At 36.5% G+C, this 71408-nt stretch overlaps 6 protein-coding genes across 7 annotated transcripts; 1 reads left to right on the forward strand and 5 right to left on the reverse strand.

Moving 5' to 3' along the window:
• Positions 1-7292: 7292 nt before the first annotated feature.
• LOC145035022 (ADP-ribosylation factor GTPase-activating protein AGD4-like) lies at positions 7293-12659 on the reverse strand. 2 transcript variants are annotated; one of them, XM_078983591.1, is made up of 18 exons: positions 12500-12659; positions 12061-12137; positions 11824-11924; positions 11626-11696; positions 11419-11481; positions 11204-11248; positions 10931-10996; positions 10629-10676; positions 10431-10526; positions 10310-10351; positions 9924-10142; positions 9710-9841; positions 9414-9632; positions 9054-9137; positions 8659-8934; positions 8332-8541; positions 7807-8249; positions 7293-7713 (listed from the first exon to the last, which is right to left on the reverse strand). In XM_078983591.1, the coding sequence occupies exons 1-18, from the start codon at positions 12545-12547 to the stop codon at positions 7599-7601; spliced, it is 2355 nt and encodes a 784-aa protein (XP_078839717.1). In that variant the 5' UTR covers positions 12548-12659; the 3' UTR covers positions 7293-7598. The 2 variants fall into 2 exon arrangements, with proteins under 2 accessions (XP_078839717.1, XP_078839718.1); XM_078983592.1 differs by lacking the exons at positions 12061-12137; positions 12500-12659 and having other exon boundaries at positions 11812-11924.
• Positions 12660-25260: 12601 nt separating this feature from the next.
• Positions 25261-27195, reverse strand: LOC145035023 (Transducin/WD40 repeat-like superfamily protein). The gene is made up of 2 exons (XM_078983593.1): positions 27064-27195; positions 25261-26501 (listed from the first exon to the last, which is right to left on the reverse strand). The coding sequence occupies exon 2, from the start codon at positions 26474-26476 to the stop codon at positions 25463-25465; it is 1014 nt and encodes a 337-aa protein (XP_078839719.1). The 5' UTR covers positions 26477-26501; positions 27064-27195; the 3' UTR covers positions 25261-25462.
• Positions 27196-28801: 1606 nt separating this feature from the next.
• Positions 28802-33572, reverse strand: NTMC2T5.2 (Calcium-dependent lipid-binding (CaLB domain) family protein). The gene is made up of 9 exons (XM_078983594.1): positions 32393-33572; positions 32051-32292; positions 31922-31940; positions 31098-31303; positions 30849-30958; positions 30450-30548; positions 29773-30214; positions 29578-29688; positions 28802-29089 (listed from the first exon to the last, which is right to left on the reverse strand). The coding sequence occupies exons 1-8, from the start codon at positions 33196-33198 to the stop codon at positions 29600-29602; spliced, it is 2013 nt and encodes a 670-aa protein (XP_078839720.1). The 5' UTR covers positions 33199-33572; the 3' UTR covers positions 28802-29089; positions 29578-29599.
• Positions 33573-40765: 7193 nt separating this feature from the next.
• Positions 40766-46762, forward strand: PRP40C (pre-mRNA-processing protein 40C). The gene is made up of 16 exons (XM_078983595.1): positions 40766-40989; positions 41985-42211; positions 42360-42500; positions 42726-43338; positions 43430-43572; positions 43719-43756; positions 43866-43944; positions 44050-44496; positions 44868-44951; positions 45028-45168; positions 45276-45382; positions 45469-45592; positions 45681-45824; positions 45887-46033; positions 46109-46231; positions 46316-46762. The coding sequence occupies exons 2-16, from the start codon at positions 41993-41995 to the stop codon at positions 46640-46642; spliced, it is 2877 nt and encodes a 958-aa protein (XP_078839721.1). The 5' UTR covers positions 40766-40989; positions 41985-41992; the 3' UTR covers positions 46643-46762.
• An 842-nt stretch (positions 46763-47604) lies between these two features.
• On the reverse strand, positions 47605-51387 carry LOC145035027 (AP-5 complex subunit beta-like protein). The gene is made up of 3 exons (XM_078983596.1): positions 49863-51387; positions 49337-49776; positions 47605-49247 (listed from the first exon to the last, which is right to left on the reverse strand). The coding sequence occupies exons 1-3, from the start codon at positions 51360-51362 to the stop codon at positions 47804-47806; spliced, it is 3384 nt and encodes a 1127-aa protein (XP_078839722.1). The 5' UTR covers positions 51363-51387; the 3' UTR covers positions 47605-47803.
• A 1260-nt stretch (positions 51388-52647) lies between these two features.
• LOC145035028 (phosphomevalonate kinase, peroxisomal-like) lies at positions 52648-56383 on the reverse strand. Its single transcript, XM_078983598.1, has 11 exons — positions 56268-56383; positions 56132-56186; positions 55819-55969; positions 55546-55637; positions 55279-55388; positions 55144-55196; positions 54414-54797; positions 53836-53940; positions 53510-53737; positions 53287-53409; positions 52648-53020 (listed from the first exon to the last, which is right to left on the reverse strand). Exons 2-11 carry the CDS (start codon positions 56137-56139, stop codon positions 52790-52792), a joined length of 1485 nt encoding a protein of 494 aa, XP_078839724.1. The 5' UTR covers positions 56140-56186; positions 56268-56383; the 3' UTR covers positions 52648-52789.
• Between the last annotated feature and the right edge of the window lie 15025 nt (positions 56384-71408).

The following is a 71408-nucleotide window of genomic DNA, read 5'->3' on the forward strand; positions in this document are numbered from 1 at the left end:
AAGTATAAGTAAAGAAACTGAGAGTATAATGCTATAAAGGGGTGGATCTTTCATAGTACAATGTCTTGACAAGAAACTTTTTGAAAGTACAATGTTGTAATAAAAAATGAAAGTGGGGTGATGCTATAATACAAAAACAAATGGAAGTATGTTGTTATTTCTTGCATTTAGTTGTATTTTGAAACAAAAATGTTTCATCGGCAATGTAGAAGAGAATCGACTGCAAGCGAAGTATCAATAGACAAACAAGGTTGTCTTAGTAAAAAGTTGATAGAGATGTTATAAGGGTTGAATGCAATAAATAGCAATGTAATTCCATTGATATTTTATTATGGTGAAACATCCCAAAAATACGGTTCAAATTTTGCATTTTAATTTATAAATAAAACCATAGTAATCCAAATCATCTCATAAAAACATAAGTGAAAATATCTCAAAACATCGTATCAATCACTGTATCAAAATCATATATCCAAATATCAGAGTAAATCATCCCAGACTAAACTTTGTGGTATGTGCGATCCAGTCATCCCGAGCTCTTCCCCTTACTAGCAGAAGTACCTGAAACCAAAACTTAAAAACATAACCACGAAGCTTAGCGAGTCTCCCCAAACTACCACATATCATACACATAATCACATAATAACATACATTGGGCCATGCGCGCTACATCTGGCCCTGCCCGACATCCCCCCCCCCCCCCCCCTGACATCTGACCGAAATCTGGTATACATATAACATATCAACAAGCATATAACATAAACATATAAACATTCATCGGACTTGCCCCGGCATCGGACCGAAGCCCGAAACATATACACATAACATATAAGCTAAACATTCATCGGGCTTGCCTCGATATCGAACTAAAGTCCGGAACACATAAACAAACACATGCAAGAATCACGAAGACATCAAGCATACAAACATTCATCGGGCTTTCCCGGGCATCGGACCGAATTCCGGAAACATATAACCTACAACGGGCTAACCCCAGAATCGGACCTAAGTCCGGCATACGCTATCATACATAAAAGGCCCGGCATTAGTGCCTTCCACCCATTCCTACTGGAGGAAAACTCACCTCAAATGTCGAGTGAAGTAGTTGAACGTCTATGCTCCTGCAACCGTCTCTACTCACGCCCTATACAAAACAACCCTTAGATACCATTCCTTACTTCAAGACCCCTTCATGGGTCAACCTTGGTCAAAGTCAATGTCCAAGTCAAAGTCAACGCTTAGTCAAAGTCAAAGTCAACAATCCGAGTTGACTCAACGCGTCAAGTTTTCCCCTGACTCACCGATTTCACTTGATACTCATAGTCATGATAGCACGAGCCAACTCGTCGAGTTCTACCTTGTACATAATCGGGACAAATCGACTCAACTCGTCGAGTCCCTCTCTAGACTCGCCGAGTTCCTCAGTCTGTTTGGGCCATCTTAAAAGATTAAGCCCCAACTCTTCAGATCTAAGCTTCATACTCCTCGTATCCCTAAAAATATCCTTTTAAGGGTAAAGTTTCCAACTTTACCCATTAATACCATTCCTTAACGTGTTTAGCTCAAACTATAACTCCTTAGCACTTAGATCTTGGTCCACAAGCCATCCATACTCTAAACTAAAGCCTACAAACTGAGATCTAGACCCTAAACATTACATGGACACGTAAAGCTTCCACATTTAACTCCATGCAAGGCCTTTTGGAGCTTAAAAAGCCAAAGTGACATCCTATGTCTAGCATAGGGCTTCAATGGCCATAAAGTTTGCACCTTTATGCCATGAAAGCCCTTTATAATCCCAAATCTAAAGGTATACTCAATTGGGACATCCATATCCCAAAGATCAAGTTTCTTGGACCAAAAACCAAATAAAGTGAAAATAAGGAGATCTAAGAAACTACTAAGCAAGTTAGAGACTTGATTACCAGAAAATGTTAAGGATGAAAGGAAGTCTTTGGATCTACTATCTTCTCCTTGAATCCTCAAGCTCCTTCTTCTTCCACAAGCTTCAAAACACACAAAGTTCACTCAAAATGGCTCACAAGCTCACAAATGCATTAGGGTTTCTGAAACAAGGGTTTGGGAATTAGAGGCTGGAAATTAGGCCAACAAGTGGGGATTAGGATGCTTAAATGGGGTGCAAAATCCTGAAATTAGGGTTTCACTCTAGCAGCCCTACTCGTCGATTCGGGCTCTCAACTCATCGAGTAGGTGACTTAAAACCCCGCGTTAAATCTGCTTCCTACTCGATGAGTTTGGGGCTCCCAACTCATTGAGTTTCTCTATAAAAGTGAATAATTTATGATTAAATGTGTACTAGGAATCAGGCGTTACAATTTTCCCCCACTTGTCTTAGACTTCGTCCTCGAAGTCTATTGTGTCTGGAAACAACTACGGGTAGTGCTCCCTCATCTCCTCCTCGGGCTCCCAAGTCCACTCTGAGCCCTTGTGGTGCTGCCACTACACATTCACAAGCTCAACCCTCTCGTTCCTCATCTCCTTCACCTTCTTGTCAAGAATATCTACCGATCTCTCGATGTAGTTTAGGCTGTCATCGACCTGTATGTCCACTAGAGGCACAACTGCGGAGTCATCCACTAAGCACTTTCGCATCTAGGAAACATGAAAAGTGCTATGGATCTGGCTGAGCTCTGCTAGAAGATCCAATCGATACGTCACATTGCCTACCCGGGCTATAACCCTGAAATGACTGATGTACTTGGGGCCCAGCTTGCCCCACTTCTTGAACCCGATGACACGTTCCAACGTGACACCTTCAGGAGAACCATGTCGCCCACCTGAAACTCTAAATCTGAACGGCGCTTGTCGATATAGCTTTTCTGCCGACTATGAGCAGTCTCGAGTCTACTCCGGACTTGTTGGATCCTTTTAGTGGTTATGAATACTACCTCTATACTCCGCATGACCCCCTGACCGACCTCGCCCCAACAGATTGGGGTCCTACACTTCCTTCCGTAGAGCATCTCGAATGGAGGTTGATCTATGTTAGAGTGGTAGCTTTTGTTATACGAAAATCCCGCTATCGGAAGATACGTATCCCAATTGCCACCGAAATCCCATACACATGCGCGTAGCATGTCCTCGAGAGTGTGAATTGTCATCTCACTTTGTCCATCCGTCTGAGGGTGGAAAGCGGGGCTGAAATGGAGACGAGTACCCATCTTGTCGAGAAACCGCTTCCAAAATTGGGAATTGAAACGAACATCCTGGTCTGACACCACCGAGGCAGACACCCCATGCCATGCCACTATCTAACTCACGCAAATCTCGGCCAGCTTCTCAGCCGATATACTCTCCTGGATCGGGATAAAGTGAGCACTCTTGGTCAACCAATCCACGATGGCCCATATCAAATCTACTCCACGTGCAGTCCTGGGAAGCTTTGTGATGAAGTCCATAGTGATATCTTCCCATTTCCACACGGGCATGTCTAGCGGCTGCATATTTATGTGTGGTATCTGGTGCTCGGCCTTGACCTTCCTGTAGGTCAAGCACCACTCTACATACCATGCTACGTCCCACTTCATGCAGGGCCACCAGTAATCAGGGTGAAGATCCCGATACATCTTCGTCGCCTCGAGATGGATGGAAAACCTCGACTTGTGGCCTCATCCATCAGGACCTTTCGTACTCCACCCTAGTACAGAACCCAGACCCTCCTATGCAGGGTCAACAACCCACGACTATTATAATCAAATGAGGTCACCTGGCCTACGACCCGCTCGCATTTCTGGCGCTCGTCCATCAGGCCCTCAAACTCTTGTGGTCCGTGTAAATGGTACAACAACCCCATAGAGGTAATGTCGCCAAATCTTGAGGGCGAAAACCACAGCCCCCAGCTCTAAATCATGTATCGGATAGTTGGCCTCGTAAGGCTTCAACTGCCTCGAAGCATAAGCTATCATGTGATCTCGCTGCATCAATACCAAACCCATGCCCCTGATCGAAGCGTCACAATAAACCACGAAGTCGTCGACGTCTTCCGGCAAAGTCAGAATCGATGCCTCGCATAACCATTGTCTGAGAGTCTCGAAGGTTGCCTGCTGCTCAGGCCCCCAACATAATGTCACCGACTTCTTGGTCAGTCGAGTCAAAAGGAACAACGATCTTGGATAAATAATGTATGAATCTCCCGTAATAACCCGCTAGACCAAGAAAACTTTGAATCTCAGTTGGAGTCCTCGGAACCTCCCACTACATTACGACCTCTATCTTGGCTGGATCGACCAGAATACCCTTCTGGTTCATGCAACCAAAACTCACACGTCGAGAACTTTGCGAAAAGTATCTCCCTCCTCAGTGTCTCTAGCACCTCCCTAAGTTGCTCCTCATGTTGATCCTGAGTCTTGGAGTAAACCAAGATGTCAATGAAGACTATTACAGACCGATCTAGCACTGGTCTGCACGCGCAGTTCATGAGGTCCATGAACGCGGTTGGAGCATTGGTGAGCCCAAACGGCATCACCACAGACTCATAGTGACCATAGCAAGTCCTAAAAGTTATCTTCTGCACATCCTCATCTCTGACTCGCATCTGGTAATAAACCGATCACAGATCAATCTTGGAGAACCAAGATGCAACCTGTAGCTGGTCAAACAAATCATCAATCCTCGGGAGGAGATAACGGTTCTTCATTGTTACCTTATTCAGCTCCTGGTAGTCTATGAACATCCGATGTGACTTGTCCTTCTTCTTCACTAACAGGATTGGGGCTCCCCGTGGCGAACTACTTGGCTTGATAAATCCCTTTTCTAGCAGCTCCTCCCACTGCGTAGACAACTCCTGTATCTCAGGAGGAGCCATCGATATGGTGTCTTGGCTATCAGAGTTGCACCAGGGACTAGGTCAATCCTGAACGCAACCTATCTCTCTGGAGGTATCCCAGGCAAATCGTCCGGGAATACGTTCGGATACTCTCACATGATCGGTACGGCATCAACTGTCGCCTTACCCTTATCCCGGGTATCCATTACATAGGCGACATATCATGCGCAACCCTGCAGAAGGTAGCGCCTCGCTCTCGCTGCTGAACATAGAGTCGATCTACCCTACAGTCTCTCGCCCTGAATCGCTAACCCTCCCCTACTAGGAGTCCGAACTCTCACTAGTTGTTGCTCGTAGCTGATCACTACCCCCATTAGGGCTCAATCAGTCCATACCAACTATAACTGTATTCCCTCGCAGGGAAATAGGGACTAGATCCACTGAAAACTGCTCATCAAACAACTACAGTGTACATCCTCGATGAGCCCTTGCGGCCCGAACGGTCCTATCATCTGTTATCTCTATATCTAGTGGGAAATCTAGCTCCCATGGAGCCCCTACGAATTACTTGTTGAGCGTGAGCGATACAAAACATCGGGTAGCCCCCGAATCAAACAATATCAGAGCAGATATATCGTTCACAAGGAACGATTTTGTAATGAAACACGTAAACATAAGCAATAATCAACATAACTAAATAGATAAAGATAAGATAAATACTCATCACCACATCGGGAGCTGCATGAGCCTCCTTAGTTGTCAACTGAAAGACTCGGACGGCCGTCTATAATCCTTAACATAGCAGGAGCAGGTGCTGCCTCCTTAGTTGCCACCTATCCCATCTGATTGCACCGAAAGCAAATCAGATCTGATAATGTCGTGGTGGTGGTAGTAGCTATACAATCTCTGCTCACATGGCCAGTTCGTCCGCACTTGAAGTAGTCTGAACTCCCTGCCTTGCACGTCCCCTCGTGCAACTTGCCGCATTTTCCACAACGGTTGCAGCCCTACTGGCTCCTAGGTCTGTGGTCTAATACCTTAGGCTTCTTGCCCGCACTCCCTGACTGAACCCTCGGGTTTCCTCTTCTTCTTCTTTCTTTCTTTCTTTCTTTCTCTCTCTCTCTCTCTCTCTCTCTCTCGTCCTAGCAATCATATCCTCCAGTCCTCTCCCTGAACATAACGGTGATCTCGGTCACCGTCTCAGTCATCTGCTGGAGATCCTGGAACTCCCTGGTAAGCTGTTGCACCTTAATCACAGGTGCAAACTCGGCCCTAAACCTAGCCAAAAAATCACTCCAGATTATCGCATCTAGAGCTGCATCATCTCCAATGGTATACCCGACTTCCTCCCACCAGTCATGTGCTCTGTCCTTCAGAAGACAGGAAGCAAATCGAACATTGTCCCCCTCGGGACATTGGCTCGTGCGGAAAGCATTATCGACATCAGTCAACCATCTTCTGCTAGCAATGGGGTCCTGAGCCCCATGATAGTTTGGAGCTCCGCAAGCTCGGAACTCCCTGAATGTCAGTGTGCACGACCCCATCATGGTCGCCACCTCAGTGCGGAATGCACCACGTACATGTACATGTCTGTCCTTAAATGTTAGGAAGCTTAAATTGCCTTCATTAGGAATGGGCAAATTGTCCTACCGCATATTATGGGCACTACACACGAGGTAATCTAGGTTATCCAACGGTCATACTTGAAGTAACCTCACATGATCTTTGAATTTGGCATGCCTTCTTTGGTTGTCCCAGTTCGCTTAATGACATCAATGTTATGAACAACTCACCAATATTCAATAGGGTATGTAACGGTACTGCACTCGATTCTTCATTTGAAGTACATGAATAGCAATACATATTCGGGTACTATCTTGTGGACGATATCTATCATGAGAGGTCGGTATTTATTAAAACTTTGTTGTGTCCTGATGATCATAAGAGGAAAAAAATTTAAGAAAGTCAAGAAAAAACATGGAAAGATATAGAACGTGTGTGGAGTTCTTAAAAAACGTTAGCAAATATTGAAAAAAAAAATCGACAATTTTTTTTCTAAAAAAAAGGATGATGGAGGTGATGTATATGTCACTATGTCAGTCATATTACATAATAAGATTTTAAAAGACGAAGAAAACGCGATATATGATTTTGACAAGCATGAAATCATTCCTAACACAACCACTAGAAATCAATGGCGGTGAGTTCATGGCAAGAAGAATGATAATAAATGATGTAGAAATCCATCACAACCATAATGATTTGAACACAACAACCGCTGATAATTTGGCATTTCAATTTTTAGACGAAGACTTCATTTAAATGACACTAGTTATGAATATTTATGTTCATAAGTTTTAAGTTTTTGATTCTTTTAGTTGTTATGGTTTAATTTCTTGTTATGTAAATTTTATTTTGTTATAATGAAAATTTTAGTTTTAGAAAATTTATTTGTAAAAAAAAAATTGTGAGGATAGCGCGTGGCAAAACCCATATGGCAGGGATGTGGTAGGAAAAAAAAAAAAAAACTGATGACACATTTCTCTTTCGTTTAGGTGGTTTACATTAAAAATTTTAAAAATATAAATACGTCCCCTCATATTTCCACACACAGACACTCACACCACATGACATGACAATAGAAACACCATCGCCTTAAACAAGTGTACAACATACACGCATACAGATCAAATCTAAACGACCAAAGCAAAAACGTATAAAGATATCAAACTTCCTCCCTCTATGAAACAACTCGCCAGTGTGTCAAAATGACTTATATACCCCCTCTCCTCTCGGATCTCCTGTCTCCACTTCACTTCCCATCAGAAAGCAATATTAGTAGCTCATCATCAGTAATCGCTCCCATCTCCATGGCTCTCTCTAGGGCACCCTGCCCACCCCCATCTTTAATTGACGGAATTGCCCCTCTGAAACCAAATTCAGATACACGTTACCAAAAGACGTATCAACAATCATAAAAGCAAAGAAAACAGATATTTAAACATTTAAATATTTATTACCTTCTGAGCATATATTTGGCTAATTTGTCATTTCCAGAAAAGATACAATGATGAAGAGGCGTCCTGCCATGGTAGTCAGGCCTGTTTATATCAGCACCAAACTGTAGCAACAGTTCAACCATCACCTGATACCCGGACCCACATGCTAAATGCAACAACGTGCTCCCTTGAAGACAACTTTCCGGCCTTCTAGAATCCTTTATTCTTTTACACAATTTTGGATCCGAGTCTTTAGTGGAATCAAGATCGTGAATCAAATCGGAAGGCGCCACGTCATCGTATGTGGTGGCATTCACAATATTTGAATTTGAATTTGATGTGGCAATCAAGCGATATACCTCTTGTATGTTGTTCCCCTTGACTGCTTCCCATATTCTTGTGGCGTTTGAAGAAGGGTTAGGGTTACTACCATTGCTGGCTTCTACAAACAGCTTCTCCACATACTGGTGGGATTAAAACAAACATGATTCACGTTTATTAGGGTTAAATGCAACGTATGACTTTCATTGATTTGTTATATTTTACCTTTGCATTGATATATTTCTCCCTTTGCTGAATTGCATCTTTAGGACTAGGTTTGCTAACCAAAACAGCATCTGTTTCATCCTCAATAAAAAATTTATTGGTTTGAGGTAGTTTCTCCCATACAGAATTGCAGTATTTATTCCCCAAATTTCTAAACAGTTCCATAACTGTAGGTTCCCAAACTTTTACATCTAGATTGATTGACCTCACCTGCACCGGTTGATGAGTTATTTTAAATTCAATGAAAATTGTGAAATTTGTTTTTTTTTTTTTTTTTTGGAATGTAAGGGTAAAACGGTCATTTAGTCTCCTTCGGACAACTTATACCTTTGATATGTGAACTCCAAGATTGCGGTGTACACCAGAGCATTCAATGCACATTAATATGCCAAGATTAAGAGACGCCCAATCAGGATCAAGTGCACCACATTCTGCACACAGATCATTTCCAGGAATCTCTCGAAGAATACTGGAGACAGAATCTGCTGGATTCATGTCCATGTTATCACCTGTAGATCCCCCCTCGTTATTAATACTCAACACAGTAAAATCGTCATCAACTGCTTCACTGATATTGCCCAAATTACTTCTTCCAAAATGTGTCTGTAGATAGATATTCACAATAAATAATATAAAGAATACATATGCTGTGTGATTGTAATCGTAGCCCCACAGATTAATAATAAAAGTAAATTATTAATGAAATTTAAAATAGTTTTAACCTGATTCAGGTGGGAGTTCAAGAGAGAGGCGATTACTCCTGTGATCTTGTTCATCCAGTCAATCCTATCAGCTTCATTTTCAGCCTGCCCAAATCACATAAATCATTATTTTATCAAAGTTTTGCAAATTCTCCACTTAATGCTTACATGATTTAAATCAAGGCTATTTCTTTTTTACTTAATGGGCATTTTACATTAAGCCAAAGAACCTGGCTTCATGTATTCAGACATTAACCCTTTACCTATTTGTCTATTTGTCTGTATTCTTTTTTCCTCTCACATTAAAATTGATGAATAAAGTCAAATTAAAGTGTATTGTGAAACTTGGAACGCAAGGGTAAAACGGTCATTTAGTCTCACCTGCAGTGTGTAAGCTTTCAATGGAGAAATTATTCTGAAACATAAACGTAAATCCGAATCTTCAGCATCAAGTTTTATAATTGAAGTGCGAAGATCAACAGTATGACAACTCAAATTTTCATCATCATGTGATGCTGCCCTTGTATGCCTTGATCTAAACCTCCCAAATACACGGCTTTGTTGTTCAGTAGACGCAATTGAATTTGATGATTGTGAAGCCTATGAGACAAGATACAACATAAAGATCATATAATTTATAAATTTTTATATAAAAATAACCAAAAAATATAACTCACGATAGGTTTGTTAGGTGGAATCCGATGATAATATAAGTTCCCACGGCTATCAAGTACAAAAAATCGTCTCTTCCAATCCGCTCTTAAACTTGAAGACCTTTTTAAAAGATACCCTTGTTTGATTGTCTGGACCTAAAATAAATATTATAACTTTGTTATTATCCATCAATAGTAAAACGGGATATTTTTTTTATTATTTATAAAATGTACTTACTGTTCCTTTTGTTGTGGACTGCATTATGGCGTCTATATTTTTATCAGAACTCATTCCAACACCATTTACAGTAACACCAGTTGTGGTTGTAGTGGGTCCCACATTAATAGGCAGTGGGACCTTTGTTTCTGCTTGTGTCCTAAATTCTTGAATTCTTTTTGCAAGTCTATCTTGTTCAATACTTGCTTGTTCCTTAGATTGTTGGGCATATGTCAACACCTGAAATAAAGTGGGGACCACATTATTCGATAAAAAGATAATTATCTGTTATTCCATTATTATTAATGGAAATAAGGAGCTGTTTCTTTTTTACTTAATGGGAAAAAGATATAAAAAACGAAAAATATATGTCATAATTTACTAAAGGGAAATGGTGAAAGAATAACCTGATGAATGAAAGGCTCCATTTGACTCAATAGTTCATACCCCTAAAAAGTCAAACATTGTGGTTAGTCTAAAGACAGCATATCACATGCAAAATAAATTTGATGTTCAAAAGTAACACACCAGCTTAAAATATCTCAAATGAGCATCCATTATTGCACTAAGAGATTCCAAAAATGTGTATTTCTTTTTTGCTTCTATGTTTGTGAGAGAATTTACCTGCACTCCTTAAAAAACACCATGGAGAAAATCTTAAACCTCAAAAATGAATAATAATCAATAGAGGAAATATAACACGCACTACATATTTATTACACATACTAGATTGAATCTGCTCCTCTCAAATGTTGATTTTGAGTTCTGTAGATCCTGCAAAAATAAGTAAAATTTAATAATACTTTATATATACAGCAAGTCATAAGTGAATTTTGGTTTATGAATAAAAAAATATTCTCATGATTAATAATACTTTTGTGCTTCTATTTACTCATATTGTATGTTATGTTTTTAGAAAATTCCATTCAACTCAAGCAATAATTCATGATTAAGGAAATTAATATGATGAGCATAATGTCTGATGAGTCAACTCAGTTGAGAACCTCAATTGGTTATAAAATAAATACCTCCTCCAATTCAGCAACAACTTCATCCCGTGTACTCTTTTTCAAAGATGCAACCTTTTCACGAGCCTGTAGTCATAATACAAAATCAATATGTTTTAAACTTTATGGATACTTCCAATATTTTAAAAAGTAACTACAAATGTGAACTAAATAAAGGAATTATATCAACAGATGTATCTTTCTACAATCACACTAGTATGTAATATCCTTATTTGACTATTAACTTTATAACTTTGTGGATAAAAATAAAGATATGTAAGCATATCCATATACCTGATCATATGAATGTGCAGCTTTGTCAAATCGTTTACGTGAGTCCTGAGCAAAATAAGATGGAATAGTTTGACTATTATCAAGATAATTAAAAAAAAAAAGTATAATAATAGATATAACAAGAATGGCATTAATTTGTTGAAAGGCATTTAGGGTTTAGAGATTCTTGAAAGTACAAAGACATGTGGCAAGACATAACTGGAGAAGTGCTTAACCTTGGTATCTTGCAGATCCTCAGACAGAAACTGTGCCAATCGATCAACGAGTAAATGTTCAACCTGCAAATAAACACAATGTTGTTTCTTAGATTCAAGAGTTTAAAGTTTAAAGTTAATCTTACATAGAAAGAACAAGTAATTATCATAGAGAAGTTTAATTCGCCATAAATTACCATGAGCTTTAAATGCAATTTGTTGACTTACTTGGGAACGAAGAAGCTCTTTAAACGTTTCAATCTCACGAAAAGCACTAACGAATTTAGTCATTATTGGACCTTACCAAATAAAAACCAAAAAAGGAGTAATTTGATAAATCACACACATATATATAAAAGTTCTTTTCAGAAACAAAAACAAGATATGATTAACAGATTAAGCAAGATGAGTTACCATTAAACTAACCTCCAATCGATACACTGACAGGGTCATCTTGTCCACCACCAAAAGCCTCCACTGAGTCTGCAAATAGAAGGTCCATATTGCATGCTTCCCCAAGACCATCCCTGTGAAGAATGAGATAAGTGAGAGAATGACACTAGGACAGCAGAAAAATGTAGGTTTTGCCCCATCAACATCAATATCAGTCGATCATGTCCAGAAGAAGAATCAGATTGATGAGAATTGAACTGTGTCACTTACATATACTTTTTGCTCCCTTTGTGTAGTTTTTGACAACGAAGCTTGAGCTCATCTGTTGTCTGTTCAAGATAACGCACCTGTTTACAGAAAGTTGAAGCAATTTCAGATCATTCCAGATTTGGGAGTTTTTATTAATGTACATTTGATTATTACTTCAACCAAACGAGGTATCTATACGCAATTCCCAAAACGAACTACTCTTCAGATAGCGTTCAATTTAGGTTTTCCCTAGATCACTAGTATCATCGAAGAAATTGAACTCAGCAAACAATTGTCATTTCATAAGGAAGCACCACATGTGGTTCCATATCTATGGAAAATAGAAAACCAACTACATATATATATAATCATGCGTGCAGGTAGATTAAGATGGAAGCAAAACCCCCCAAAGTTCAAGTTGAATAATAAAAAGAAAAAAACTCAAAAAAACACAAAGCACCTGCTTTTGGAACATCGGAGAATCATCGAGCTTGATGAAGGCAGTCATAGGGTTGTCCTTTTCTGTTGGGGAAGGAGGCAGATACTTAGCTAAATCTGGGAAGGCCAAACAATGGAGTACCTTGGGTTCTTGGACTATAGGTTCAGATCGCTTGAAGGTCATATTATTTTAGTACTAAAAGAAAATTTAATAATAATAAAATAATGATAATTATGACGATGACGATGACAACGAACGTGATTGTGCAATTAAAGGGGTAATTTTATGTTGGATGAACAGTGCGATGAGGATTGTTAAAAATTCCAGTTGCGATTTGATGCCAATCTTTCGACCTTTTTCATGTGTGATCTTGTTTTGGAGATTTTACAGGTGAAAGGTTAAAAATAACTTTAATGAAATGTCAAAATTATGTGCTTCAAAAATCAAAATAGTTGTTGGGAAATATCATTGGAATTTAAAGGTGAGTTGTTTCTACCATTATTATGGTACCTGTTTATTTAGTGAAAAATGGTAATTTTACTTCATTTGTGAATGAATATAGATACTTTTGCCATAAAATAATAAGGTAAATAAGAAAAATAGCCTAAATAATCTACAAATGTTATGTTATTATCGAAATAATTGTTTTATAAAAGAATGTTACTCCGGTTGGAGTGTATTTTGTAATGGTTATAAAGTTTTTATGGTTAAATTGTAAAATAATTTTTTTGGGGGTTAAACCAAAAGAAATACGAGGTTCCTATGGTTTTAATATAATTAATCAATAAAGAAAAAGTTAAAGTGATCGAATCATTGTAAGTAAGTATATCTAAATGCACTAAACTTTTAATGTGTTTTAATAAATATAAAATTATCATTATTATAATGATAGTACTTTATAATCACACTAAATGGTTAATTAATTATAAACTTTCAAATAGGCAAACCAATTCAACTCATGTTTTCTTTAACATAATAAACTTTATATATATATATATATATATATATATATATATATATATATATATATATATATATAGTTAAGTTCATGTGAGACGGCCTAATTTTGTAAGACCGTGAGACGCATTTTTTATTTTTTTATATAAATTTTTTTTAATTTTTTTTAGTTAATTCAAGTTCCGAAAATAATATTTAAAAAAAGAATTTTTTCATTTTTTCATTTATTTTGCATTTTAAAATTATTTTTAGAATATGTACAGTGTAATATTCTATTTAGAATATTTCACGTATTTTTCAAAAAAAAATAGGATTTTTTTTTTATTTTTTTTTTATTTTTTTAGTTAATTCAAGTTCCGAAAATAATATTTAAAAAGAAGAATTTTTAGATTTTTCCATTTATTTTGCATTTTAAATTTATTTTTTAGAATATGTCAATGTAGAATTCTATTTAGAATATTGCACGTACTTTAAAAAAACGGGATTTTTTTTTTCAATTTTTTAAATTTTTTTTTATTTTTTTAGTTAATTCAAGTTCCGGAAATAATATTTAAAAAAACAATTTTTGGATTTTTCCATTTATTTTGCATTTTAAAATTATTTTTAGATTTGGTCTCACGGTCTCACAAAATTAGAATGGGCTCAAATGAACCTGAACCTATATATATATATATATATATATATATATATATATATATATATATATATATATATATGTTCAGGTTCTTTTGACATTATTTTAATTTTATGAGACCGTGAACCAAATCTAAAAATAATTTTAAAATGCAAAATAAATGGAAAAAATCCAAAAATTATTTTTTTTTAAATATTATTTTCGGAACTTGAATTAACTAAAAAAAATCTCGTTTTTTTTTTTACAATACGTGAAATATTCTAATAAATATTACACTGTACATATTCTAAAAAATAATTTTAAAATGCAAAATAAATAGAAAAATCTAAATATTCTTTTTTTAAATATTATTTTTGGAACTTGAATTAACTAAAAAAATAAAAAATAAAAATCTCGTTTTTTTTTTAAATACATGAAACATTCTAATAGAATAATATTACACTGTACATATTCTAAAAAATAATTTTAAAATGCAAAATAAATCCAAAAATCCAAAAATTCTTTTTTTAAATATTATTTTCGGAATCTGAATTAACTAAAAAAAATAAAAATAAAATAAAATAAATAAAAAAATGTGTCTTACAGTCTCACAAAATTAGGTCGTCTCACATGAACCTAACTTTATATATATATATATATATATATATATATATATATATATATATATATATATATATATATATATATATATATATATCCTAATAAAAGAGTACAATTTATCCTACGTGTCATTTTATCAGCACTACGTATCGAAGTGAATTTCCGAAGTTACCCTTATCTATTATAAACCTCCTGCATTTCGTCTTCTTCGTCCGATTTAAGATTATCTTTTTTTTTAGTTTGAATTTGAACAGCAATCCCAATAATAAAGGTATCAAATTATATTGATGATCGGTGAGCGGAAAAACCATCTCCTTCGTCCCGGCCGTTAAAACTCTCTCTTCTTTCAATCTCAGTCGTAATAACTCGAGAATTTCGGTTAATCGGAGGTTCAATCATTTTAAGTTCCTTCTACCCACGTTCCTCTTTCTTCTTCCACAAAGCACGGTTCTCTTCCACAGTTATGTAACTTCCTTTGTCGGTGGTTCTCTATATAAGAGTTCGATTTCATTCTAATTGCTTAAGTTGTTTCAACATTTGCTTCAATTGCTTAAGCCTACGATAATATGGACCACAGATAAATTAAAAACGTTTTTCCGTTCAAAGGAAATCTATCCAAGCTATGTTTCAATTCATGTTTTCACAAATTTTCTAAGGGTTTTTTTTTTTTTTTTTACATTTGAATTATAATTTCGGAACTATGATAGTAGATTGAATCGTTAATTTGATTGAATCGGAGCTCTGTACCCTTGTGAAGCTATTTATAGGATGATCATCCTTAGAGATTCAATGGGAAATGAATGGTTGATTGTAATCTCTGTGATCAACGATGACTAGGAATCGACCAAACAGAAGGACGACACCCACTAATGTAGTTTGTTCAATTTTCCTTTCACTGTGATGATGTTCATGTCTTTTTTCCTATAAATATATGCAAACCAATTTACCCTTCACGATCTTGCTTCTTTAAGATTCGACATTACACGTAATTGATTTGGGGGTATTTACATATAGCTCGATTCTCATCTTCTTCCACTGTTCTCTTTGGATTCAGTTTTTGCAGGCAGAGTACCATCATACACCAACATTGTGACCAACATCAGTTAGATAATGCTTTTTGAGAACCACATCAAACACCATTATGCAATTGTTGGTTCTTGCACAATCTCTTCATTTCGTTTTGCGGATTCCCACATTCTCACGGTATGGCTTCCCTTATCTCTAAAAATCATCCCCCAAGATTAACGATCTCTATCTCTATGTCCTTCAACACACACGTTTGCTCATTGTTTTCTAAATGGTTTGATTTGATTTGGTTGTTGGAGCTTTTCAAGCTTAATATTTACTAAATTTCTTCTTCTTAAATGATTTTATGTTATATCAATTATTTTTCAACATGGGTGTATTTCGATCGAGTTATAGAGGTTGCTAGGGGAGGATTTCATGGGAAGGACTCTAAAAATTTGATTCTAGAAGCTCTTAACATGCTCAAAGAAAGCGCACATAAAGTGTTTGTCGAAATGCCCAAGAGAAGGTAATATTTTTAATTTAGTTGGTTCTTGGTCATGTTTTAGTTACAGTTTTCTAAAAAAGATTATAAGAGCCTCTTTTGTATTGGGTTATATTAGGTGTTTTAAATGTTTGGTAACTTCTAAAGAGTGATAGTTCTTCGTAAGGATCTCTCTATATCTTATAAACTGCCACTTTTTTGGATAATATATAAATTAAAAGGACTTGTCTTGCAGATGCATGAGACTATAGAAGAAATTAGAAATAATATTATTAATAGGTCAAAATTGTTTATGTTTTTTTAGCTTTTAAAACTTCATCAATTAATGATTAATGGTACAGGTAGTAGTAGAAGCACTAGAAATTGAAGCTCTTGATTTTTATGTGAGACGAAGTCCAGTGCCTAATGCATATACTTTAGCTATTAATGGTAAAAAGCCATTTGTTGTTGTTCATACAAGCCTTGTGGAGCTTCTTTCAAGAAAAGGGGAGTTTGGTTTTTGTTAATTATTATTGTTCTTGATTCTTTTTTACTTTTTCTTTTTTAATAAATTTTTTATTTCTTTCTTGATTATTGTAGGCTTCAATGAAGTATGCAGGTTCTCATGATAATTCCTCTGAGGTTAGTTCGTCCTTATTTTTCTTACTTATATGGACATTTTCATTAGTATTTTACAAAAAATATGATAATGTGGTAACTGACAAAAGATTGTAGCTTTTTTCCTATCTACAATGCACATTAAACAAAGTTTAACCACATATTGGTTACAAGTGAGATCTCTTTTTTCACAGTTGACAATGAGAAGAATGTTGGTATTGAACAATGTAAAAGAATTCAACATGTGTCAAACATATGCCTATGCCTGAAGCTGTTTAAAACATATCAGTTGACTAGATCAATAACCGATCTTTGAAAACGCTTGGTTTTTTTGTCTTATGGTCCTTAGACAGTATTTTTTTTTTTTTTTTTTTGAATTTGAAAGCTAGCAAGGCAATGTAATGCATAGGGATCCGAGGCCCAAACAGCTTCCTTAAAATCTCAGGTTATATAATAGATCTGTAACATTTTCTTCAAGATACATTAAACTTTATATATTATTTTTCTCAAATATCAATGGCACCAATTTTCAACCTCATAAAATTTACATCAATATTAAAAAGTATAATAATAAATATCGTTATGTACCATAAACTGGAAAATTTTATTGGTTACTTCGTTTTAACATATAGTTTGATTATTTGTAAAATAACTAAGATAAGCTAATTTTTGGATAAATCAATGGCATCAATATTCTATACCACATAGATTCATTATTTTTATTTTTTTTTATTTAGATGAAAATGGTTTAATGCAAGGATTAAAAATTTACTTTACTTGGTTTGTTTCTATAATGTCAAACTGTCATTTTATTTTTTTTATTTGCAGTTATAAATGCATGACTGTATCACCATTTGTTTGACTGTGTGTATGATGAAATGTAATTGATAAACAAGTTAAATGTATGCATAAACAGTTAAACATTAATTGGAGAGATAAAATGCGATGCCTATTTAAGAAAAAAAAAATAGAAGCTCAATGCTAAAGTTGGATAAATTTTTCAAAGTAATAGATTCCTGGTTCTCTTTTTCTCCACATTCGTCAAGGCCTAGCATACGATTCTATCCATTCAATTTAGAATTTAATTTTATAGGTTCTTACCCTAAGATGGAAATGGATGCCATAATTGTTATTTTGTACATGAGAGGTTGCTTTGATGCTGATTTACCATATGTTTTTTTTTGTCTAGGTGTTTATAGGAGTTTCTTTGTATTCTTTATTAATAAAGAGCTCTTTTGTAGTTATATTGATATGTGTTACTACTTTTAGTAAAACATGGGTAATAGATAGGTATGATGAGGTTTCTTATAAAGTCAGAGATAACAATGCACTACATTTCTATTTGATTTTTTAGTTTTCATTAAATCATGCATTCAACATTAGACAAATGAAATTATGTTGCTATTTCTTTAATTTTTATTTCTAAAATCTAAGTTATGTTAATTTATCACCCGTGTAGCACACGGGTTTTAACCTAGTATATATATATATATATATATATATATATATATATATATATATATATATATATATATATATATATATATATATATATTCAATCTAAAAATATAGATTTTTTATTAAACATAATTAGTAAATTCTGATGTGGTAATATAAAAATAAAAAGATGGCGATGATTGTAGATCTTTCAAGATTTCAAATTTATCCATCATTGATTACAGTAATATATATGTATTGATATATTTGTAAGAAAAATAAGAGTTTGATTAAAATCAATAATAGTATTGCTTAAAATTTATATTTCACCGATTTGAACAAAAACCAAAAATATTATAAATTCCAATTCGTTATAAATATATAATATACTAACAAACAACAACAGACCCATAAATCTCATTCCCTCTAAAAACCAAGCCAAAATAGTATTGATTTCGATACAAAATGATATTCAGACGTTTGATTAAAATGGAAAAGCATTTTCTAAGATTTGTACACCTATAAAACACTTATGATTAGTCATTAATATATGCAATCAAATATTCTGCCCATGGTTTATCAAATTTTATTAAACTAAAAGGCCTACAACATGAAACTTTTGTAAGACACCCTGGAACCATGCATATTCAACAGCAAAGAACATATAATCTATATTATATTATTATAAATTCCAACACTTTTGCCAGAAGTGATCAAGATATTTACAACCAAAAAAGAAATTTTGTTGAGGCTCAACCAAAAACAAAACAATAAGTTAATAACTATTCGACTTCTTGTATTGGTAGTCTTCAATTTCTGCGGGTGTCAACACTCTGAAACAAGGAAACAACACCATCTTTTATTAAAGGGTATTTTAGTAATTTGACATAGTTTCTAAAGTGCATGCCAAATAAATATTAATCAAAATCAGATGTACAATAAATAATAATAGACTTGCCTGAATACTTTGTCAATGCCAATAATACCAATCTCAATGTTTTTGCTAGATATTTGTCCTTCAAATCTAGCCCTGTCGAAAATACCCGATGCCTGAATTACCTCCGATTTTTTCGGGTATCGGGTAAAGGGTACATTTTTTGGGTTTCGGGTATACCCGAATTACCCAAATTATTTTAAAAATTCCTTTTTTTGTAGAGCTTGTACTATATAGCAAGTATTTGATCACGCTTAAACTAACTATCATTATTGTAAAACATAAATATATTTATTATATGACAATACGACACTAACAATATTAAAAGTAATTTTTATATATCATCACGTTCTTTAAAATTTAACTGTTTTCTAGATTATAGTTTTTATTGCAACTAACAAACTCATTATCTTGACGAAACTTCAGAACATGACAAAACTTATGGTTACATTTATCTTAAACATTTTAAACTTTTAAATTAACATCTTTAGGTATTTGTTTTTTTAACATCTTATTAGATTAGATTAAGTTGTTAAAAAATTAGTTGACATCTCATGTATTATTGACTAAAAAATCTCAATGTTCAAAGCTTGAGTAACTTCGTTTATGTCTCGTTTGTTTATATAAACAAAACTAATAAAGCATGACGTATTTATTTCATTAAATTTATTTTCATGTGAAATTAAAATATATATATATATATATATATATATATATATATATATATATTTCGGGTAATAGCCGAATTACTCGAATTTAGTTTGGGTAGGGTAACGGGTAATTTTTCTAACATGAAAAACCCGAATTACCCGAAACCCGAAAAAATTACCCGTTCAACATCACAAGCTGACAATTTATATAAGATGGTGGATAGGGATGTCAAAAAGTTCCGTGGGACCCCGTTCCCATGGGGGCCCCATCCCGTTTGGGAAAAATTCCTTCAAAAAATCGGGGACGGGGATGGGGGCGGGGGCAAGATTAACCCCCGTTTTAATTTCGGGGGAGGCGGCAGGGATAGGCAATCCCGTCCCGAAACCCCCATGGGGACCCCGTTAATAAATTACACGTATCTTTACATATTTTAAATATATAAATATAATAAACTATAACATGATTTTGAGCTTCCAAAATTCGTCAAAACACATGTTTTTAAATTGTTAATATAATGTTTTTACGATGTTATAACTTTTTTATTTTTAACATGTAAAATTCTACTATACATAATTGTTTGTTATCTAAAAAATAATTTCTTTTAGCGTAAATAACAACTTCTTTTAGCACAAAAAAAAAAAAAAAAAAAAAAAAAAAAAAAAAAAAAACCAAATTCAATCGGGGGCGGGGGTAGGAAGGCTGAACATTTCGGGGGCGGGGGCAGGAATGTGGGAACAAGGAAATTTCGGGGGTGGGGGCGGGGGATGCACTCCCCGTCCCGTTTGCCCCCATTGACATCCCTAATGGTGGATTATAAAAGTGTTGAGTATAAAGATTATAAAACATTTCAAAACATTTGAAACAAAACTAATTTGGTTTTATTATCGTTTCCATTGATTAGTAGTAAGAATGAAAAAAGGATGATAATTACCCCTCCTTTAATGTCAAAATTGCGGTGTGTACTGCATCATCAAGTTCCATATCATCGGTGTACCTAAAAAACCAACATGCTTCTATTTATTTTTGTATAATAGCATCCTACTTTCATTTCCTTCTATTATAGCAATTTACTTTCATTTGTTTTTCTTATTAACACAATTCTTTGAAAAACATACCATTATTAGCATTGTACTTTTGATTTTTTTTTATTATTAAGACATTATTATAGCAATGAAAATTGCATTGTATTCACTGGTATTGCTATAATTGGGTAGATTCTGTAGAGTACAATACTGTAATACGAATAAATAAAGTAGGATGCTATAAATTATAATAAATAAAAAAACAATAACAAAAATACATTGTTATTTCTTGCATTTAACCCTATATATTAAAACTATAATGGTATACCTCTTCTCTAGAAACATCTTGGCTCTGTTACTGACTTATAACTTATAAGCTATTTGCAATTTAACGCTAGTGGAGTATCCCTGATACACCATTATTTATAAGGGATACCGCATTACTTGTCGGCGATACTCTTTTATTTTGACCCTGGCTCTGTCACTGACTTATAAGCTATTTGAAATTTATATAATGACATAAAAGGGCATTTAAAAAATAAGTTTTCTTAACTAATTAAGGGGTATATTTGGAAATTAAAAAACAAAGTTTTAAAAAACTAGTTTCAGTAACTTTTTAAAACGCTAGCTTATAAGTTACTTTTTGGCTCGTCAAACATGACAAGTTAAAAAGATCGAAAAATAAACTAGCTTATCAGCTAGCTGTGGTGCGCCAAACATAGCGTTAATCATTAAGACTTTGATTATTATTAGGTTTTTTTGTAAAAATGACAAAATATTGTTATGTAACATTTCAATTGAAACTGTGGTTGTGGCATGAGAAGATGAAATGATAAAACCATCTAACTAGATACTAATATAAAATGTAAAGGCGTTAGATGAAATGATAAAAATATTAAAAATAAGGACCTAATATGGATAAAATTAAAACCTTATTAGCCCTCTTTAAACGGTTATAACAATCATGTTGGTATAATATATATATATATATATATATATATATATATATATATATATATATATATATATATAAAAAGACATTAGGGACCTAGTGTGGACAAAATTAAAATCTTATTACTTTTTTTAAAGTGTTATAACAACCATATTTGTGTAATATGTACAAAAAAAATCTTTAAGGACTTAATATAAACAAAATTAAAATTTTATTACCCTCCATGATCATTAACTCTTTTTTAAAATATAAGTAATTTTGTTTAAATAAAGAAACTACAAACTATGTAATTTTTTATCTACCACAAACTAAATTGTGGACAAACATTTTTTTAATTTCTAATTACAAACTATGAAATTAATAACTGTTAGGGGTTTGTATTATTTTAATATTTTACGATATATCCATAGCAATTAGACACAAAGTACAATTATGTGTAATCTAAACAACGTGCATACTACGTTTTTTAAATATATAATTTTTATCTTTAAAAGAAATTATTATCCGGAATAAAATATACATTTATACAAATTTATATATAAGTAAGCCATGCACACCCCTAAACTTGAGATCCTAAAGTTGTAAACCTTAAACCTAAATCCTAAAGAAAACTGTAAGAAAGTAATGATATTTGTTGAGACGTTGCATTTTTTTTATAAATATAATATTTTCTGAAAGTAAACTATATTCCAATTGGAAATTAATCTCTTCCTAAAGAAAACTAATGGCATGCCGAATAAACCCCTCAATCATCTCTATCTAAAATGAGTTTCATCTTTTCATTTTTACCCTGCAACAAACTCTAAAGAAAATTAATCATCGCCGGAAACTAATTGTTGAAAGAAACTATTTGGTGTTGCCGCATCGTGTGGGTATCGTACTAGTAATAGAGTGGGTATCTTACTAGTTAGGGGTGTAAACGAGCCGAGCCGAGTCCGAGCCTGACCAAGCTCGAGCTCGGCTCGTTTAATTTGAAGAAGCTCGAGCTCGATTCGAGGCTTAAAATGAAGCTCGAGCTCGGCTCATGAACAATTTAGTGGGCTCGCGAGCCTAATCGAGCCTAAACGAGCCTCTATGTATATATATATATATATATATATATATATATATATATATATATATATATATATATATATATATATATATATATATATATATATGCTCGTTTAAGCTCGTTTAGGCTCGCGAACCCATTAATTGAAGCTCGGCTCGAGCTCGTTTAATAAACGATCCTCATATTTAGGCTCGAGCTCGGCTCAAGATCGTTTAATTCGATCTCGAGTCGAGCTTTTAACGAGTCGATCCCGAGTAGCTCACGAGTAGCTCGGCTCACTTAAACCCCTATTACTAGTAATAGAAATATTGTTATTTTGTTATTTATTTATAAAATAAAAAACTACTAGAGAGATACATTGTTTCCATTGTGACTTGGTCATCAAAATGGGCACTACTAGTGTTGTGTACTTTTCATTGGAGCACACCTTTTGCTAGGAAGGGATCAGTTAAGAGTACGGAATTATTTTCACATACAAGTCGGATAGCACGATAAAGCAGTTACACTCCTTCGCCTGGCAATCCAGTTCAAATACTAGTGAGGTAGACAACCTTATGTCATGCGTTAAAATAGTAATGACCTTGCCTATAAGTTAACACACACACACACACTAGTTGTCAATTAAATCTTTGGTTGTAAAAAACGTTCAGCAATGGCTAGTTGGTCGGGTAGGGTCAAAAGATTTAGCTGTATAGGGTGAATTAATTGGAGATCCTAAATTATAAAGTAATTTATTTAAAAATAAATAAATATAACCAATATCCTAACAAAATAAATAAATAACCATAAAAAATCATAATCTAGTGTTTAAGCATTTAAGTCGGGGATAACGACTTGATAGGGTAAGATACTTTTTGAAATGTACACATTTAGTCCTTATTCTTTTTTTTTGTAAAATAAACCCTTATACTTTATTAATATGTACACATTAGGTCCTTTTCACCGGATTTTACAGGTTTTGCTAACGTGGAAATGTTTATTTTACAAGAAAAAAAAGAATAAGAACTAAATGCGTACATTTCAAAAAGCATCTTACCCTATCAAATCATTTTCCATTTCTTTTATTTTGTTGAAATGAAATACCCAGGTGGCATCCACATATCCACAACGAGATTTTTCCAACTTTTATTCATCATGAAAAAGAGGGAGAACCCCGATCTCCGACGACTCATTTGTGTGTTCATACACATCATTGGTAGCAAGGAGGAATGATGGCAAAAACAATAAGGTCGAATGGGGAGGCAGAAGGAAGTAGAGACGGTAGTTGGCGGCGAGGAGCTGCTCTGGTAGCCCCCTCGTCGATTTTTTCTTCTTTTTCTGGCAACATATCTCAAAGATGGAGGCAAAGAGAGACAGATCGGATAAAAACAATAGGTAAAGGGTGTTCGGCTGTTACTGTTCGACCGGAAGGAAGAGAGACGAGAAAGAGAAGGGTCGCTGCCCTTTTCTTGTTGCTGGAGGATTACCCACCTTCGGTGACTAAGCTAATTAATTGCTATTTACTGTCACTTATGCTTCCACATCAGCAAAACCTGTAGAATCCGGTGAAAATAACCTAATGTGTACATATTAATAAAGTATAAGGGTTTATTTTACAAAAAAAAAAAAAAACAAAACAAAAAAGACAAAAAAAAAAAAAAAAAAAAAAAAAAAAATAAGGACTAAATGTGTACAATTCAAAAAGTATATTACCCTATCAAGTAATTTTCCCAAAAAGAAAATTCGTATATGACCGGTATACCAGGTATAGTCAGTCACAAGGATTGCATTGTTACAAAAATAAAGTATAATGGTTTATTTTACAAGAAAAAAAGAATAAAAACTAAATGTGTACATTTCAAAAAGTATCTTACCCTATCAAGTTATTTTCCCTTTAAGTTATTTTCCCTTAAGTGGAGCATCACCAATGTCATTATTGTTAATGATACATTAATAAGAAATGGCAACTATTGCTTAATTTTATACTTTTTTTCAGATCGATTTCTTGACTTTTTTTTTTTTACTTTTGTTGACGATTTTGTTAATTTTGAGCTTTTAATTTTGTTAGACAAATTTTGGCCAATTAAGGAGATTAGGATACGACCCTAGCATTAATCGTAAGCGGTTAGAGATAGTTTAGCATTTACTTGCCAATTAATCAGCTACCTGATCGATGTTTTTTTACATCAGATTAAAACTAATAAATAACATAAATAACAGTTAAAAAAGCACGTTCTATTTCATTTCATGATAGAACGTAAAAAAAAAAAAAAAAAACACCCCTAGATTAAAATACCGAAAGTAATAACTAAAATGGGTCGCATCGATTCCACAAAGAAAGTAAACAATCTATTCTTCCTTGTAACGCAACACATCATTCTATTTCATTCCTAATTCAACCATATAACCACTAGAAAAGAAAAAGATAATCCACCCCAAATATACAACTAACAACTCCAAGAAAACAAGCAATTACATGTAATCCAACAGATTTCCATCAATTCCCAAACTACAAAGAGTAAGTAACTGAAACCGTACACAAAACAATCATCTAAAACACACACACAGAAACATAAGTCACGGAGAGAATTCACATTGACAAACACAAACACAAACACTGGTCCCACTGAAGTTGAGAAAAGAAAAGAAAAGAAAATTCAGATCTCCCCAAGATATATCTGTTTATCACTGCTGCAAGATCCAATAATGGGTTCAGTTGGGTGGAACACACATTCGTTAACCGATCCAGTATGGCCAGGAAGCTTATAAAGTATCCGCCGTGAAGTCGTATCCCAAATATACACCATCCGATCAGAGCTTCCAGCCGTAACCTTACTCCCATCAGGGGACCACCCACATTTCAGAAGATTCTGCTCCACATTATGCTGGTGTCCCTCCATTATCTTCACACACCTATTCTGTGGGGCATAAGGACGCATATCCCAGATCCTAAGCGTAGAATCCATCCCATTGGTCAAAAGATAAGACCCATCAGGACTTAGCTGCATACCCGTTATCATGTTCTGGTGACCTTCAAGCGTCATCGTCACCTCGTTTCTCCTCAGATCCCATATTTTCACGTCGTTGTCGATTCCACCTGTGTAGATCTTGTCCGAGGCGTCAGAAAAACCAACCGCTGTGATCTGGTATTTATCCGGGAATGTCTGGATGGCGCCCCTTTGGCGGAGGTCCCACAGCTTGGCGGTGCCGTCGTCTGAGCCGCTCACAACCAGCGGAGGTCCTCTGCGCGAGGGACAGCAGGAGTTCACGAAGGAGGAGTGTTCCGCCATTTTCTTGATCTGCTTCCCGGTTTCCACATCCCATGCGCGTAAGGTTTTGTCTGGGCTCGCGGAGATTATCTGGGACCCGTCTGTGGTCCATTGAAGATCCAAGATGGCGTTTTTGTGACCTTTTAGAACCATGAAGTTTTTGCATTCCCCACTTACGTGCCATAGAAAGATTTCTCTGTCGTGGGACCCTGAAGCCACCACTGTTCCTGATGGATTAAATTTCATGGTGTATATGCCACTCTGGTGACCTGTCAGCAGCATGATTGGTGATAATAAACTTGAAGTTCTTTGTTTACTCCCACTCCCATTATACGGAGTAATGCTGGATAAATCCATTGGGCGTGGGCCCATCACAGATAGGGCACCTTCACCTGCTTGCATTCTTCACTCCACCGCTTTAATATTCCTAATACACCCACACAATCCATGTTTAACAATTATAAAGTTATGGAAAAACCTAATAGTTTGCAGAAATCAAATAACAACTTAACAGCAGACACAGTTTAAAATTTGGAATAATCGATAGAACACAAATACAAACATCTATTGCTAGGATGAATGTCATATGCTAAAAAGAAAAAAATCAGGCATGTTATGCGCACACGCGGATCAGTGGAAAACGGGAGAGGAAAAGGAATTCCGTGGTTATTCGGTTTTCTCAATCAGACTGCGAGTGAAATAAGGTTTACAAAGTGCAGTGTATATGAAACGTATCTAGGTTTTCTAACAATAAATTGGGGGATTCTATTTGGTAAGCAACGGACAAAACTACTTCACATTTCGAAAATTTGCAAGGAAAAGTTTCTAGAAATCCGAAAGTATAGGCAATCAAGTCGAACAGATTAGAAATAACATAATTTTTCTCGAGCGGCGAGATCAGGAATACTTAAGCTGAGAATCACTAGCTATGGCATCGTAACATACATATTGCTTAAGCAACGAGCTACACGAAGCAAGCATAAAGATACCTTGGAAAGAGGTGATGCCGACGAAGAATGAGAGAGATGCTGTTGGCGGCCACGACGGGAGCTAATTCGCGCAGAGGACGGGATGGAGAGGGAGGGCGCGGTGGTTTACACTTTACAGAGAAAGACCATATTATTGGGCTTTAGTTAAATTTACAATAACTCAATCGGGCCTTCTAAGTTCCTACCTGTCCAAAGTTGAGCTGCACATTTAACAAGTTTCGGCTTTCTAAAAATAGGTCCAGATTTTAATTGGATTTGGATAACTGTGTAGTATTGTTAAAGTGAAATTGAGTTTAAAATTTTGAGTAAATTACACGAATGGTCCCTATGGTTTACGGTAATTAGCGTGTTTAGTCTTTAATTTATTTTTTTAACTCGGAAGGTCCCTACTGTTTGTTTTTTTTACGCGTTTGGTTCTTGTTTTACCTAAAAAGACTATTTTTTCCTTGATTTTTTAATTTATTTAATTAAACTCTCCCCCAACCTCACCCCTCTAATCTTATTTTGCCTACTCCACCATTTTTTCTATTTAAATAATAGTTTTTTAGGTTAGATATGGACCAAGAGCGTAACAAAAACAAATAGTAGAGACCAAACGCATTACAAAAACAAACAGTATGGACCTTCCGAGTTAAACAAATAAGTTAGGGACCAAACACGCAAATTAACCCAAACCATATGGATCATTCGTGTAATTTACTCTAAAAACTTTGATACGTTTCGGTTAAAACTATTTTGGATTGGTTATAGTAAAAACTAGTATTTTTGCCCCTGTTTTATCGTGGGTTTACGTGCGTTTTTCTTATATATTAAGCATGCGAATTGATTAAATTAATATAGCATATCACAACTTTAAAAAACACTAAAAGATTAAAAGAAATGAGAGTTTGGTGATTTACCAAGAGTTGGGAAGCGTTTAGGAACTATTTTTATAAGTTTGATGTATTTTGAATAATCCATAAGAATATAGAGCCATAATTGTAAAAAAGAAAAGTAGTTTAATATGCATTATAAGTAAAGCGGAGAAGAGTTCATAGACTATTTTTGTAAGATGGATGGTTTTTTTGAATAATTCATAAAAACATAAGAGTTACAACTATAAAAAAAATTATATATTATGTTGTGAGTAGTACTTTTACGAGTTTAGGGATTACTTTTATAAGTTGGATGAATTTTGAATAAATTATAAAAATATAAGGGCTATAGCTGAAAAATATAAAGGTTTGCACATTTAGCTATTAGCTATAATATTTTACACACACAAACCAAAAGTGGGTATATACATATATATATATATATATATATATATATATATATATATATATATATATATATTCTTCAACAATTATTTCTATTTTAGGTTCAAAGAATAAGTAATGTAACAAAAAATATCATTTTCAACTAAATATATATTTATAATGTATGTGTGGTTGTTTCTGGTTAAGATTTATAAGCTATGTTGCTATTTTAGGTTAAATACAAAAGTTGTGGATGATTTAGGTTAAAAATAAAACTACCTCGTCGATTTAGTTCACGAGATTCATGAATAATTCTTTTGCAAACAATCCAAGCAATTGGATTTCTTTTTTTTTTTTAACAATAGTGAAATTAAAAACACACCAAATACCGGGTGATCCTTTCACTTTTTAGAAAATGACCTTAAAAGCCGGTAAAATGTGAATTTATACCCTTATAAAACCAATAAAATAACAATATGGATCTTTTAAACCAAAATGTATAAGTTCGTAAAGCTACAGTTACATTTTCTCATATATAAAAAGCCAAGGGCATGTTATGCCAATTTTCAAGACTATAAGGTTGGGAATCTACACAACCATACCAAATACCATATATGAACAAAAATTGCTACAAGTTGATAAAAAATATGACAAAAAATAATCACTTCATGCTCTCAAGTCTCAACAAATTACTCAATTCAAGCCGCCAAACAATAACAAACATTCTCTTCTTGATGAAGCAATTAAACTTTCAACTCCCACCTTTGTGGAGAAGTCGTGGAGCTAACCTGCAAAAGAACTAATGTTACATTGTTTTTTTTTTTTTTTTTTTTTTTTTTACTTAAAGGAGACACTACTTAATCCATAATGGCTACGTATGAGTGTTTTATTTACTTAATGTAAGAACGAGCACTTAAACACAAAAAGAATGACTTAATAGAGAAAGTCATGGTTTTTCCATTAACTCCTAACTTTTTATAAAATCAGCCTCATTTACTTTTTTCTTCCATTTCCTCAAAAGTGACGTCACGTCCACAAATCTTCTTTAAAAAGTCACGATTTTTGACATTGACACCGGTCCCACCATTTTGGATGACACAATTTTTTTTTTGTCCCATTGACAAAGTCTGACTTTTGGTCCACATTTTCGGATGGCCTAGAAAATTTCAGTTGTGTTCTTTTGACATCAGTCCCAATCCAAACGCATGACAAACACAGTATCTTCATCTTTATCTTGTACATTCAAAAGTAGCCAAAAAGCTAAAAAGATACTTACTATAAAACCCGAAGCTTTCACATCACGGGTTAAAAATACTCGAGCCACCCACATTGAGCGCTATAAGTATCGAAATACTCGTGATCACAGCAAGCCAAATCAACACCGACTCTGCAAAAAACATCCACAATCAAATATCACAAAAAATAATTTATACAGAAAAAGAAAAAACGTTGAAAGACAACAAATTGCTACCTCTAGACCCACTCTGAGAATCAGAAACTTCGGGTGCTACAACTGCACCACGCGATCTCTCTTTCAACTCAGAGTTGATAAAATCATTAGAAGATTTAGCATTTGCTGTTTCAGAAGCCACAATGCCTTGAAACTCTTCACTAACAAGTAAAGCTGCTAAAACATCCATGAAAGCTTCTTTACTGGTTCCATTTGATATATCACTTACACGTTGCCCATATGTAAGAGCAGCTTGTTCTAAATCAGATAATTCATCATCCGATGCATCTGTATCTTTTTTTATGGATTCAGTCTTTTCGTCTTCTTCATCTTCAACGTATGCTTTATATGTTAATCTGAGAAGAATCTCTCCAGCATATCCTTTTCTGAATAGGCCCCACCCTCCTCGAAGGGCCACAATTTTGTCAGTTGGAACCGTGTCTTTTAAAGATCCGAGATCAACCTGGAAACATGTTTAAATTTTAAATGCGCCATGTCAGCAAAAAAGATAATGGTATGACTTATCCATTGATATGATGATCTTATCATGATTAAACACCAAGTAATGTCATCAAAAGAAGTCGATAACACTTCAGACCCATAATTGCATACGTGAAGTGTTAGATTTATGCCAAAAGCAAATATAAATAAACAATGTTCAAATGGTAGCATAAATAAATAAATAAATAAAATGTTACCTCTCCTGTGCCAACAGTCGTATCTGCAAATCCAAGAGCATCCTTCACTTGAATCGACAATTTTTGTCTTCTAGGGTTTGTAACTAGCATGTAAAAATCCTGCCATATAGTAAACACATATCTATATCACTTCTAAATTTCAAAGGAGTAAACGCGCATTTATACAAACAACATTTCACTTTTTTTCTCAATTTATGCAACAAAGTGATATTTCTATGAAATATGCAATGTTACATATTTTGGTCTTTAAATGACACGAGATTAGACATTTTGTCTAAGAAACCACTTTGTTACACAATCTTATGAAAAATATAAAACTTTGTTGCATAAATCCGCATTTGTATCCATTAAAAAAAAAAAAAAAAAAAAAAAAAGCAAACCAACATTCGGAAATCTCACCTGATTCCATATTGGCTCACCAGGAGGCCCAATGACAGTTGTTTGACTGTTCTTTTTGCTACGTATTACTTGATCTCCAAGCCTTAATACAACATACGGATCTGTTTTTCCTGAATATGAAAAGGATCCAGAAGTGAATATTTAGCAGATTATATGTAAAAAGTGAATTTGGATGTATTAGGGTTAAAGATTTAATATACACAAAGGACTTTGTTGGGATAAAAAGGGTATATAAGAAAGAAAAGATACCAAAGAAGGCATAAGAGAGCTTTCGAGCATCAACAAGAGTAACTGATAATTCACCAACAAAATCTTTATTTCCTTCTTGCATTTCTCCTGTTTTGAAATCATTTCGAACGGGGCCCACTGCTTTTCCTTTTTGAAAGTCTAATACAATCTTGTTTGGACGAACAAATAGCCGTGGCAAATCCTCAGTCAAAAGTTTTGTCAAAAACCTTAAATTTCACACAAGATCAAATTAGAAAACCCAAAACTGAATTAAGTAAATCATACATATTTCAAAGAAAATTCTGCAAGAACAATTAACAAATACAGTTATAACTGAAATACATCAATTAGAATTGAATTGGAGAGTCTCTCTTCCTCAAGTGAATCATAAAAAACCCACAAAAGGCCAACTAGTTATGAGGTGGAAGAGACAAAGAGTGAGATGCTTCAAGGCTAGTATGGTAAATTGTCACAGGTAAGTTCTAAATAACAAATTGGCCTCCCTCCTTAAAAAATGCAACTTGTCCTTTCTGGGATTTCCCAAATAAATTGCAGCATCTCCTTTTTTGAAAAGATTCAAAACTAAACTTTCCCATTGCACCTATCTTTATTACATATAAGCTTTTGGTCCACAAAGTTCCTAGTTTGTCTTTATTTGAGGGTATTTTAGTCGATAATTTGGATAAACATACAAAAAAAAATCCAAATACTTGATATACGAGGGATTACTTTTCAGTATCATAAATAAATTACTAAGGTACAGAAGATTGTAATAGAACAAGATGGAACACAATTGCAAAGTCAATGAGAAATGATGATAGTCTCAAGAGAATAATATCACTCACATGGAAAGCACAGGGATGGCTGATGTGGCATCAACACATGCATGAAAGAAACAAGTTATATTCCATAAATTAATTTTAGGGTACTAAGATAAAAAAAAAAGTCATTAAAAGTGTAAAAAAATGACATACCCATTAAATTAAACAAGCGAAAAGGTGACAATTCGAATTTAATTTTTGGAAGTGAAACAAAAGCCCATGAAACAGCTCCCACCCATGGCTCTGAAGGAATCAACCTCAATTTAACCCAAAGTTCTCCATCAATGTCAAAATCTCTAACACCCACAGGGACCTTTATTGGAATTATGCCAAATTTTAATGATAGCATTAAAAGCATACGGGCCCCACCAGTGTAACGAAGTCCTATTTGGTACCTTGACAACAAACATAATAACAAATTAGTCAAAAAGAATTAGATTAGTCTTAAACATAATAACAATGAAAACTGCTTTGTTTCAACTGGAAAAAACTTACTGTAAATCATTAACACGACGAGAAGTTCTGCGTTCAACATTCCTAACAGATAATGGTTCATTCCCTAATGAGAATTGCTTTATTTCAACTCTCTCCACATAATCAGGTTTCTTTAGGTTATCAATAACTGGTTGAAGCAACCCAATTACCCAATTCTCAAGTCCACCTCTATAAACCTTCCATAACTTCCCCAACACCATGTTAACCCACTCTACTGACTCTTTTCTCTGCAAATCTTTCTCAAGGAACAAAGAAAAACTAGTGGGAACCTGTGGCCATATCCCTGGTGTCCCTTCATCCCTTGATTTGTTCTTTTTTCTTGATGTCCAAATTTTATCGAACACAACTCCGACAAAGAAAAAGAATACAAATAATCCAACAATGTTCCGATTTATAGGAGGTGAAGGGATAGGGTGTATGACCCCAAGTTGAGTTCTAAGCTTATCTACAATCGGGTCCTCTCTGAAGTTAGTAAAGCTATTTGAAGAGCTCAAAGGAATTGAACTTTCAGATGATGATGAATCATCCAAAATTTGCTTCACAACGTAGTGTTTAGCACCACGTTTTGTGGAATTCACAAATTCTAAGTTTAGATTATGTTTCGTTCCATCATTGGGAACCACACAAGCCCGAATTAGCGAAAATTTTCTTCTCTTGGAGAGCCTCTTCCCGCTGATGAAGCAATTGAGCTTTATTGAACTACAAAAACTCGATTGGGTTCTTCTCTTACATGGGCAAATTGATGGTGAAGACATCCATAAAATCTGTGAGAATTCACAGCTTGTGGAGGATGATTGAGAAGTCATTTATGCGTGCCCGATACTTGACGCATATGGAAATTGAAATGAAATGAAATGAGATACATACGTTCAAGAACCCTGAACAGACAGAAATTCCAGATGAATTTATCGTTTAGATTTCAAGATTTTGAGATGGACGTTGCAGAAGGTTCAGGAAAGACATAACCTGGAATCCTGGATAGTTTCGGGAGCAGACAAATGGGATTGAAGTTAGGAGTTGTAATAATTTCCATGAAAACTTGAGGTCAGGAAGTTGGAGGAAGAGTATTTTGAGACGCTTTCGAAAGAAAGAGATTGGTCCACTGGGAATTCGGTAAGTCGGCGAGGAAGCATCATCACGAATTGGGATTCATGAGGATCATGTTCACAGTTCAAAAATAACAACCCCCAACCCACAAAATAAAATAATAAATTATATTATTTCTACATCAGTTTCGACAAAATCCCAAAAATAACAAAAAAATAGGGGGGGTTTGAAGAAAAAATAATGAGAAAAAATAGATTTCGGAAATTGATCAAAGGATCCGTAAAACACCTTCTGCGGATCGTCTACAGCTCTGCGAATTTTACGTGGCATGGAGTTCTTATGCGGAATTACAGGGGTAAATTTGTAAATTAAAAAAAAATACTCCTTTACTTTACACAGCTCCGCAGAAGGAGGCTAGGGCAATCGATTCGCGAAGGAAATAGTACGGACATCGAACGGAAAATATCGCGGCGATCTCGATTCCTAGAGCAGCTGCACTCTGATGTGTTATCCGATGGATATGGAACTCAAATAATATTTCAATTTTTTTCCCTAATCTTTATATAAACTCTATAACACCCTAAATTTTCAAACAAATTTATTTTATTTAAAATCACATAATTTCTCATAACATGTTTCACAAAATCTAATATATTTAATTTACAAAACACAACTCTATAATTGTTTGATTAATAATCAAGGATCTTTAAAACATAACTCTTTCTCTAGTGTGTACAATCGAGGCGGTGCCTTCCCGCAATCCTGAGAAAAAACTAAAACACATATCACATAACACGGTAAGCACGAAGCTTAGTGAGTTCCCCAAAATACCATACATATCTCAATAGCCTCTCATGGCTATACTCAAATAAGACCCTTCGATCAATGTGTCTCAGTGGGACCCTCCGATCCCAAAACTCGGGTGGACCCTCCGGTCCTAACTCAATAAGCTCATAATAATAATACTCAGCACAAATCACAAAGATATAATGCAGAATATCACAATACACAGGTAGGCACATAAGACATCTCAATCACACAAAGATATCACTCATGGTAAGTATAGTGAGAAGACTCGCATCGGATGATGAACAACTCCTATAAATGTTGTTGTTGCACACCGGCCTCTAACATTATGCCAAACCCACAGTTAACCCCATTAGGATCTAAGACCATACTCTCACTTATTAGGTCTAAAGATAACCCACCAACTCGGTCCGCAAATAACCCAAACCCCTTGGGCCCACCAAGGCCCAATACTAAATAATACTAAATGGGACCACCCAAGGCCCAACCCTTAAAATTAAGTAAAAAAGGTAAGCCCAACACAAGGGCCCACTAATGGCCTAATCTTCCCAGTTGGGGCCAACCTTAAATGGACCTAACCTAAAAGCCCAAAAATCCTTTACTAAATCCCAGGAGGGTGAAAAGACCATTTTGCCCCTCAAAGTCCACATTTGCTCGAAACCCTAAAAGTCAACGGGTGGTCAACACTCAACGCGTACGTTGGGCGTACGTCTAGCCATGCATGCAGCGGGGGGTGGCTCGGTGCTACGCTACGCGTAGCTGGGAATATGCTCGGCGTACGTCCCAAACTTGCTTATCCCATTCAATTGGTCTTAACCCAATAAGACAAAGGCTACCATCTCAAATCTCGGTCAAATGAAGTCTCTTATAGCATAAAGTTGGTGACTTTAATCCCTATCAAGGCTGAACAAGTCAAGCTCTCATAAACTCTCACTTTTTCACCATAAAATCCTCATATCTCATAGATGGGGAGATCTTGATGACCAAGACTCCATTTTTATGAACTCTACCATCCAAAGACATCAAAGAGGACAAGTATAAGGCTTTGAGGTTGACTAAATCATAAAGCTTCAAGCTTTGGGGACATAAACCCTAAAATGGACCATTAAACGAACTATGTAAAATAAGAGCAAAGCTTTGAGCTTGATACCTCTGAATGATGCTTCATCCACGGGGAAACTCAGATCCAAAAGCTTAAATGTCAACTCTTCTTCCTTCAAAGTTCCTTCTTCTCAAAAGAATTCCACAATATCACTCCATAAGCCTCCAATGCTCACACAAGCTAAGAAACAAGATTTAGGGTTTTGAGAGAGTTAAGATGTTGGAAATGGTGGCTGAATATGAAGACATATTGTTCCTTAAATAGGGATACTCCAAAATATTAGGGTTTTCTTCCAGGACCTGGTATACCCAACGTACTAGGTGGCCTTCGTGTCCCTTCCACGCATATGAGTACGCCGAGCGTACACATAATTACGCCCCGCGTACTCAATTGCACACACATTTCAAAATAAGGACTAAACTTGCCAAAATTTCAAACTGACGTAGCTGTTAGAATAGTGTCTAAGCTCGTAACTATATTTGGTATGTACTTGACCCGGTTGTGCATGGTCCTTTTGGGTTGCCTTCACCAAAGCAACTTGACATGATGATTTATGGAGAGAGAGGTTATCATGGTTTATTAATATATTATATGAATAATATATTAAAATATAAATCATATAGTTTAATTAATATTGGACAAAAATTAATTAAGAATTAATTATGTGGCTAAAAGAGATTAATTAAATAAAGGGGACTGAGATTGTCAATTGTGTGATAGTTGGTTTTGGGCTGTGAAATCTCTTGGATATAAGGGGGACGAAATTAGGAGTGGAAACCCGCTCTAATTTCGGCCAAGGAGGCCTTATTCCATAAGGTTTTCAAGCTGCTTAGGGCCTAAGACATCCAATTAGGTTTTTAACTGAAACCCTAACAACTCAACTATATAAGGAACCCCAGGGTTTCAGTTTCGGCTACACCAAAGAACCCTAAGGTTACTATAGCCGAAATTTAGCCTCTCTCCTTCTCTATTCTAAATCATCCTCTCGCTTGTGGTGTTCGTAAGCTATTAGAGGTGTTACACTTGTGACACTAAGCTTCTTGAAGATCAAGGATTCTTGAAACCATTGAAAGGTATTATCTAAACTTGTTTTGTTATAGATTTCGATTTCAATATATGCTAGATTAGGGTATTCAAGTATTGGATGAATTTCATGTACAATAGAGAAACCTAGATCCAAGCTTTAGGGTTTTGCATGAGCACATAGGATTGTTCTTTTTGTATAAATCCCATCAGTGGTATCAATGCCTTGATTGGTTTCTGTTGTATTTGATTCTTTGTGTTTCATTCAAGCTTGAAAAATCGAGGTTTTGGTATTCTGCCTGATAGACTCGCCGAGTCAGATGAACTCGACGAGTCCATAAGGGGACTCGGCGAGTCGGGCTATCAGACATAGGGAATTTTTGGAATGCGAAATCGTTTCGCAATTGACGCCACCTAGGACACCGCAGTTGAATGGTGTGGTTGAGAGGCGTAATCGAACCTTGCTAGACATGGTTTATTCCATGATGAGTCGTGTTTCGCTACCTATCTCATTATGGGGGTATGCCTTAGAGAGTGCCACCCATATCCTTAACTTAGTCCTTACAAATAAGGTTGCCAAAACGTCTCACGAGATGTGGACATGGAAAGCTCTCTCGTTAGCACATATGAAGGTTTGGGGTTGTGAGGCTTTCGTAAGACGAGAGACTCACAACAAGCTCGAACCTCGTAGTGAGCGGTATATTTTCATCGGTTACCCGGATAATTCCTTTGGATATCTCTTCTATAGACCGAGTGACAATGTTGTCTTGTTGTGAGGATAGGGGTTTTCCGAGAGCGAGAACTCATAAGACAAGGGGACAGTAGGAGGCAAATCGATATTTAATAGCTTCAAGAGTAAATCGATGAAGGAACCTCTGACACTGACACTCTACCCGAGGAGGAAACTCCGGTTGAACTAATTGACAAATCCTTACCTCTTAGACGTTCCAATAGAGTTAGTGTTCCATCAGTGTTGTATGGTTTTCATATAACAAGTGAGGGTGATACGTTTATTAGTGATAATACACTAATAAATTTGGATGAACCTAATAGCTACAAGGAAGCCATGGCAGGCCCGGAGTCTGCGAAATGGAAATAGACTATGGACAGCGAGATTCAGTCCATGTATGACAACCAAGTTTGGAATTTGGTTGGCAATGTGACAGGTCGTAAGACGGTCGGGTGCAAGTGGATCTTCAAGAAGAAGATCGACATAGATGGGAAGGTACACACCTATAAGGCGTGATTGGTTGCGAAAGGCTTTACTCAAACTCCCGGAGTTGACTATGATGACACCTTTTCACCAGTTTCAAAGATAAAGTATATTAGGGTGATGCTAGCCATTGTTGCATTTCATGACTATGGGATATGGCTAATGGATGTCAAAACCGTTTTCCTTAACGGGAAGTTGGCTGAGGATGTTTACATGAGTCATCCAGAGGGTTTTTGTCGATGCAAAGCACCCCAATAGAGTGTGTAAGCTTGAGAAATCCATTTATGGATTGAAACAAGCGTCTCGCAGATGGAATCTTTGTTTTGATGAGAAAGTCAAAGAGTTTGGTTTTCTGCGAAGCGAGGATGAATCGTGTGTATATGTCAAAGCCAGTGGGAGTCCAGTGGGAGTATAGTATGTCGATAACATATTGCTTATAGGAAACGACATCCCGACCCTGCAGGAAGTCAAGTCCTGGCTTGGGAAGTGTTTCACTATGAAGGACCTCAGAGAAGTTGCTTATATTCTGGGAATAAGGATAGTGAGAAACATGAGTAAAAGACTAATAAGAATTAGTCAGAATACTTACTTGAACAAGGTACTAAAGCGTTTTAGTGTGGATAATTCCAAGAAAGGGGATTACCAATCCAAAGTAATGCCAAGTTGAGTAAGACTCAACGCACGAGTACCGAAGTCGAGATAGCAGAGATGAGCCGAGTACCATATGTTTCTACAGTTGGTTTGATCATGTATGCTATGACTTGCACTCGCCCTGATGTGGCCTTCTCTTTGAGCATGGTCAGCAGATATCAAGGGAACCCTGGCAGAGCACATTGGACCGCAGTTAAGAATATTCTTAAGTACCTTCGGAGGACCAAGGAATGGTTTCTAGTCCTCGGTGGGAGTGATGACTTAAGGGTGCGAGGGTATAGTGACACCAATTTTCAAACCGACCGGGACAACTACCGTACTCAGTCGGGCTGGGTCTTTACCCTAAATGGAGGAGCAGTGAATTGGAAAAGTTCCAAGCAGGAGACCGTAGCTGATTCAACATGCGAATCAGAGTACATAGCGGCGAGCAAAGCGTCAAATGAGGCAATATGGTTGAATAACTTCATTGGAGACCTTGGAGTTATGCCAACCATAAATGAGCCAATGGAAATTTTATGTGACAATGAAGGAGCGGTTACCTTGACCAAGGAACTGAGGGATCATGGTAGATCTCGACGTATCGACATGAAATATCATTTTATTCGACATCGGGTGGAAGAGGGACTCCTCGTAGTGAAGAGGGTATCGTCGGAGGATAACCCAATATATCCCCTTACGAAGGGACTGGGGAGGGTTAAGCACTTGCAGCATGCTAGGATCATTAGGCTGAAGGAAAATATTAGTGTAGATTAGATAGCTTCGAAACGTATAATAGATAACCTGTAATTAACATTTGATGATTAAATAAAGGAGTATTATTTATGAGTAAAGTTTTTGTCTTATGTTAATTGTTTACCTATTGTTCAACTTTGCATATTTTGACTTCCTGAATAATAAGATTATTCAAACGTTCCACACCCGCTCATACTTTGGGATTAGGTATGAAAGAAGATTGTCGTGATTTGGTTTGTAGATTGTCTAAAGTGTATTAGACATAGCAAATGTTTATTGCAACGTTCATGAGTGCTTATGAATAAGATTTAAGCATTGGAGTAAACCCACGCCTGCTGGCATCACTTCATGGAATTTATCATGAGTGATCGCAAGACGATAATACCATATGGTCTTGAAACCTAGATATATGGTTTATTATTTGCAAGTTGGTTGTGCATTGATAATGCGTAAACGCATCGATAACTTGATGTTATAAAACGCATTATTGTGCATGATTTGATGAGTGAATGGAAAATACATATAAGTCGAAGATTATTTGTAGGGGTGTAAGTGAGCCGAGTTACTCGGGATCGACTCGTTAAAAGCTCGACTCGAGCTCGAATGAAACGAGCCTGAGCCGAGCTCGAGCCTAAATATGAGGCTCGTTTATTAAATGAGCTCGAGCCGAGCTTCAGTTAATGGGCTCACGAGCCTAAATGAGCTTAAACGAGCCTATATATATATATATATATATATATATATATACGTACATACATACAAACATACACACACGCACACACACACACACACACACATATATATATATATATATATATGTAGGCTCGTTTAGGCTCGATTAGGCTCGCGAGCCCACTAAATTGTTCACGAGCCGAGTCGAGCCTCATTTTAAGGCTCGAATCAAGCTCGAGCTCTCGAGCTCGAGCTTCCTCAAAATTAAACGAGCTGAGCTTGAGCTTGGTCAGGCTCAGGCTCGGCTCGTTTACACCCCTAATTATATGTTCCTTTTATCCTAAGAGGGTAAAAGCGATATCTGGCCCCTCGATGATTTGGGTTGACTTGTATGTCGGGCCCGGTCAGGACTGAATTGATGTGTTCAATTGAGTTTTATGTCAGGCGAATCAGAGATCGATAAACAAATTGTTGGACAATAAATATGACAATATTCCATGTAATTGTCTGCATGATATCTAGAACGGAGGACTATACGATCCTTTATCTAAAGGACATGTTACTGATCAGAGTTCGACAACGTCTTTGAGAGCTACGATTGCTAATCAGATCCTGAAGTTGTACTTATAGTTACTAGACTTATCCAAGTGGGAGACTGTTGGATTAGAGTCTAAGTTTGTAACTATATTTGATATGTACTTGATCCGGTTGTGCATATTTTATATTTTTCTACCAATTAGACTTAACTTTTGTTAATACAATATTCAAAATTCAATTTACAAAATGGATAGACTCCGTGAGTGATGTAGATGGGCAAATACTAATTATAAAGAATTTATAAAAAACAACAATATATTATGAGAAATTAAATATTTTCATATATTTTTCTTTTTGTATATCTTCCTATTTATTTATTTATTTGAAATTATGATATTGTTATATTTTAATAAAATTAATAATATTTTAAAACATTTATCATTATCATTGATAAGTAGGAAAAAAAAAAGATATTTCTCATATATTGTTAACAAAATATTATACTATGTAAAGCGGGAAAGGAAACACTTCAATCGGTCGGACGGACCGGGGCTGTAAGAACCCGAACAGGAGCCATAAGCATGTGATAGTACTATAATTCAACCCAATGAAGCGAATATGGGTTTAAAGAAATAAAAAAGCCCTAATCGAATCGACAAGAGTGAGCAAGACAGAGGCCCGTAAACCCCCTCGCCGATCGCCGTGTGACTGCTCCGTCGCAAGTGTGCTCCGCCTCTGCTTCATTTTCACCTTTACCGTTATCACTTGGCCCGGCGTCTGTCTGGTTCTCTCTGCTGTGGGCGTACGACACAGGTTGGTTTGCATTTACAAGTGTAATATCTCTGCACTGATAAGAATATATTAAGTATTTATTCATGTTACAATACTTAGTTCCTGATAATTGATTAGAAATACTTGTTTAGGATCTTGCCAAAATTTCCAACTCTAAAACTTCTGATACTTATATCATACGAGAATTAGTATTTTGATTGAATTTTTATGAATTTGTAACCTTCTGATTGTGAGCTCTCCTAATTATCTAAAAGGTTCCGAGTCAGACTGCTCTCTACTGTTTATGATTAAAAAAAAACAGTATTCAATTATTTGGCCCATGATATAATTGTAGTTGAAGCTGGTATCACTGACTGGTTCTGATATGTTCTAAATGTCAAATCGCTGATTTAGTACACTGCATCTGTGTTTTTGAGGATAAAGTGGCACTGCACAAGCTCTGTTCTATAATTGAAGATAAATTTTTCTAGCGTTTGTTGCATACTGAATCGTTCTGATGGGTTTTTAATATCGAATGTTTTTTGTTCAATGGTTGAATAGTGAGATGGCTGTGTTTTGTTGTATTTTACCATTTGTGCTGTGTCATATTTGCATTATAGTGCTTTGCTACTGCCTTACAATCCAAATGTCAACAATATTCATGGTCATTTTTAATAATTTGGGAATATGCTATAATAATTAGGATAAATTGTAATGACCGGGTGCATCATGCGTCACTCTTTACTTTTATACAGTCTGTAGATAATTGTACGTTTGAGTTGGTTTAAGTGTGGATCCTATGACCTATGGTGAATCTAGAATACTTGGATTAACACCGGCTTTGATTCTGTTTTCACCATCTTAGATAAGAATACCCGTGTCAGATTGGATTGAACATTACACTTCAAAATCGAGACACAAATCTTTAGTTGGGTTTGAATATTACACTTGAAATGGAAACAATAATTTTAGCTGTTTTAAAAAGTCGATATTTGATGAACTTAAGTAAAATTTCTTTTTCCAATTTCATTTTGCAGCTCAGATTATGGAACCATCATCACCCGTTGAAGGAAAATCTTCAACAACATCAACTCCAACTACCGCACCTGCTTCAGTTGTCAGTACACCCACCTTAAAAGATGGAGACACTGTCAGCACTGAGTCAATGCATGGCTCTGTTGCCTCCATCCCTTCTCTTTCATACAGTGTGCCTCAAAATGCTAATAGAAACTCCGAGAGCCCTCATCGTTCATCATCTAACACTGTTAGTGGATCCCTCTGAAGCTATCTTTTTTCTGCTTGTTGGAAGTGTTTTTACCAAATACTTCATTACCCAAATAGGCAGATATTGCTGTCAAGTTGTTGCAAGCCTTTTGTGCATATTGTCAACTAACTTTTGATTATAACTGCAGGCAATGATAAATTCACCAGGTTCTTCATTTCCAAGACCTCCTGTTCCTGGTATTTCTTCTAGCAGTGCTCCTTCATTTTCATATAACATTCCACAAACTGAAGTTGCTGTGTCTGGTGGTCAGTCATTCCATTCAAGAATGGTAATGATGAATTTCTCTATACTTCCATCCAGACATTTACTTATTATATGATTTGTGCTTATCTTTAAAGTAAGACCTTTTACATTTGAATGAAATGTCAATATTCTTTTTCCAGTTGTGGATGTGATAAGATTCTATAAAAAATCTAGTGAATTTTCTCACAAAGAGTGGACTATTTTGATGCTTTGTTCATTGGTTCTCAAATGTAATAAACATCCTTATCAGGTGGTTGCCTCTGAAGTGCCAAAGAATGTCTCAGTTTCTCCTACATCTTTGCAACCTCCTGTTTCTGGACAGCTGGCACATCCCAGTTCATTTATACGAGGAATGCCACCACCTCCACCTGTTGCTGTCCCTAGAGACACTTCATCAAATGCTGCTAATTTCTCTTACAATGGACATCATCAGTCTGTATCTTCTGCACCACCTGTCCCTCATTCGACTTTAGGTCCCACATCTACAAATTTTTCACCAACATTCTGGATGCCATCCGGACCACCTTTTCAACAACCTCCAGGAAGAGCTGCGTCAGCACTACCACCCCCTCCTAACACCACTGTTGCCTCTTCACAGCAGCCAATTTATGGTTCCTATGCTTCCAATCCTCCTCAAGGAGTCTGGATTCAGCCTGCACCAATTGGTGGTTTGTCAAGACCCGTGATTTTACCATATCCTCCTCCTGCTGCTTTTCCTGGTTCCTTTTCATTGCCAGCTCAGCGTATGCCACCACCATCTGATGCTCAGCCTCCTGGTACTTCAACTGGAGTTCCTGGCATAGCTTCTGACAGCATGCCATCTGTTGGTTCTGTGATGCCACTTGAATTACCTCCAGGGACTGGTATGTCATATGTGTGAGTTAATTGATAATGTCCAGAAGTGGAGTTGCTGGGGTTTAGTTGAGTTATTTATTTATGTTTGGGTTTTTGCAGACAATAGCAAACATGTAAATGCTGTTGGTGTTGAACAGTTGGATGCATGGTCAGCCCACAGGTCTGAAACAGGAATCTTGTACTATTATAATTCTGTGACAGGACAGTCTACTTACCAGAAACCTCCTGGTTTTAAGGGAGAGGTAAGTCCAATGTTTCATGTCAACTGTTCTTTGGTGTATTGTGCTAATTTTATCCTTTCATGATCTATTTGTGCTTTCTTAATTAAACTAATGTTTTTTTTTTTTTTTTTCCTTTGACATTCTTGATATGTACTTCTTGTTGGCAGCCTGAAAGAGTCTATGCACAGCCAACTCCAATTTCATGGTGAGTGCTTCACATGCTTTAGTAGGATACACTCATTATTGCCTTTTTGTCACTCTTTGCCCCTTTGAATTGTCAAATATCTGCTTTTTTTCATTATTTGTTTGTTCAGGGAGAAGTGTGTTGGCACTGATTGGTCACTGGTTACCACAAATGATGGGAAAAGATACTACTACAATGCTAAAACCAAGGTAAAGTGAGACAGAGGTCTATTTTTAACTTAGATTTACTAACTTTCTGTTTTTAAAAACATGATGTTTGTTATAAAAAAATATAATGTTTATCTGGTTGATCAGTTGAGCAGCTGGCAAATACCAACGGATGTGGCTGAGCAAAGAAAAAAGCAAGAGAGTGATGTATTGAATTTGAAAGAACAATCAATGTCAGTGCCAAATACTAGTTTAACTGAAAAAGGATCTGGTCCTTTAAGCTTGAGTGCCCCTGCTATTCACACAGGTGGTCGTGATGCAATATCAGGTGTACCTGTGACATCATCATCATCATCATCTGCACTGGATTTGATCAAAAAGAAACTTCAAGATCCCACAGCCCCTGCCACTTCTTTAACCCCACCAGGAGGAGAAAAGTCATCTGAATTGAATGGTGATGATCAAGTAGGGAGTGAGAATGGAAAAGATAAAGTAAAAGATGAAAATGCTGATGGAAATCTATCAGACACTTCTTCAGATTCAGAGGATGTGGACAGTGGACCAACCAAAGAGGAACGTGCCCTTCAATTTAAGGTATCTTCTATATTATTGTCATCTTAAGGGCTGTTTTTTTTTTTCATCAAGTCCTATATTGGTAAAGTGGCTGAATCTGTAATGATGCTTGTATGAATAAAGTGCTGTACACACAAGGCCTGTTTCTTTTTGTAGACCGAATAAAGGGTCTGGTAAAAAGTTAATGTCTTGATGCATTAAGTCAGTTTTTTTTTTTGGCTTAACCCATTAACTCATTCTGTCTAGATTAAGTTAAAAATAAACAGTTATAATCAGATAGCTGTCCTCCAGATTAAGTGTTTAACCCATTAAGCATATTGAGTAAAGAAGAAACAGGCATTTAGTATGAAACTGGCGTTTATCATTAATTTTTAATATTATGGAATATTCAGGAGATGCTTAAGGAGCGTGGAGTGGCTCCTTTTTCTAAATGGGAAAAAGAGCTTCCAAAATTTGTGTTTGATCCACGTTTTAAGGTTTGTGATTCTTGTTTTTAAAATTTTCTTTTACTATTTTAATTATCGAGTCTAAAAAAACAATATTGTTTTGTAGTTAATTCCGAGCTATAGTGCAAGAAGAGCTATTTTTGATCATTTTGTTCGAACCCGCGCTGAAGAAGAACGCAAAGAAAAACGAGCAGCTCAGAAGGCTGCAGTCGAAGGCTACAGAAGGTTACTGGATGAGGCGAAGGAGGTTTGCATTAAGTCTGTCTCTAATTATAAGCCTCAAAATATTTTCATTTTTTATATATTTTTTATAATAAAATAAATTGGCGTTCTAATTTGTTATCATCCTATCAGGATATCAACCACCACACCGATTATCAAACATTTAAAAGAAAATGGGGTCATGATCCACGGTTTGAGGCCTTGGACAGGAAGGATCGTGAAGCTTTATTAAATGAAAGGTGAGTTCTTTTATTATTATTATTATTAGTATTGTTTACTTTTTTAGTATATTTTAGGAAGCTAAAATATATTGTTTCTGTTCAAGGGTTATTCCTCTAAGGAGGTCTGTTGAAGAAGAGGCGCGTGCAAAACGTGCAGCCTCTGTGTCTACTTTCAAGTCAATGCTGAAGGATAACAAGGACATTTCCTCCACTTCTCGTTGGTACAAGGTTAGTAAAAATACCTTTTAGTTTCTAAAAACCAAAAGTAGATTGTGTATTTATTTTATTTTATTTCTTTGAACTTTTGATCTTGAAGGTTAAGGATATTTTAAGAAATGACCCTCGATACAAATCTGTTAGGCATGAGGATAGGGAAGCTATATTTAATGAATATATTTCCGAGTTAAAAGTTTGTGAAGATGAAGCTGAAAGCATAGCAAAGGCAAAACGAGATGAGGAGGTACACCATCTAATTCTTAATTATTATTTGTGAACATGTATTTATATAATTATTAAATACAGGAGAAATTAAGGGAAAGAGAGCGGGCATTACGTAAAAGGAAAGAGAGAGAAGAACAGGAAGTAGAGAGGGTGCGTTCAAAAGCTAGAAGAAAGGAAGCCATTGAGTCATATCAAGCATTACTTGTAGAAACAATCAAAGATCCACAGGTACACTTTAGATGCACAGTTTTTATGATATGATATTTCTATTTAATTAATTAATTAATCAATTGATGATTTTAGGTTTCATGGACGGATGCAAAGGTTAAGCTAGAGAAGGATCCTCAAGGGCGTGCAGCCAATTCATATCTAGACCAATCAGATCTTGAAAAGCTTTTCCGTGAACATGTCAAGTCATTGCATGATGTAAGTTAGCCTCCTCATTAACAGCATTACTTCTCTTCTGAAGGTAAAATGTTTTTTTTTTTTTTTTTTAATTTGTTGTTTCAGCGATGTGCACACGAGTTTAAAGCATTGTTATCGGAAGTGATAACGAGTGAAGCATCCACAAAAGAGTACGAAGATGGCAAGACGGTTTTGACTTCATGGTCAACAGCCAAAGAGCTTCTAAAAGATGACACCAGATACAACAAAATGCCTAGAAAAGATCGTGAATCCTTGTGGAGGCGACACGTGGAAGATCTCCTCCGGCGAAGGCGCAAGTCAACAGTTGACCAACAAGACTCATCAGAAAAACATGGAGATGATAGAACAACAGCAGTTGATTCTAGGAAATACGTTTCAGCTTCTAGAAGAAACTACGATCCTCGTCGTTAGCTTTGTTATTTTAGAGCTATATATCATTTGAGATTTTATCCACCTTAGTCTTGTTGCATCACATGTGATCTTTTGTATTTTTTTTTGGTGTACCATGGCTAGAGTTATTTTGATTGGTTATCATATCATGTCATAGCGCTTCTATTTCACCAAAAACTGGATCCTTGTCGAAATGTTCACCAAACACTTACTTTATCTGAAAATTAACAAAATTGTTTGTAGAAACTAACAATCATATACAAATAAGCAACTTTAACTGAAAATTTTGCCAAAAAGTTTCAAGTTCGAAGCAAAAAGATCCCAAATTTATTGCAACTTTCATAAAGCCAATGAAAACTCGAAGGAAGGTTCAAAACCATAAACGTTCAGGCCACAAACAGCAAGCCTCACTCGACTCCAAAAGAAGCGGAAGCAAAAACAATTCATCTTTTTTCAAATAAATATTTCAGTAGTGATTTAGCCCCTGCTTCTTTTTCCGTCAACTACTGTCCCTATCTCCATAAACGATACTTAAATGATATTTGAGAAAATGACAAGGTACTTGAGAAATTGGAAGGAAATAAGTGTGGGCAGATTTGTAAAATGTAATGATAAGAGAACCTCCTTTCTGTAGCTTCACCTATATATTCTGTATAGATAAACCCCCTGAAAGAGACTAATTGACCATTTTACCCTTCCATTCCAAAAACCAAGTTTAACAATATTCATCAATTTTAACAATTTTAATCAACAGAGTTGGGATCAAAAAAAGAAAGGCAAATAAGTAAACCGTTAAATGTGTTGATACATTAAGCCAAGTTTTTTGGCTTAACCCATCAGGTCATTCTGTCCGGTTTAAGTGAAAAAGCAACATTCATGTGTAGCTGTCCAACTTAAGTGCTTAACCCATTAAGCTCATCAAGTCAAAAAGAAACTCCTTCCATTAAGTCCAATAAAAAATACACACCAATAACAATCAACTGTTTCACAAAAACAATACTATCCATTGCATTATTCAATAAATCATCAGGGATACAAAAAACACATCTCCTAATCGACATAATTCAACTACATAATTAATACATGAATTTACAGATTTAAATCATTTCACAACGCCAAAAAAAAACATCATCAAAAGGGCAATACAGTAAAAAAGAGAATAAAGAAAGTAGCTCTCTGAGTCTAAGCAAGAAACAAAGCTTCCAAATAATCATCAATATAAGCAAGACACGGCCAATGATCCGTTCTAATCCTAACCAAAGTCGATCCAACCCCAACTTCCATTTGAAATAAAAGATGATACATCGGAGGAAGAAATATCAATACATAAAAACACCCCATTTTTCTTTTATTCAAATAACCCCCATTTTCATTTCCATTTTCACCATACTCCAAATAAAGTGGGCCCTCACTCACATTCAAATCCGCCACCACAACATCAAGATCACCAGAATCTTTCAAAACCACATCACTTAAAACCCCTCCATCCTTCACAACATCAATAAGCGAATCCCCAACAACATTCACAACAAAACGCGCTAAATTCCGTTCAACACCTCGAACAAGTTCCCTCGCCGGAATTTCAAGAAACTTCACGGACCGTGTCCCGTTCACGGCGGCAACACCTCTGCCGCCCTTCACCGGAAAAGTCTCCCGCCCGGTGCTCGATGAACTCCCGCAAGCCTCCCACAACGCGTTAAACAAATCTATGTAATACCCGGGTACCGAATCTTTATCAACATCTTCGGGGACAATCGCGTTCGAAAACATGTCCTCGATCCCTACGGTAACACTATGGAGGTGACCACACACGATCTGACCGTTTTCCGTGTTCGATTCTATCGACACATCGATGAGTCCCGGTGTCGGTTCTTGTGGCTGCAATTCAATCAAAACTGGTGATTTGAAGTTGTCATCTTCTTTTATATAACCGTTGCCAGCTGGCACGATTTCTAGGGAATCGGGTTTATTCTTTTTGGTGGGTCCCCCAAGGAGAAATGGTATGCGGTATGGTTGGATCGACCCGTATGGAGCTGAAGACGAGAACTTGAGGACAGTTGCATATAATGCGGGAAGCAAATCGGGTTCGGGCCCACCCCATATTCGATTAAAGGGTTCTGATTGGAAGCTTAAGTTACATGATATTACGATTTTGATCCCTTCCATGTGTCTGAAATCAGGGATTGAAGAGAAGTGTCTTCTCAAGATTTCAACGATTTCTGAAACTTTTGAATCGGTTACACGAAGGGGTTCATTTGGGCCTTCGATTGCAGGAATGATTGGGGTATTATCGGTATTATTATTATTAATACTATTTGGGATTTCTGGTTGCCATGATGAGGTGTCATTGTCTCTGATGACTTCAAGATTGTTGTTGTTACTAATGTTGAAAGATGATAAAGATAAGGACCAAGATTGTTTGACTAATAGGGGTTTGACTCGGTCAAGGTGGATGTAGGATGAAATATGTTTTGATTTTTTGGAATCCAAAGACAATTTTGGAGATTGGATGTTGAAGAATGAGGTGGAATGAGAAGATGGTGGAATTCCAGGGAGTTGATCCCCGGTTGTTAGCAAGTGTCTGAGCTTGTTTCCTGGCACACAGAGTAGCATCCGCAAGTATATTCTGAAAATGCAAGAAATAGCAATGTACTTAATATGAGTAAATGACCATTTTACCCTTGTGAGAATAGTGAAGGATTGTTTTTTTGATACCTTGCATTGTCACGGACTTCAAGATCTGGAAAATGTAAGCAGGTGAATGCAAGAAGACGAGATAACCCAAGAAAGAATCGAGAGCTTTGGTGATGCATCAATATTGTTCTACAAAGAACAAGAACTTTACTTCCTTGAGACCATGATCTTAATCCTGTATCTGGGCCATGTTTTTGAACTAAAATACGCATGTATTTACCATAAAGCTCTAGCAATCCACCTGGTGGAACTGTTTCATTTTCAGCGATTTTTTCAAAAAGTGGGAAATAAGATCCCAATCGATAGTCTACTTTGACCTTTGGAAGCAAATGATTGTTGAATGTTTGAAGCAGACGTTCTCCAAACACATGGTGCTTATGACACCTCAGCAATCGGTTCACAAAAGCTACAATCACAGGAATCAATCCCTGAGAGTTTAGTGTCATGGACACTAGCATCCTCTGCACAATTGAAGTTTGATGCATAAATATGAATATGACCTAATCTATATAAGTGGAATGTAGCTATGAAAGATCTTACATTTTACCTCTGAAGCATGGAAGATTGTGGACTCCATGAGAGTTCTGGTGGAAGAACCATTATCAGAATGAGAAGATGCTCCTATCAAAAGTTTATGAAACATCCTGAACGCAACTGAAGTTTCAGTGCTCCATGGTGGCAACCATTTGAAACCAGACACAGATTCAAGACCATCTTCAAATAGCTTCACTACAGGGACATCAGAAACCATCTGACCATTACCATTTGCATCTGCCACTCTTGACATGTCGAGTAAAATTGAACAATATGCAATCAAATCAAGCTTCAAAGCCTTCAAAGCAAGTGGATCGAATACACTTGGGTAAAATCTTAAAGCTGTTGCAAAGATTCTCTCTTTAATGACCTTTCTTGTTGACATCACTATTCCCATGAAGCCCAATAACCAGTGAAGTGCAAGCACTCTGAAAACCAAAACATGTTGTGTTTCCCTTGAAATAAGCAACAAACGGCTGATAACTTCATTTTCTTGTCCACTAAAAGCTTCGGGGAATTTCAAATACATTCCTAGAAATGCGTGGCATAGCAGCATATCGAATGTGTAAAGTAACCCAGAAAACTGCACCTTCAACAATGAAGCCTGCAACTCCAATGCTACAGCCACCGGCATTATAATGGACATGAACTCAAATAACCCAAAAGGTGTCAAAAATGGAGGCCATTCAAGCAAGAAAGACATTACCCTCCTCAATTCCTTAATCGGTAAAACAGAATTCTCTCTGGCTGAACCTCCTCCGATCAAAAACTGGGGAACATTGAATGGTATCAACGGAATTGAAGTTGTAAGAATTGAAACGTTTACCTTCGAGATCACTATTCCATGAACGATACTTGCTAGCATTAATACATAGCTTTGAGCAACATGAGTTTTCTCGCTTTGACATAATGTCCACAAATGTCCAGCTGTTTCTGATAACAAGCTAGGGCATTCTCTCTCTAATTCACGCAAACACTCGCATGCGGAACCTCGTAGCTGTCGATCTACACCGTGATTTGGGCGGTTTACAACCGTCAACAACACCTCAATCAAACCCTCGAGTTGACTTGTGTAAGTCAAACAAGGGGTTTTACTATCCTCGCTGTTATCGATGGTAGAAAGTATAAATATAGATGTAGTTGATACGAGTAGCTGTTCTTTGAGGGAATAAGTGATTGAAACGCCGTCGACCGGAGAATTGATGACGGAGCGAAGTGTTTCGAGGAAGCGTGCTAGGGTGTTTTCCGTTTCGGTATCGGATTCCGGCGATGGAAAAAATGAGGTGAAGTATTCTTCAAGGAAGACGATGAGGTGTAGCTTGAGGTTGAGTGGGAGATCTTTGCGGGAGATGGAGGATAGACAGAGGTCGATGAGAGAGATACCGGTGTAGTTCAACGAAATCCAGCGGTCACGGCGGTATCCACCGTACTGGTGGTCGTCGATTAAAGACTCCCACTCTGGCGGCGTCAGTGGTTTCAGTGGTGTCGGCGCCGGAGCCGGATTGTTCTCCATCTTTGCCGTGTATCTTCATTAGTTTTGCTTCCTTTTGTAGATTGGTACTTTGGATTTTGGTCGTTTAGTTTAGTTTAGATAAAAGGAGATTAAGTCCCTAAGTTCTCAATTCATAACATTTTAGTCCTTTTGATTTTGAAAATTCTTGTTGCCAACACGATAATTATGATTAATAATGTCAAACATAATTAGCTTTTGAAAAACTAGTAACACTATTTCCATGTGATTTTCTTTCATAATACTTAAACTCTAAGTAACTCTACCTTTCCTATGCTTTAATTTACAAAATAAGCCAATTGAACATGACAAGATAATAAAATATGAATATTGAATTTGGATCATGAGAAACACTTTCCTGTTAGAAGATCCATCAAAATGGATAAACATCAATAACGATATTTTTTAGGGATTAAAGGTAGTTTGAACGAAAACATTTAAATTTTAAGACCAAATATTTATGATCAAAATTACACGACCAAGTTTTAGTACAAAACTTTCAGCAGCAGCAATGTGCACCTGTTTTGTGTTCACAATCCTCCTAAACCATTTAGATTATGAGGCGTTGCCCCTTTACCCTGTAAGTGGGCACAAACTGTGTCATTCGTCACGCCCAAGATCAAACTAGTCTAAACAAGTATGAACTCTAACTAACTTGTATTTGAGCATAGTCTAACATTTCATTAAATTGTAATTTCAACTACCTAAAAATGCTTATGCTTAATGACACAAAACTCACAAACATAATGTGTTCATGTTGCATATGGTTATGACTACCCATAACAAGATCCTAGTGACTGAAATGTGAAATTCCACACATAAAGTCCAAGGTTTGAACCCTGTCATGCCCAAAATATTGCTTGTGTTTTGTGATTGAACTTTTCATGTGTCCCCCGTGAGTCAGCTTAGCACGAGCTGCTCAAATGGTGCAGGTTACCATATAGTTATGCCTTAAAACTTGGTTAAATATTTGGTTGTTGCTCGTAGTTACCTTTAAAGGTATCATTTTTTTTTGTCTTTCGTTAGGCGATTTATGGAATAAGAACTTTAAAATGTTCCTTAATGTTGCGTTAACCTCTTGTGAACTAGACGACTTAATGGCGTCTCTGTCTCACCTTGTTCCACCTTTTTGAATGAATAAAAAAAATATACAATTTTTGTTCCATTGACATTGGTCTCAACTAGGTCCAACCATGTCAAACGCAATACTATCTGTCGTGCCTTGTAAAACAAACGGGCCCCTCAGATTTTTCGACAATGAGATTGTACTTTCTTGGAAGTAAACAAATTATGCATAAGAAACAAGAAAACATTTTAGAAACCTCATGCTTATTAGAGGTGACAGGTGCAAAGAGTTATTGATACAATGAACATGAAAAACCATCAACAATTACTTGTAAAAAAAAGGGCTTAATTATAACTTGAGATGATTATTTAGCCCGAGGATCATCACTCTCTAAAGAAACCCCACGAGGATCTTCCCTAACTAACAATGCCAATACGTTGTGTGAACTCCATATTTTGGTTAAATTAGTACTTGAGTCACTTAAAGTGATAGCAAAAACAGCATCAAATCCACCTGCCCCTGGAACTCCACCCAACAACACACCTTCTGTGTCCATCGTCACATCCAGGAGTCTAGTCTGAGATTCAGGCTCGATCTGTAAAATTCAAATTCATATTTTGTGATTAAATATAATTAATAATTGCATCTGTATCATTATTTATCTCAAATAAACAGCAATTTATAGCTCTTTGTTATTCAGCATCACTTCTGGACACAAGGGTAAAATGGTCATTTACTCATATTTCGACAACTGAAACAATCTTTTGAACTCAAGACTGAATTTGGATAACTTATGTTTGACTTTGAAGTTAGATGATGAAAAAGTAATGAATTTATAACAGAAAAAAAAAAAAAACTAACCGGGATGCCTGCAGCCTCACCCATCTGTCGCATGAGGGAGCGGATGTTTTGCATGGAATCTCTTGCTCCCAATAGTGCTTTAACTATTTCTACATCACTTGTTTTACTAAATTGCCCCTCCCACTGCTCAACCAACAATTATTTTCTTTATATTTGGAAGGCATTGTTATAATTAGGTACATTTTTTAACCCTAGTTTAAATAAAAGAGACAAAAGGAATCACCTTCTCTGATTTAAGCATGCTGCAGCTTTCAACAACAGTTTTGTATGAATCCCAGTTTTCTGCAGCCAATTTGCTTAACAAATTAAGCTGTTCTTCAAGTTCAGAATTTGCTTTTGACAACTTGTTCCATGTTTCTGTTGACTTTTGTGGGTCAGATTTTTGCCATTTCTTCACAGCACCAACCATAGATGGTGTTGATGATCCTCCACTCCCGGGTTCTCCCAATACCTTACAAAAAAATTCACAAAATCTGTAAAATACACTACTCTTTAAGTACAAAAAGTAAAACTAAAGATTGTAGTTATTGTTGTTGTTAGCATATTCACCAGATTCATTAATGGTGGCAAGGAGAATTTAGTCCTTTCATGATCCCACTTTCCTTTCAACACTTCACCAATCACTTCATCTAATGGTGTGCTACACACAGCTTCCTGTAATCATAAAACAATATAGTGTCTAATTCAAAACATTAAAATATTATAAATGTATTTTTTTTTTCTTCCCATTAAGCCCTTATGGGTAAAGTGGTTGAAGGGGTAATGATGTTTGTCTAGATAAAGTGTTGCATACACAAGGTATGTTTCTTTTTCTTGACTAAATAAATCGTCTGATTGAGACTAAATGACCATTTAACCCCTACATTCCAAAAAATAAAAAATTGCACAATATTAAAGGGTTAGCGCCTTACTACATTAAGCCAAGTTTTTTTTTTTTTTTTTTTTTTGGCTAAACCCATAAAGTCTTTCTTCTAGATTAAGTCAAAAAAGAAACATCCCATGTATAATTGTCCACATTAAGTGCTTAACCTATTAAGCCCATTAAGTCAAAAAGACATCCCCAAAGTTTAATATGTGTGTGTGTGTGTGTGTGAGAGAGAGAGAGAGAGAGAGAGAGAGAGAGATACCTGAGCTGAGGAAATGATTTTTGGTGAAAAGCGGACATAACGATGGCTTCCATAAACAGCAGAACTAACATCAAAACCACTGCCAACTTTCCCTTGAGCAATGCAGTGAGCAGTTTGAGCTATCATATGCACAGTATCCAAATTTGAACTGAAGTCAATTTTTTGATCTTTACTGGAACTTAAAAGATCAACAACTCCAAGGTAATGTAGTAAAGCAGCTACTACAGCAGTTGTCATGGCTGCAGATGATCCTAACCCAGTTTTTGCAACTTCAGGCTTGATGTTTTTTTCTCCATTTGATTCTTCAGCATTAAAAGTAATTGATGTGAATGGTGGAAGAGAAGCCAATGATTCCGGGACTAAAGGAAGCCCACGTGCTTCAATCTAAACTTGTACATACAACTTTTCAGATACTTCAAAGTGCTAAATTTCAAGAAATAGCAATGCACTTTCATTTCTTTGTGCATTATAGCATCTTACTTTGACTTCTTTCTATTACAACTTTGTACATTGTGCATTGCACTTTTACTTTCTTTTTCTTATTAGGACATTGTGTAAAATTTTCAAAGTACAAAGTTGTAATAGGGAAAAAATTGAAAGTAGGATGATATAAATAACAAATGAATGTGAGGAGTACATTGCTTTTTCTTGCATCTGACCCAATTTCAAATCTCTTTATACAATCAGCATTGAAAGAGCAACTGATATTACTTTACAGAATGATATATACCTGATTCCGATATGAATAGAAGTCATTGCAACCCAAGATTGTAATATCCATACCTGTATAAATAATCAGTTATTCATCAGAATGTTGAGTTCGTTTTATTCATTAAAATATGCAAATATGAAGCCTATATTGTACCTTGTGACAGTAATTTGTGCAAATCATTCCTCTTATTCTTGTCCAGTGTGGCATATGCTGCTGCTATGGAATATTGGACTGCATACTCAACAAAGGGGTTCCTTGATTCACTGAGATTGAAGCAAAAGTTGATGAAGATCAGTGATAAGACTTTTAAGTCACAACTTTAAAAACCAATAATCTTTGGCATATTTCTTTATCAGGTGCTCTAAATCATTTGTTGGTATTCAACATACATTGTTCTAAACATTCAATCAAAACACTTGCCTTGAACATTGAAGCGTAAAATCTTTTAGTGACATTTTGTATGTAGTTTCTCTTGACATCTGAGGAGAGTTTACCTTCACTTCCATCCATTCCTGAAAACAAAAGAGATAAGGACTATAGTCTATAACAACACAAATGCATTATATTGTTCTAAGAGGCATTATCTTCATAGATATATAAACAAATAACAGGTGCAAATACATGTTTGATTATTGCATTACTAGAAGAAAAGAAAAAAAAAAAAAAAAACAAATTTCAACATAGATCACTCACCTCTGCCAAACTATCAGATCCCACTACATCATTAATTGGCTTAAGAATAGCATAAAATCGAGCATTTGTACTGAGCACGATTCCTGCATTGGGTCTCTCCAATACCAGATAACCACCAGTCATCAGAACCTTCCCCGGAGCAGAAGCAACCCTAAAAAGATCAAAACTCAACTTTCAAACAGCAAGTTTCTCTATTATCCTCTTTAGAACGTATTCAAAGCAAGCATAGTTCAAGATAGACCAGAAATACATGCCATTACGACTCAGTTCCAAACTAATCATTTAAACACGAACAGAGGTATTCGGGACTTACACAGCCATTTTTCAAAAAATCGCAGTCGACGATTGAAAGATTGAGCTGAAACAACCTACAAATGTAGTCAAAATCACTTAGTTTCTTTCGGAAAACGTAATTTGATCGGTACATGAAAGACAAGTAATCGTCTTACCCAGAATAGAATTCGACGGAGAAACTATAGAGCAAGCGTAGTGTGATTGAGAAGGAGAAAACACCAGCTGCCATGGTATGTTGATTGTTAATATAGTTATTGACGTTCAACGTTGCATCGCTGCTTGACGAGGGCCCACACTCGTCACTCACACTCTTCACATCTTCCACATTTTAGTGCTCCCTTTTGTCCATATATATGGGACTAAAATATTGTATAAAGCAGCAGGTCTTCTTTGATTTTAGATTTGGTCAAATTTTGTTATACTTATATCAAATACCGAGATAGTTTGTTTTTATCATTTTCTTCCCGGAATCAGAAATTCCGAAATATATATTTTGTTTGAAAAAAAAGTGATTTTAATGTAATATAAGGTTAGTCTGGTAAAGAAATCTTTTTCCACAATAAATAAACTTGATCATCTTTAAATTGCTTAAGGGAAATGGTTATTGTAGTCAACTATCTTTCGTATACTAGTTAAAATGGTCCATCATGATTATTTTTTGTATTTAAAGGGCTTGTACTTGTAATTTTATGGTTTAAAATGTCAAATTTTAACATTTGAAAGGTTCAACCGATAACACCCATCATATCAAGATCTTTGTTTATGCCACGTCATTGCCAAGTAGATTAAAGATGTTATGTCATTGTCACGTGTGTGTAAGTAAATGAAACCTAATATCCGTTTAAATCTGAACTAGGGATGATAAAAAAACCCCATACCTAATGGGAACCCGAAACCCACACCCATTTTGACCGGGGAATCCCCAAGTTAATTGGGGATGGGGATGGGGATGTGGATACCCTTAATCCCCGACCCTGGACCCACTGCCGACATATATTAATATATAAAAATAATATCGAACATATATTTATAGTCCAATTTATAATACATAAAATTTGATCTAAGTAATCTAACTCATTAGTAATTACTTGGTTGAAATTATACTTTTACTTTTTCTTTTATCTAATTTAAATTCGTGTATATATATTTTTTCTCTTTGGTTGATCTATTTTACCTTAAATATCAATCTGATAATTTTTTTCTACTTGATTTTTCATGTATGTATTTAAATTTGAAAGAAAATTTATTTATATTTTTATGCAATTTATGGGTACTTGTATATTTATAAAATCTTTAAACTTATGCTAGTAAATTGAAATTTATAGTTTTTTCTTACATAAAAGTTTACATATTAAAAGAGAAAAAATAAATCCTCGTTTCCCCGTTGGGGATCCCCGGTCCCCATTGGGGGTGGGGATGGGGGTTTATCTATATTCTCTGATGGGGATGGGGATGAGGATGGGGATGAGAATGAGGACTCGAGGATGGGGATGGGGATTGGGGTCCCCTATGTTCCCCGCCCTCGTTGTCATCTCTACTATGAACTGTCCCTTTCATCTTCTTTATTCTGCTACCTTTTCATCCGTATACTTTTCTCAAACTGTTCTTGGCACGAATCTTCCAAGACACACTGTGTCTAAGGCAGGGAAAATAATCCCGTGCAGTGTGTGTAAACAAGCAGGGCATAACAAGGTTAATTGTCCTAAAGTTGAAAGGCCACATGTATAAATAGCAAGGGTTCAAAGGCCCACAAAACTTAAGGTTACCAAAAGGAAAATAAAGCCCAAGGGTGACGATGGTGAAAGAAGTTGTGGACCAAAGGCAGTTGATGAAGGAAATTGTGGAACAAAGGCAATTGATGAAGAAAGTTATGGACCAAAGTCAGTTGATGAAGGAGAAAAGGACCAAAAGTTGGTGGTAAAAGAAAAAATATAAAGATAATCATAAAAATGAAACTTGCAAATAAGGTTAAGACCAATGATGGTGTAACATTCCAAATATACAGGTCAAAATTTACATTTTTAAATACATTATTATAAAACCAACAATATAAGAAAGCATCCATAATATCATGTCATGTCAAAACCGAAGTAGAAATAATCAAAACATGTTATCATAAAACAATATCAGAGTGTAATCCCAAAGATCTCGTGTGAAGAAAACCATAGTGTGATGCACTGTGATCAAGTTGACTCCTTTCCTTCAAAAAGCAGTTCCTGAAACCAAAACTGAAAACTGTAAGCACAAAGCTTAGTGAGTTCCCCATCATACCACATACCATACAATCAATAACATACATACTGTCGGACAATTCTGGGGTGCCCAATTGTGACATCCCCATTTTCACGGCCAGAAAATACCGATTTGTTTATGCTTGTTTTTAAAATCAGAGTACTCTTTTAAAGAAAACGGTTGCGGAATTTGTTCCCAAAACAAGATATGATAATAACTTATCAAAGCATTTCTCAAAGAGAATGTATTTTCATTTAATAATAAAACCTCGGGATGTCATGTTCCGATACAGACATATAAGCATAAACAGAACTTACATTCAATTACACTAATGATTTATATCTCCTTTAAATCTCTCTGTGAAATATGTCTTCATATTAATACCTGTGATACAAAGAAAACTGAGTGGGTCGGGCTTGGGAGCCTGGTGAGCATATAGGGTTTTCATCCCACAATGTTATATCATATATTTATAAATATAGAACATTCAAACTTGTACAATTTCACCATATAAAGGCAACTCTTATCCCACCCCCATCGATCCTCACAACGACACGATCTAAACTCTCGTATCTAAAATTTTCCTCTTTACCTAATCCCTACTCACGGATCTAAAACTAACCTTTTTCACCTGATCCATACTCACGGATCTAAAACTACCTGATCCATACTCACGGATCTAAAACTAACCTCCTGATCTGATCCATACTCCCGGATCAATAATTGTACCCAATCCATACTCCCGGAATAAGGACAATTAACTATACCCTAATCCTGATCTGATCCATACTCCCGGACTAGGGACAATTAACTATACCTTAATCCTGATCTGATCCATACTCCCGGATCCATAACTGTACCTAATCCATACTCCCGGACTAGGGACAATTAACTTAGTCTTAATCCATACTCCCGGACTAATAACAAGTTTTATCTCTTTATCTGATCCATACTCCCGGATCTAAAATTTACCTCTTGGTCTAATCCATACTCCCGGATCTAAAACTAGCCTCTTGATCTCATTATCCAACTCATCCTCTTATCACACACCAACTATCTCATCTACCCATGTTCTACCCAACATATTTGTAGATATAAATATATATTTTTATACATAGTTTAAAACCTGTATAGCATTCTCATTCAATACCTATTCCACATAACAGATGAGGCACACTCACATAACACGTATTTCATAAAGAATAAATCAGATCTATTAGATAGAAGAAAGTGAATATACATTCACGCATATAACAACAAAATATACACATAACATGTATTTTATATTAAATACTTAATAATTATGCGTTAGAAGAAAGTAACCACACACTCACTTTGTCACACCCCAAAACCAAGAACGGCGGAAACGTTCTGGGGCGGAGGACGTCATGTAAGTATCACAACACAGTAAATGTAAATAAGCAAACAACATCATCCATTGCATTAAATATATAATTTTAATACAAGTGTGTTCTGTACAATGTAGACACCAAAAATAACGTATATCAAAATAATAAGATGAGTCTTGAATGCGCTCCATCTTCTCAAAAGCTGGCCTCGGTACCTGTCTACTGATGACCTGAGAATACAAGTTATTTTGAAAGAGTTTATCAGCATTAAGCTGGTGAGTTCATAAGTATTTTAGTGTCTGTATTTGTCATTCAAAAGTGTTTGAACATGTATCAAGTATAAGTTTGTAAAATGTATGTAAAAGTTTGAATCTCTCAGAAAATCCTATATTTTCTTATCAAAGAAGCCTTCTACCAAGGCCTGACTGTTTTGTATGTTCGTTGGATGTAAAAGTGTGTAATTTCCCAAATGTAACTATCATTTATCAAAATATAGTTTGTACATAAATGTTTAAGTGAGGTTATCACTAAAAATATGTAATGGGTAAATTAATGTAGTACTGTAGCCTTTGTATTATAAGAACTACTGTTGTACTAACTACCTTAAACCGGATTTATATTAAGGCATTACGTGATAAATTGTACCATACTATCGACTAGTAGCAACGACAAATGAATGGTCGTAATAATTGAATGACGTTTGGCACCCGCAGACCTGCAGGTCCGGCTGTAGCTAGCAGCAAGGTGTAGGATTGTCAATCCAGTATAGATCTATACGCAAACTCAACGCTCTCCCTTCAAGAGAATTCTGGCTACAACTCGAGCCATGACAATTAAGTCATGCTCCGATTTAAATCACAATAATAAAGTGTTCATGTATATGTACTGTTTCTTGTTCTAGTATATGTATATGTATTGTTTCTAGCATCATTGTATGTGTATTGTTTCTAGCATCATTGTATATGTATTGTTTCTAGCATCATTGTATATGTATTGTTTCTAGTATATGTATATGTATTGTTTCTAGCATCATTGTATATGTATTGTTTCTAGCATCATTGTATATGTATTGTTTCTAGCATCATTGTATATGTATTGTTTCTAGCATCATTGTATATGTATTGTTTCTAGTATATGTATATGTATTGTACTGTGTTACCCCGATGGTATCTAACTATGGTGTACTGGTAAATATGAATTTGGAAGTACTTTTATGTTTATACATGTATATATTATATATAACTAATGTTGAAACGACCTTCGGATGGTCACCCGGAACTCCACCAGACCACATCCAAATCGAGGAAAAGGAAATAGGATAGGTGTCTTTCCTAAGCCTTTTAAACATTATTTATACATCTATACGTATATAGGCATGCAATTTATAAGAAGTAGAACAAGTTTAAATAAAACATTTGATAAGTAAAAAGAGTTGGTAAAACGTTTGAAGTGAAACAGTTTGATAAACAGTTGAACATTGGTAAAAATCGTTGTTTTCCTAGTTATTAATCACATGTGATTAAAGACAATCACATGTGATTGAAGCAATAACTATAAGTATTTGACTTGTGTTCCCCCCATAAAGTGTTTAAAACATTTAAAATCATTTCAAAGGTTGATTCAAGGGGTATGAACTCACCTGTGGTGAGTCGCTTGAATTGAGGTATCGGGTACCGTGCTAAGTGTCAAACGGAGGTTTGTTCACACGTACGAGCCTAGTTATCATATAATAAGCATATATATAACTAATTAGCCACATAATAACTTAACAAAGTAAGTTAACACAATTAGGAACATGTAAACACTCTTATGAGTGTTTAAGGTTCAAATGGTTGCATCTAAGTTGATACGGGACAAGGCAAAAGGGTTTGAAGCATCAAATGGCCTTGTATAGGAGTTCACTACCCAACAAACCCCATATCTTGGAGTTTACGGCTGTAAACTCATGGGTTTATGGCCGTGAACTCCTCAAAGGGTTGTTTAGGGTGTTTTGTGGTGCTATCTTGGTCCTAGCTCACTCCTAGCTTTGTTGGAATAACACATGAAGTAGTTTAAGGCTCTAGAACACACCATATGGGAGTTTACGGCCTAAAGGCATTCACCCTAGAGTTTACGGCCGTAAACCCTTGGAATTAAATTGTTTTGAGGCTCTTAAACATCAAGGATGGCTTCCATGAATTTATCTAAGGCTTATGGGGACAAGATGCACACATTTAGGGCATCACTTGGAGTTTACGGCCCAAGAGATGTTCATTGGCCGTAAACTCCTTTCAAGGAGTAGTTTAGATGTGTTCTAATCTCCATTCTAGTCCCAAAGGTGCAAGGTAAATTGTCTAAAGGCTTAAGGGTTGCTTGGAATGATTTTTGTCCCACAAAAAGGGGTTTACGGCCCAAGAGAAGTTCTTGGCCGTAAACTCCTACTAACTTGTGATTTTGATGAGCTTTTGATGTTCTAAACAAGAACAAGTACTAGTAGTTCAAGTCCTTAAGCATTTGGGGAAGGTTTTAGGGCATTTAAGCCCTTGAAAAGGGGTTTACGGCCCAAGGGAGTTCCTTGGCCGTAAACTCCTAGAACTTATGTTTCTTGGATGATTTCTAGGCTAATAAGATCATACACCATGTCATTGATAAGTCCTCTAACACGTGGTTGGGTCTAGAAAGCATTAAAGTTCCATTTTGGAGTTTACTCCCCAAGAACGTTCTTGGGCGGTAAACTCACGGATCTTGAAATCTAAACATGTTATTGTTGTTATTAAGCATTAAACAAGTATTGAAACACATTAAGAAAAGTAAACTCACAATCCGGGATGAAAACCCGAAGATCCGTCAGAGAGAATTGGCTTTTCTCTAGTTGGAATTGTGAATAATGAATTAATTTAGTTCAGAAAACTATTTATAGTCCTAGAATATTTTGACAGAAAATATTTTTATTCCGGAAGTCGGACTATAACATTGTGAAACTTACAATGTTCAAGTTTCATGATCATAGGAGCATCCATTCTCCGGATATGTCCAGAAACGTAAACCGTAATGTACACAAACTTGTTCGGACAAGTCTGAAATTTACAGAAATTGGACTAGCTCCTATTGAATAGATGATGTTCGTACAAATGAAAATTTCGGGTTGTCACATCATCCCCCCGTTAGAAGGAATTTCGTCCCGAAATTAGAATTTAAGCAAATAAGAAGTTACGAATAACTAAGCGAAGAGATGAGGGTGTTTCAGTTTCATCTGATCCTCGCGTTCCCAAGTGAATTCTGGTCCTCGCTTGGCGTTCCAGCGAACCTTCACGATAGGGATGCGGCTTTGCTTCGTCTGCTTGACCTCACGGTCCATGATCTCTACAGGTTCTTCCACGAAGTTGAGGCTCTCGTTGATCTCGATTTCGTCGAGTGGGATTACGAGAGTCTCGTTGGACAGACACTTTTTCAAGTTAGATACGTGGAATGTAAAATGTACGTTACGAAGTGTGTCGGGTAGATCAAGTTTGTAAGCTACGGGGCCGACTCTTGCGAGAATCTCAAAAGGCCCTATGTACCTAGGATTAAGCTTCCCACGCTTATCGAAGCGTATCAAGCCTTTCCAGGGTGAGACTTTGAGAAGGACTCGGTCTCCCACCTGAAATTCCAAAGGTTTTCTGCGTTTATCTGCGTAGCTCTTTTGTCGGTCTCTAGAGGCTTTCAATCGTTCACGAATTTGAACGATCTTCTCCGTCGTTTCCCGAATGATTTCCGGACCAGTGAGAGTACTGTTGGAAGCTTGCCCTCTCGCTAATTGGGTATCACCCACCTCAGCCCAGCACAGAGGAGATCTGCACTTTCGGCCGTAGAGAGCTTCAAATGGTGCTGCTTTTATGCTCGTGTGATAACTGTTGTTGTAGGAAAATTCGATGAGGGGTAAATGAGTATCCCACGCTTTTCCAAAGTCAATTACACAAGCACGCAACATATCTTCTAAAGTCTGGATTGTCCTCTCACTCTGTCCGTCTGTCTGTGGATGGTAGGCTGTGCTCATGTCCAGCCTTGTTCCTAGGGAACGTTGTAGTGATTGCCAAAATCTAGAGGTGAACCTACTATCTCGATCGGAGATAATGGATATAGGTACACCATGTAATCGTACGACTTCCCTAATGTATGTTCTTGTAAGTTTCTCCATCTTGTCGGTTTCCTTGATCGGTAGGAAGTGTGCAGACTTGGTCAATCTATCGACGATGACCCATATGGAATCAAGTCTACCCGTCGTCTTGGGCAACTTGGTTATGAAGTCCATAGTAATCCGCTCCCACTTCCATTCTGGTATTTCCGGTTGTTGTAGAAGACCGGAGGGTTTCTGGTATTCGACCTTGACCTTTGCGCAAGTAAGGCATTTACTCACGAAGGTAGCAATATCTGCTTTCATGTTAGGCCACCAGTATAGCTTTTTAAGATCCAGATACATCTTATCTGAACCCGGGTGGACGGAATAACGAGTGTTGTGAGCTTCCGTCATGACCAAGTCTCTAAAGCCACCCTGTTTCGGTGTCCAGATCCGATCCATGAGGTATAAGGCTCCGCCACCCTTGGCTTCCAAGTTCTTATCCATTCCTCTAAGGGATTCACGCGCCACATTCCACACGTTATTTATTCATCCTAGGTAATAACCGTAACTTCTATGTTTCCTCGAAAGAGTATTTTAACTCTATGGTTTTCTTGACCGCAGAAGATGCCCAATCTTGCATCTGCTTATCTCACTATGTTGTACTTTCAATCGTAACCTTCAAGTTACCAGATAAGTCCTTATTGTGGACTCCTTCTTCTTCTTCTCAAGATAATTACTTTCATTTATCTATTGTAACAAATCGATGGGTCGTGCTCTATTGACCTCTCATCGCACGATGCGACGCTTAGACTCGGTCTTTAATGAAGTTAAATTCCAGGATGGAATATACCTTTCTTCATATTCTAATGTGATATAATCCTATTTCAGCATGTAGCATTTCTACCTGCAAACTTCTTTTAACAATGAGCGCGACACTATCAATCGCATTAACTTCAACTTTCTGACTTAAGTCAGATGTTACATCTAACTTGGTCCTCTATACCACGTAACATACTCCTCGTAGTCGAACTCAAATTTAAATATGACCACTAGGTTCGGAACAAGAACCATATTACTAGTCATTACCGAAACAATGGTAATGACATACCAGAATAAAGTGGAATCAATTACTAGTTTCTTGGTAACCTTGTGACTTTCCCTGATCCAAGTGTGAGTCCTGTGCTTCCGGTAGTATATGCATCTACTATCTTTCACACCTACTCATACTCACCCCAAGTATTGTCCCGCAGTCGACCAAGTCACCATACAAGAAAATCACAAAACAGTTTAACACATACGAATGTGTCCAAGTAATCATAAACAATTTCCCTAAGATTTCCGATCGATAGGGTCGAATAGGGGTAGTCATACCCAGTCATACTAGATAGAATATGATTATGTGATACATGTTTTGTGGTAGTAGTAGTAGAGGGATGAAATAGTCCCCAATATCCGGTCGAGAGGACCGAAGGGGAGGCCAACACCCAGATATGCTAACCAGTATCCGATCGAGAGGACCGAAGGGGAGGCCCGCACCCAGATATGCTAGCCAGTACCCGATCGAGAGGACCGAAGGGGAGGCCAGCACTGTTGGAATAGTGTCTAAGGCTATAACTATATTCGATTGTGCATGGTCCTTTTGGGTTGCCTTCACCATAGCAACTTGAAGGATGATTTATTAAGAGAGAGTAAATATTATAAGGAATAATATTTGGCTATTTGATTAATATAAGTCATAAATTAATTGGTATTAATTTGGTGACTTAAAGAGATTAATTAAATAAGAGGGTATAAACTGTCAATTGTTTGATAGTTAGACTTTAGACTGTAAATCCATTAGGATATACCTTGGACGGATTCTAAGAGCGTTAGGATAGCTCAAATCGTCCATAGGGTTATCTATGGAATGGATTTGGATAGCCTTAAGAGAAGATTATCCAATTAGGGTTTAGGGTGAAGCCCTTAAGGAGTCTAATAGTATAAATAGCCCCTATGGGTGAGGGAATTCGACACACAACCTTAAGCAAGGAACCTCTGGCCGAATTCCTCCCCTCTCCTCTCTCCTAAATCATCTTGCTTGCTATTGGTGTTTGTAAGTCATTAGAGGAGTGACAATTGTGACTCTAGAAGCTCCAAGACAAACAAGATCAACAAGGAATTCAAAGGTATGATTCTAGATCTGTTTCAATATTGTTGTTTAACCTAATTAGCCATTAGAAGTCTTGGATTCAAAAGCATGTTTATTAGAAAGCCTAGATCCAAGCATTAGGGTTTTGCATGCGCACATAGGAAAGTTCTTATGGCTAAAACCCATCAGTGGTATCAGAGCCTAGCTTGCTTTTCTTTAAATTGTTGCTTGATTAACTGAAACAAACCTGCAAAATTCGATTTTTTGGGTTTTGAGTCACTGACTCGTCGAGTTCCAAGGTGGACTCGTCGAGTAGGCCTGACTCGGCGAGTCCCCTTGTGCACTCGGCGAGTCCAGGCGTCAGGAATGGCCAGATTCGGGTTTTTTTTTCATAATTATCTTATGGAAACTTACCTTAATCATATTAGATCAATGTAAATCCGATTTTTTGATAAATATGACTATTATCTTGATCTAATTAAAGATATTTATCATCTAATAAAATATTTAATTTCCTTATATGATAATGATTAATTATTTTGGTAATTATCTTCAAAGAAATCAAGATAAATCAAATAAAGATAATTAGAATATTAATTGTTAATTGGAATTATTTGTTATTTGATCCTTCATGTTTTAAATGTTTAAAACCTACCTTAAAGTTTTGAAATTTATATTTGTGATTAAAAGTTTTAATTTAGACAACTTAAATTTCAAACCCTAGATTTTGAAAAGTTTAAAATGCAACCCTATACTTATATAATATTACTAGAATAATATATATATGTATAACTAAATGCTAGTCTTACCGCTAGTAGGCCTCATTCACGAAGCCGATCTATAAGGTGGGTATAAGGTTGTGGCCTATAAAATGGCGCTTAATGGGTGTACACTCACACCCACCGCTTGCTTGATTGGTGGAGGGTCGTTAGTCGAACGGGTAGGATAGGGCAAGCCTCATCCTCTCATTAAAAGTATAATAACAAATACGAAGTAACTAAACTTTTTTTTAAATTTCCCAATCTTAGTTACTTTAGGAAAAGTGAATTGATGCAATCCCATGAAATTACACTTTGCACCTTGCTAAGATGTTAGTGGAGCGTGTGTGGTTTACCGGCACACTAATTGGTTCTAAGCGAAGGTGGCAAAGGGTGATTCATTGTTCATCATAGTTCGATGGAGCGTGTGTGGTTTACCGGCACATCGAATAGGTGATCGTTACAATGAAGGCACCATGTGAATTTGCATGGTAATTCACACCCGCTTTGTGATCCTCGGCATCCCAGTCACAAACAAGAGGGGCATATCGAGATTTAAACATGCCATTGAATAGTTCAATGAATCTCATCCGAACCTAGGAATTCTCAAAAAACACTTAGGACTAATAGTTTAAGTTTTGTGATGGAGAATTAGTGAATCGTCATTCACTTACCTTCAATTTATTTGCATGTTAGATTACGGCATCCCTTTTCTAGTATGTAAATGTTATTGTTGGATCCTAGCCCTAATTTTTCTTATTGGGTGATAATTAGGGATTCTTATTCTAATCAATCTTTGTCCTTTCTATAGATGTCAAACGCAAACAACGCTGCTGCTAGTTCTTTCACGTTGATGAGCCTTTGCCAAAAGGTCACCTTCGATGGAACGAACTTTAGCGAATGGATAAGATACATTCGCACCATTGCTCGCTATGAGGATAAAGAGTATGTCCTCGATGAGAAGCTCGAGAAAATCAACCCCGAAGTTGCTACTCCCGAAGAAATCACCGCCTTTGAAACTCATGAGCGAGATGCAACGAAGGTACATTGCATCATGATCGCCACCATGAACTCTGAATTCCAAAAGTCCTACGAGGACATGTATCCATACGAGATGCATCAAGACTTGTTGGAGAGGTACCACCAAAACGCGAGACAAGAGCGTTACGAGATTTTCACTAACATGATTTCCGCTAAGATGGGTCATGGAGAATCTCTTACCGTGCACTTGCAAAAGATGCAAAGGTATGTCGACCGCCTTCGCAAGTTAAATGTTGACTTCGGCGAAGACTTGGCGATCGACATGGTGCTTCACTCTTTGCCTCCGATGTACAATCAATTTAGGATGACCTACCACATGAACAAAGAGGAGGTCACTCTAAGTAAACTCCAAGGTCTCTTGAGGGTTGCTGAGAGCAATTTCAAGGACAAGTCTGTTGCACCAACTCTCAATCCATCCGCTGCTCCTGTCTTGGCTATTGGTCAAGGGAAGGGAAAGAAGAGGAAAGCTTCTTCGAACAACTATCGCAAGGTAAAAGCCCGAGATGGTTCCTCTTCTAGTGGGACCAAAGTTGATCCCTCTAAGCCCTGCTCTAACCCGAAGGAGGCAGAGTGCCACCACTGCCACAAGATAGGACATTGGAAGAGAAGCTGCCCGGATTACCTGCAAGCCATCAAGGAAGGAAAGATCAAGCCATCTTTCGCAGGTATATATGCAATCAAATCTAACGATTCTAATCATGCTATTTCTTGGGTTCTTGACACCGGTTGTGGTTATCACATTTGTTCTAATGTGCAGGGACTAAGAAGAAGTAGGGATGTGGAGCAAGGAAGGATCAATCTAATCATGGGGAACAGAAGATCGTCGCCTGTGACCAAGATTGGAGTGTATTCTTTAGTGCTTAAGAATAGTTTAGTTTTGGATTTGAACAATTGTTGCTATTCGCCAGAAATGGCTAGAAACATCATTTCATTTCATGGTTTATATAGACAAGGATTTAGATTTTCTTTTAATAATGAGAATGGTTCTATTTTGGCTTATCTAAATGGTGTCTTTTACTTTGAAGCTATACCATGTAATGGAATATATGAAACTGTTATGATTGTTGATAACTTAGGAAATGATGTTTTGAATATTGATTCTTCCACTAGTATGGATAAAGCATCCTTGTGGCATTGTCGTCTTGGACATGTCAACAAGAAACGCATAGCCCAACTCCAAAAGGATGGAGTGTTGGAGTCATTCGACCTTAGGGAAGATGACATATGCGAGTCTTGTTTACTTGGAAAGATGACTAAGTCACCCTTCACGAGTACTTGTAAAAGGGGTGAGGGGCTATTGGACCTAATACATACCGATGTATGTGGACCCTTTAGATCAACCACGAAGGATGGGAACCGCTTCTATGTGACTTTTACCGATGATTATAGTAGATATGGGTATATCTATTTAATCAAGCAAAAGTCAGAAACCTTTGAAAAGTTCAAAGAGTTCAAGAATGAAGTGGAGAATCAATTGGGCAGGAAAATCAAGATGCTTCGATCCGATCGAGGAGGAGAGTACCTAAGTCTTGAATTCCACGATTATCTCAAGGAGTGTGGAATAGTTTCGCAATTGACGCCTCCTAGGACACCGCAGTTGAATGGTGTGGCAGAAAGGCGTAATCAAACCTTATTGGATATGGTTCGCTCTATGATGAGTCGTGCTTCACTACCTATCTTCTTTTGGGGGTATGCCTTAAAGACTGCCGCCCATATCCTTAACCGAGTCCCTACTAAGAAGGTTGCCAAAACACCTCACGAGATGTGGACGGGGAAAGCTCCCTCGTTGGCACATATCAAGGTTTGGGGTTGCGAGGCTTTCGTAAGACGAGATACTCACGACAAGCTTGAACCTCGAAGTGAGCGATGTATTTTCATCGGCTACCCGCAAACTTCCTTTGGATATCTCTTCTATAGACCAAAAGATAATGTTATCTTTGTTGCGAGGAGAGGAGTTTTCCGAGAGCGAGAACTCATAAGCCAAGGAGACAGTGGGAGGCAAATCGAACTTGAAGAGATTCAAGAATCGATAGATGAAGGAACCTCTACCGCTGGCATTCAACCCGAGGAGGAAACTCCGGTTGAACCGATTGACGAATCCTTACCTCTTAGACGTTCCGATAGAGTTAGAGTTCATCCCCAGTTTTATGGTTTTCATATTACTACCGAAGGGGACACGTATATTATTGATGGTACACTAGTAAATCTTGATGAACCTAATAGCTATGAGGAAGCCATGGCAGGCCCGGAGTCTGCGAAATGGAAAGAGGCGATGGATAGCGAGATCCAATCCATGTACGATAACCAAGTTTGGAATTTGGTTGATTACGTGCTCGAACGTAAGACCGTAGGGTGCAAGTGGATCTTCAAGAAGAAGACCGACGTGGATGGGAACGTACACACATATAAGGCGCGATTGGTTGCGAAGGGCTTTACTCAAACTCCCGGAGTTGACTATGATGAGACCTTCTCACCAGTTGCGAAGATTAAATCTATTAGAGTGATGCTAGCAATTGCCGCATTTCATGATTATGAGATTTGGCAAATGGATGTCAAGACCGCTTTCCTTAACGGAAAGTTGGCTGAGGATGTTTACATGGCTCAGCCAGAGGGGTTTGTGGATCCGAAGCATCCGAATAGAGTGTGTAAGCTTGAGAAGTTCATTTATGGACTTAAGCAAGCGTCTCGCAGATGGAATCTTTGCTTCGATGAGAAAGTCAAAGAGTTTGGATTTGTACGAAGCGAAGACGAATCTTGTGTATATGTCAAAGCCAGTGGGAGTATAGTAAGCTTCCTCGTTCTATATATCGATGACATATTACTCATAGGAAACGACATCCCGACTCTGCAGGAGGTTAAGTCCTGGCTCGGGAAGTGCTTCGCTATGAAGGACCTCGGAGAGGCTTCTTACATTTTGGGAATAAGGATAGTAAGAGAAAGAAGTAAGAGACTAATTGGACTTAGTCAGAATACTTACTTGGAGAAGGTACTAAAACGTTTTAGTATGGAAAACTCAAAGAAGGGAGAACTACCAATACAAGGAAATGCCAAGTTGATTAAGACTCAAAGTCCGAGTACCGAAGCTGAGATAGCAGAAATGAGCCGAGTACCATACGCTTCCACAGTTGGCTCAATCATGTACGCTATGACTTGTACTCGCCCTGATGTAGCCTTCGCTTTGAGCATGGTTAGCAGATATCAAGGGAACCCTGGCAAAGCACATTGGATTGCGGTGAAGAACATCCTTAAGTACCTTCGGAGGACGAAAGAATGGTTCTTAGTCCTTGGAGGGAGTGATGACTTGAAGGTGCGAGGGTATAGTGACGCCAGCTTTCAGACCGACAGGGACAACTATCGTTCGCAGTCGGGCTGGGTTTTTACCCTAAATGGAGGAGCAGTGACATGGAAAAGTTCCAATCAGGAAACCGTAGCTGATTCAACGTGCGAATCAGAGTACATCGCAGCGAGCGAAGCGTCAAAGGAGGCAATATGGCTAAAGAACTTCATCGGTGATCTTGGAGTTGTGCTGGCCATAAAGGAGCCCATGGAGATTTTCTGTGATAACGAAGGTGCGGTTGCCTTGACCAAGGAACCGAGGGATCATGGTAGATCTCGACATATCGACAGAAAATATCACTTCATTAGACATCGTGTAGAAGAAGGACAACTCGTAGTGAAGAGGATATCATCAGAAGATAACCCAGCAGACC

The sequence above is a fragment of the Lactuca saligna genome, chromosome 3, assembly GCF_052625555.1.
Source record: "Lactuca saligna cultivar CGN05327 chromosome 3, ASM5262555v1, whole genome shotgun sequence".
Lineage (NCBI taxonomy): Eukaryota > Viridiplantae > Streptophyta > Magnoliopsida > Asterales > Asteraceae > Lactuca > Lactuca saligna.

Bases quoted from the DNA above. Each gene is read 5' to 3' on its own strand.
- LOC145035022 (XM_078983591.1), bottom strand. From the start codon at position 12,547: ATGACTGCCTTCATCAAGCTCGATGATTCTCCGATGTTCCAAAAGCAG. The intron at 11,925-12,060 runs GTAAGTGACACA...CATTCTTCACAG, and splicing joins AAAGGGAGCAAAAAGTATAT to GGATGGTCTTGGGGAAGCAT. The intron at 8,250-8,331 runs GTAAAATATAAC...TAATCCCACCAG, and splicing joins AGAAATATATCAATGCAAAG to TATGTGGAGAAGCTGTTTGT.
- LOC145035023 (XM_078983593.1), bottom strand. From the start codon at position 26,476: ATGCAAGCAGGTGAAGGTGCCCTATCTGTGATGGGCCCACGCCCAATG.
- NTMC2T5.2 (XM_078983594.1), bottom strand. From the start codon at position 33,198: ATGACTTCTCAATCATCCTCCACAAGCTGTGAATTCTCACAGATTTTA. The intron at 32,293-32,392 runs GTAAGTTTTTTC...TTTGTTGTCAAG, and splicing joins CGTCGTGTTAATGATTTACA to GTACCAAATAGGACTTCGTT. The intron at 30,959-31,097 runs GTATCTTTTCTT...TTTCATATTCAG, and splicing joins GCTCTCTTATGCCTTCTTTG to GAAAAACAGATCCGTATGTT.
- PRP40C (XM_078983595.1), top strand. From the start codon at position 41,993: ATGGAACCATCATCACCCGTTGAAGGAAAATCTTCAACAACATCAACT. The intron at 44,497-44,867 runs GTATCTTCTATA...TGGAATATTCAG, and splicing joins AACGTGCCCTTCAATTTAAG to GAGATGCTTAAGGAGCGTGG. The intron at 46,232-46,315 runs GTAAGTTAGCCT...TTGTTGTTTCAG, and splicing joins ATGTCAAGTCATTGCATGAT to CGATGTGCACACGAGTTTAA.
- LOC145035027 (XM_078983596.1), bottom strand. From the start codon at position 51,362: ATGGAGAACAATCCGGCTCCGGCGCCGACACCACTGAAACCACTGACG. The intron at 49,777-49,862 runs GTAAAATGTAAG...TCAATTGTGCAG, and splicing joins CAATCTTCCATGCTTCAGAG to AGGATGCTAGTGTCCATGAC. The intron at 49,248-49,336 runs GTATCAAAAAAA...TTGCATTTTCAG, and splicing joins GAAGTCCGTGACAATGCAAG to AATATACTTGCGGATGCTAC.
- LOC145035028 (XM_078983598.1), bottom strand. The intron at 53,941-54,413 runs GTATCTCTCTCT...TTATGATTACAG, and splicing joins AAATCATTTCCTCAGCTCAG to GAAGCTGTGTGTAGCACACC. The intron at 53,410-53,509 runs GTGATTCCTTTT...TTGGTTGAGCAG, and splicing joins GCATGCTTAAATCAGAGAAG to TGGGAGGGGCAATTTAGTAA.